This window comes from Lynx rufus, unplaced genomic scaffold, assembly GCF_022079265.1.
Source record: "Lynx rufus isolate CCGP_SWC_20201006 ecotype Redwood Valley unplaced genomic scaffold, mLynRuf1.p SCAF_4, whole genome shotgun sequence".
NCBI lineage: Eukaryota > Metazoa > Chordata > Mammalia > Carnivora > Felidae > Lynx > Lynx rufus.
Window position 1 is genome coordinate 162,588,432 of NW_025814856.1, and position 53,308 is coordinate 162,641,739.

At 44.7% G+C, this 53,308-nt stretch overlaps 2 protein-coding genes across 2 annotated transcripts; both read right to left on the reverse strand.

Annotated features, from left to right (window-relative positions):
- Positions 1–15,223: 15,223 nt before the first annotated feature.
- ZNF786 (zinc finger protein 786) lies at positions 15,224–31,151 on the reverse strand. The gene is made up of 4 exons (XM_047096946.1): positions 31,077–31,151; positions 23,070–23,196; positions 19,380–19,532; positions 15,224–17,930 (listed from the first exon to the last, which is right to left on the reverse strand). Exons 1-4 carry the CDS (start codon positions 31,092–31,094, stop codon positions 15,865–15,867), a joined length of 2,364 nt encoding a protein of 787 aa, XP_046952902.1. The 5' UTR covers positions 31,095–31,151; the 3' UTR covers positions 15,224–15,864.
- Positions 31,152–42,725: 11,574 nt separating this feature from the next.
- Positions 42,726–52,533, reverse strand: ZNF425 (zinc finger protein 425). Its single transcript, XM_047097281.1, has 4 exons — positions 52,455–52,533; positions 50,963–51,089; positions 47,854–48,009; positions 42,726–45,057 (listed from the first exon to the last, which is right to left on the reverse strand). Exons 1-4 carry the CDS (start codon positions 52,470–52,472, stop codon positions 43,103–43,105), a joined length of 2,256 nt encoding a protein of 751 aa, XP_046953237.1. The 5' UTR covers positions 52,473–52,533; the 3' UTR covers positions 42,726–43,102.
- Between the last annotated feature and the right edge of the window lie 775 nt (positions 52,534–53,308).

The window sequence follows — 53,308 nt, forward strand, 5'->3', positions numbered from 1 at the left end:
CTTCAGGTTTCATTTACCTTTTTTTTTCCCTCCAGTTTCTTAAGGTGGAAGCTAAGGTCATGGCTTGGTGGCCTTTCTTCTTTTCTAATATAGGCATCTTGTGCTACAAACTTCCCTCTAATTATAGCTTTAGACCATGAATCAGGCAGGTGGTAATGGTGGATATAGGAGAGCCTACACAAGGAATTAGAACACAAAGGATGGGAAACATAACACAACTTGGATGCATAGTGAGAGGCATTCCATGTAAGGGGAGCCCATGCAAAGAACTGGAACATGGAGAATTTGGAGAAAAGCAGGTTATTTAGTATAGCTGAGATATAACCACAGGAGGTACAGCAAGGGATGAAGCTGAAGAAGACAGAGCCAGATAATGAAAGGCTTTGGGGGCACCTGGGTGGTTCAGTCAGTTAGGCACCTGACTGGTTTTGGCTCAGGTCACGATCTCACAGTTTCGTGGGTTAGAGCCCCATGTCTGGCTGTGCGCTGATAGTGCAGAGCCTGCTTGGGATTCTGTGTCTCTCATTCTCTCTCTGCCCTTCCCTATTTGTGCTGTCTCTGTTTCTCTCAAAATAAATACAGAAACTGTAAAAAAAAAAAAAAAAAAAAAAAAAAGGCCCTGGCCTGATGGCAATGAAGAGTGAGTAAAGAATTTTAAGCAGGGGAGTAGCATGATAATGTTTGCATTTTATAAAGATACTCCAGTGATCATGTGGAAGTAGAGAAGCACACAGAGTCAGAAACACCAGACAGAAGGTGGTCTTGGGGCGCCTGGGTGGCTCAGTCGGTTAAGTATCCGACTCTTGTATCAGCTTCGTTGATGATCTCACAGTTCATGATTTCAAGCCCCATGTCAGGCTCTGAAGTGCCAGTGCTGAGCCTGCTTGAGATTCTCTCTCCCTCTCTCTCTGCCCCTCATGCATGCACGCGTGCTCTCTCTCTCCTCTCTCAAAATAAATAAACTTCCTTTGGGAATGAGATTAGTGTCCTTATAAAAGAGATCCCAGACCCTAACCTCGAGGCCCCAGTGACAGACTGACATCTAGGGATCAGGAAGCGGTCCTCACCAGATGTGGAATCTGCTGATGCCTTGGTCTTGGACTTGTAGCCTCTGAACTGTGAGAAATAAGCTTCTGTTTTTCATAATCCACCCAGTCTGTGGAATCCTGTGATGGTAGCCCGAATGGACCAAGACAGGACACGATTCACATTGTATTCCCTGTCGGTTGTGATCCAGCATTTACATTCACTTAGATTCCAATGTTAACAGTACTTCCTCAGTTGTGTGCAGAGTGGCCCTGAGGTTTATGATGTCTTTACAAATGTTCAAGAAGAGTAGATGATAAGCCATGACCTAATCACCTCTCAAAGGCTCCGCTTCCTAATACCATCACATTGGCCATTAGGATTTAACGTATGAAATGGTGGGAGAGGGTGGACGGGGACACAGACATTCAGTCAATAACGTACTCCCTTGAGTTGGGCAGTCCATGGCCCTGTCTTTGCTGAAGCACAGTAGAAAAAGCAAAGCTCCCTGTGAAAGGAACTGATTTTGCAGTCTTGCCATCTAGTGCTCAAACCTAATACACACTCTGTAGATGGTATTTTGACATAATCTCTAAGGAATTCTGTTGAAAAAAATAAGTCTATGGCAGTAGACTTGATACATTAAATTGACCCACTCAGGGATTTTGTCCATCACCTTGTTCTCACTGCTCTGGTGAGATGTCCAGTTGAGCTAACAAGCTACTGATAGGCAATAAAGAAAAGCCACGGGGGGGGGGGGGTGGGGGGTGGTGGTGCCCGGCTTTGGCTTAGGTCATGATCTTACAGTCTGTGGGTTCCAGCCCCGCATCGGGCTCTGTGCTGATGGCTCAGAGCCTGGAGCCTGCTTCAGATTCAGTGTCTCCCTCTCTATCTCTGCCCCTCCCCTATTTACACTCTGTCTCTCTTTCTCTCTCTCTCAAAAATAAATAAACATTTAAAACATTAAAAAAAAAAAAGAAAAAGAAAACCCATTGGAACATACAGTCATTTCCAATGAGGGAAGTCTTTGGCCACTGGTGAATGAGAAAGTTAATTTCATAAGTCTTATGTTCACTGATATTTTAATATGGAATGATTTACTGTGGCTTTAAAAAAAAAAAAAACCACAGAAGCTTGTACATCTGAAACTAATGTAACATTGTGTGTCAACTATACTTTAATGAAAGAAAAGGAGAACTTGTGTGGCTCATTTGGTTAAGCGGCCAACTCTTGGTTTAGCCTCAGGTCATGATCTCATGGTTTGTTCATTCAAGCCCCACACACTGGGCTCTGTGCTAACAGCACAGAGCCCTGAGTGGGATTCTCTCTCTCCTTCTGTCTTTGTCCCTCCCCTGCTCATGCACTCTCTCAAAATAAATTACACTTTATAAATAAATAAATAAAATAAAACTTCTCACACAAAAACATTATGGTGATTTAAGTCCTAGAGATAGTTCACTTACATGATTTTAAGCAGCATAGAATAGTTGGTAATTTGTAAAAATCAGCATCATGTTTTGATCTTCTAAAAAAAGCTGCAGTTGCATTTAGGTGAATTACATTAAATTGCTATAAATGCTGATCTCATTGCCATTGTATGAAAAGCTCTAAAGAGAAACATATTCTGTAGGCTTTAATTTCATGAATGAGCTATGGCTTCTCCATTTGGTTAATCAAAATATTCTGAAATTGCTTGGAGGCATTTGGATAAGCCATATTATATCTGTTGTATAACTATGTAGGGATCATAAAACAATAAGCTCTCTTCCATTTTCACAGCACTTGGATGTATCCATGAAAGTAACTTTTTTGTAAACAAAATGAGATTTAAATTCTAAGTTGGATATCTATGTCTTGTACATAAGGAAATTATTATCAGCCAATGTAAAGCTGAAACATTTCAATGAACAGATTAAGGTTATCAAACATCTGTTATTAAATTAATAATGTTTTAAAGGAGTATCTGGGTGACTCAGTCAGTTGAGCGTCCTACTTCTGCTCAGGTCATTATCTGGCAGTCCGTGAGTTCGAGCCCAGTGTCAGGCTCTGTGCTGACAGCTCAGAGCCTGGAGCCTCCTTTGGATTCTGTGTCTCCCTCTCTCTCTCTGCCCCTCCCCCGCTTGCACTCTGTCTCTGTCTCTCTTAAAAATAAACACTAAAAAAAATAATAATGTTCCATAAGGCATAACACAATGGGACAACCTACATACTTCAAAAAGCTTTGTGGGGTACCTGGGTGGCTCAGTCGGTTCAGCGTCCGATTTCGGCTCAGGTCATGATCTCATGGTTTGTGAGTTCAAGGCCCATGTCCGGCTCTGTGCTGACAGCTAAGAGCATGTAGCCTGCTTTGGATTCGGTGTCTCCCTCTCTCCTTGCCCCTCCCCTACTCACACTCTGTCTCTGTCTCTCAAAAATAAATAAGACATTAAAAAAATGTTAAAAAGCTTTATTATAACTTGAGAGAGAAAAGTTCGGTTTTTGTTTTGTACAGTTTTGTATTTTTTAATGATTTTTTGCCAATGGCCCTGAAACACCAGCAATACACAGAGAGTATTTTAAGCTGCTACCTTTTGATCCAGGTTGCTGTAGGTTTTGTGCACAGGGTGTCTGGGTAGAATCCCTGCGCATGCAACTCTGGAGATGAATCTATGCATGTGCTCATAGGCTTAAGCAACCTGAGTGGTTGCTCGGCCAGTCTTTGCACAGAACTCTTCCCTTGCCTTTGAATTCCGACTTTGAAAATCTGTGTCCTATGGACTATGACTATCTGACCTTCTCCAAAGCATCTTGTGGAAGAGAAAGTGACTTCTCCTCTCTAGCACCTAAGTAAATCACAGCCTTTCCTGTACAGCAATAAGGATTCAGCTTCTTGAACTTCAGGGAGGTTGTTAATTTCGTCCCCAGATTATTATTGACATTGACCCTGAATACATGATATACCAAGGTATATGGCAATCAAAATAAGGATGCCAGGACTTGGGCAGATTCCCCATAAAGAACAGAGAGGAAATGGACCCAGATGCCTCAGATCCTCTCAACTATGTTACAGTCACATTTTCAGCTTATGACTGGTGTCAAAGGGAGACTTTGGGATAAGGCTCATTCTATAAAAGCAGAAACTTATATTTATTTTTAAAGAATGGCTTCCCAGGCCTTTATCCCCCCTCCCCAAGTTTATTTATTTATCTGGGGGGCAGAGATGACATCTTGGTCACCTCTTAGGGTTTTTGTCCTGTTTTTGATATCAGCTTTATAAATCAAACAGTGAATAAACCAACATCTCTTATTCCTTTCTAGAAGAGCAATGAGCCCTCTTTTCTAGTTCAGTCACTTCCATTCCCCGACCCCCCCATACCAAGAAGACTAAGAGAAGGGATTTGTATAATCTCAGTACAGCGTCTCAAATGCCAGTGCGATTGCCCCAAAACAGCCACGCTCTGATCTCTTCAAATCCACAAGCTCACCAGCATGGGAGTTAACTGTCTTTTCTGTCTCCTTTCCCCTGGATCCCCAAAGAGCAAGTGGCTCTTGCCCATTTCAGTCTGGGGTATCGCGACTGGTTTGGGACTATCACCGTCTGAAGAGAGGTCACCGAGAGGTGGATTAGTTTCCTCCAACTTTATGTCCAAAAGCACATTCAGTGGTGCTAGAATTCCCATGTTTCACGAAAGGCACAAGATAACCGGGCGAGAGGAAATACAAACAAAAACCTAACCCCCTGACGACCCTGTGGTGCCGGGAAGGGAAAATAAAACGGTCAGCACTCCAAGGATGGAACCTTTACTTGGATTTGAGGCGCCGGTTTTGGTACACCTGTCACGTGACGAAAAAGCCCGGGATGGTAACATTTTGTGGTAGTAGGGGAGATACTACCCCAGGAGAAACGCTGGCAGGCATGCGCAGATGGTAGCCTCTAACCCAAGTATTAGGACTGTTGTGTTCAGAACAGGCCGTTCCAACCGTTCTCTAAGAGGCTGGACAACACGGTGCCAGGAAGGAGCGGAGGAAATGACTGGCTGCAGCTTAGGCAGCTGATGCCAGGAGACAGCGCGGTCGGGGCGGGGTCGGAGGAGGGGCGGGGGCGGGGCCGGCGGGGCCGGCGGGGGGCGGGGCCGGCGGGGGAGCGCCCCGGTCTGAGGTTGAGTCTACACTGCCTCCTTCCAGGGACCGGAATCTGCCTTCTTTCCTAGACCACACGTGGACCGCTTTGTCGAAAATGCGCATTCCTTTCCTCCCTGGCTCTGTTAGCCCGTCCAGTCTGCGCTTCTATCAGCTTCTAGTATACTCGGGCAGCAGCCACCCACTCGTCGTGTGTCGGGACTCAGCGGAGATGACTGTTTCTCCAGGACCGCTTCCCTGGTCCCTCCATGTTGGGTCAAGTGACCTTCCTGTGTGTTACCCTCACACTGCCGGTTTCCCTCTAGCCTGGCGCTTTTTCCACTTCACTATATCTGCCCGTTTACTCCTCTTTCTGCCCACTAGACTGTGAGTCTCCCGAGGGCAGGACAGTACCTGGCCATCTCAGTGCTGGGCAAACGCACAGGACTGCTTTTCTTTCTGGTGCTGCCCTTTGACTGGGTGTGATTTCCAAACCTCAGCCATGGCTGTCACACTTTGCCGTTGATGTTTATGATCTCAGCGAACTACTCCTAATACTATAGCATTAGATCACATTTATTTAAACGATTCCCAAATCTATAACTCTATAGACTCATTTTTGGGGTTAATTTCAGTCATATATCCTCTTGCATATTACATGATCTCCTTTTGATCTTTTCTGCTTCTACACCGATTCGTTTTGTCAACTAAACCCTTTCGGTGAACTGTGTCGCCACCTTTTCCTTTCCTTCCTCTTTCTCTTCTCTTCCTTTCCTGAACAATTCAGTTCCAAAATCATTAAGTGGAGCCATTTAATGGTGTGGTGGGCATCCACACCAGCGGTGGATTCAAGCGTGGGGGGAGGTCAGTCCAGAGCTCAGTGTCACACCCACAGTGGGGCAAGGAGGGCATCTGCTAAGGGCAGGGAGTGGCAGTGGCCAGGTGAGATGGGTTACATACAAGGGGATCGGTCAGATACATAACTTTATTAAGGATAGTGGGAGCAAGGCTTCTCATTGTTGGAGACAGAGTTACAAATATGGGAAGGGACAAACTTGAATGGACCCTGTGGTGTTGGATTGAAATCGGCAGTATTGCTGGGGAGTCATTTTTAAAAAAGAGAAAGGGAAGTGTGTAAATGTAAACATGTATGTGTTATGTGTATGTACGTCCTCACTCTAGGCACTGAGAGGGCCCCAGAGTAACAATGAACGCTGCTGGTGGCAGATCTTGGCTTCTGATCCACTGCCCACTAAAAGGAACCAGGGGTCCCTGTTGAAATGTCAGCTCCAGCACTAGGACAGGGAAAAATGGAAGATGAGCCTGGAATAACTGTGCCAGAGAACAAAGGAAGTTGCTCAGGAATGATGGGAACATGTCAAAAAGACACAGAAAGAAGCCTGTGTAGGGGCCCCCTTGTGGGCCAAACTTGGGAAAATTGGAGCATTAAAATAAATACTGACAGAAAGGAATTATAAACCACTGGATAAAATAAAAGAACCTATGGGGCCACAGAGATATAAAATTTATACCTTAATCAATGGAGAATTCGATGAGGAATGGGATATTTACATGGCTTCAAATACATCCCCACGAAATCACCACATAGTTAATAATCACAGAGAAGAAAACAAGCAACTTCACAGTGGAGAAGTCTGGCAGACACGACCTGGGTCAACTGATTAAGGTGAACATCATCAGTAACAGAACAAATTGAAATCCTGTGCTACCCAACAAGATGTGATGAGAACACAGCATCGCTTCTTGTCCATCCCTCTGAAGGGAAATAACCTGAACTTAACCCTGAAGACTCATCAGGCACACTCAAACTGCGGGACATTCTACAAAGCAACTGTCCTGCATTCTTGAAAGGTATGAAGGTCCTGACAGCCTGAAGCTGTCTCTTTTTTCTAGAAACGTACCGAGGGCTGAAACAAGCAAGCTGCAACACCTGAATGTTTTTTTCTACCTGCCAAGTCCACAGTGCTACATGCTAGTATGTACACGGTTGGAGCCCCAAGATTCAACAGGTGACAGTTACTATTAATGAAGACTGTCAACTTCTCAGACCAAAACACTCATTGCTTTTCTCCATTCTAACTTTCTCTAAGCAGCCAATTCCAGACTTTAGTCTCTATTACTTGCAACCCCCCCCCGTTAGCTATCTCTATGTCTTTATTTTTTTAATGTTTTATTTATTTATTTGTTTGTTTGTTTGTTTGTTTGTTTGTTTATTTATTTTAAATTTTTTTTTACGTTTATTTATTTTTGAGACAGAGAGAGACACAGCATGAACGGGGGAGGGGCAAAGAGAGAGGGAGACACAGAATCGGAAGCAGGCTCCAGGCTCTGATCCATCAGCCCAGAGCCTGACGCGGGGCTCGAACTCGCAGACCGCGAGATCATGACCTGAGCTGAAGTCGGACACTTAACCGACTGCGCCACCCAGGCGCCCCAGTTTATTTATTTTTTGAGAAAGAGAGAGACAGAGTGTGAGTAGGGGAGTAGCAGAGAGAGAGAGGGAGATACAGAATCTAAGCAGGCCATAGACTCTGAGCTGTCAGTGCCGATCCTGACGCGGGGCTCGAACTCATGAACCATGAGATTGTGACCTAAGCCGAAGTCTGACGCTTACCGGACGGAGCCACCCAGGTGCCCCAATTAGGATTCTTTATTTTGTAAAAGAAAACTCAACCCGAAACATTTTAAACAAGAAGTAAATGTTTCTGGTTCACATAACTGAGGAGCCAGGGGTAGTATAAGTTCAGGCACAGTTTACGCCAGGGCTCAAATGACGTTAACAGGAAGAGGTTTCCCTGTCTCTCAGTTCTGCTTCCATGTGTTGGCTGAGCAGTTCTTAGGGCCACATCCTTCCTCGTTCTGATCCAGCAGGAAGGAGGGTGTTTTCCCCCCATGTAAGTCACTCTCAAAGAATAAAGGAGTTATGACATGGTTTGCAAATAGTAAAATTGCGGGAGGTTTTCTCTTCTCCCTGCCTGAACATTCTAAGAGAATGGAGAAACGGAATGATTTTCCCATACAGTTACACTCTTTCACTCCTATGTGGAAGACTTTCTGAATCGCTGCTGAGTCTTCAACAGGAAGTGGCTTCAAAATAAATATATGTGACTTCAAAAGTCATTGGATGGGTAGGTCAGGAAATCCTACTGATAAAGAAGGTTGCCATCTCATGAAAGCCTGGCCAGTCAGCAAACATAAAGAAGGAATGAACTGCTGAGACTTGCCTAGCCTTTGATTTCATGAATTACTCTCAATTTTTCAACAAAGCCCCATCATGCCTAGAAAGATCAGTCTCATAGATACTCTTCATAACATGCGTGAAGGGTTCCTTCGGATGCTCATCCAGATCTTCCTCCTGTGCTCAGAAACAGACGACCACATCATCAAAGGACCCTGCCGCCTGGCCCCACAAACACACTTGCCTTTGTCGCAGGATGGCTCCACACCTGTCCTCATCAGAAATATTTAGACACCTTCTACCTTTGTCTCAGATAAGGAGTTCGTGGATCTTGAGAAGCCACGCTTTTCAATATGTACGACAGGCACGGCTTGCAACGATTTTGCTGGTCCTTTTTCTGCAAGTTAACCTATACTTCACCCAAACCAGATTTGCCCGCTGGCAGAGGTAGAATATTGAATACATAGGTTCTTGTTTTAGAAGAAGGATCTGTGTGTCATGGGGCGACTCGTAAAGCAGTCATTGGAAATGCCACAGACACTCATTTGTAACAGGAGAAACGCAACTTGAAATGAGTAGTTTGAATCAATTAAATGAACATTTGAGCACATACCACAGGACACAGTCATGTCAACGTGGTAGTGCGTGATGAAGTATGCACAGAACTGCCTTCAACATTTTCTGTGATTCAAACACTCATGCGTTTATGAGAAAGAAATACAGAAAGTTACATCTGCAGAGGTTTCTACATTTGGTACTGTGTTGCTCCACTAAAATGAAATTTAAACTGGGGTGCCTGGGTGGCGCAGTCGGTTAAGCGTCCGACTTCAGCCGGGTCACGATCTCACGGTCCGTGAGTTCGAGCCCCGCGTCGGGCTCTGGGCTGATGGCTCAGAGCCTGGAGCCTGCTTCCGATTCTGTGTCTCCCTCTCTCTCTGCCCCTCCCCCGTTCATGCTCTGTCTCTCTCTGTCCCAAAAATAAACGTTGAAAAAATAAAATGAAATTTAAACTGAACACTGATTATTTGGCCCAAGAACACATTACAAGTGTCAGAACACCAATTATCTTTAGCAGCATAAAATCAGATAGTCACTTTACCTAGAAGAAAGTGACAAAGGGGAACAAGGAAAATGTCTGAAAGCTGGATATGTCTGATAACCTGGAAAATGTGGAACAGAAGCTAATTAGGCAGTCACAACCCAAGAGAAGCAATATTGTGAATTTTATTAATATTTGTTAAAGGAAACAAGTCCTGGGGCGCCTGGGTGGCTCAGTCGGTTAAGCGGCCGACTTCGGCTCAGGTCATGATCTCGCGGTCCGTGAGTTCGAGCCCCGCGTCGGGCTCTGTGCTGACAGCTCAGAGCCTGGAGCCTGTTTCGGATTCTGTGTCTCCCTCTCTCTGACCCTCCCCCGTTCATGCTCTGTCTCTCCCTGTCTCAAAAATAAATAAACGTTAAAAAAAAATTTTTTTTTTAATTAAAAAAAAAAGGAAACAAGTCCTAATAGGTATTTGTTGAAGGGAAGGAAGGAAGGAAGGAAGGAAGGAAGGAAGGAAGGAAGGCAGGCAAGCAGGCATAGAACTGGAACTCAGGAAACCAAAGTCGTATTATCTGTCACGTGGAGGAAGTCACTTCAATCTCTGTAACTCACTTTACTTACCCATAAAATGAGGGAGTTAGATTACAATCACTAAGGATTCTATTTTTAATACTTTTTTTTTCTTTCTTTTTTGCATTAGTGAAAAAGGCAGTAAGAAATTAATTGCCATGTTTCTTGGGAAACATTGTTTCAAATTAGGCTAAGTATCGGAAATTGAGTTACTGTCACCCCTGGGGGGGGTCTTTGAAAACCTTGAAACTAAAATAAGACTTAGGACCATCATTACCATTTTCTTAAGAACTACTAGAGTGACGGTCCCTATCACTGCAATTTAGAGTTGTACTATCTATCATTCGTCCCCCCGTCCCCCTGTAGGGCTTTCCTTTTCTCAGCCATCATTTCCTCTGTTCTTTCTCCTATTTTGCACCTCACCAACACGCAAACTCAGCTTCAGGGAAACTAGAACTCTCAGCCCAGGGCTGACTGTAGACTCAGTAGCTATGTGTAGGGCTCTACGTTCATTAATTCATTGATTGATTCAACAAGCGTTCGGAGAGCGCCCACTGGGGCCATACACTGGATGGGTAAGAAGAGAAAAAAATCAGTCTCTGCTTCAAGGAACTCAGTTCAGGGCTGAGCGCACGGATTTGTCTGCAAGGCCCTCTCCGGATCCCACAACACAAGCTCAGGTTGGAGGGCTGGGCCAGGGCTGCAGATTCCACCGTCCGACTTTCTCGGAGGGCGCCTCCTACTGGCCGGAACCGCACCAGCAGGCCACCCTGGGACCGAGGGCCAACCTCTCTGCCCCGCCGAGATGTCACGGCTCACACCTGATGCTGCACCTAAAGCAACTGCGTGATCCAACACCCCAGGCTGGTTCCAGCCGGAGTCTCGCTTCCGTCCGCACCAACTGCCCCTTCCTGATGCCCAGTCACTGCGGCAGCCCCCATCCCCACCCACCCCACACACTGCCACCAGGAAGTCTGGGCGGTCGACCTCTGGGGGCGGCGCCTGCCCCGGCGGCGGCCGTCGCCCTGGAGATACGCCGGGAAATGTTGCCTTTCCTGCGCCTGAATTCGGCCCCCACAGTGCCGCCTGCGGGCAGGAGGAGCAGATTGCTCTGGGAGCGTCGGCAGCTCTGTGCATCCTTTAACAACATCCGGATCTCCCCTGCTCTCCGGACTGGGAGAACTGGAATTGCACTCCACAGCTCTGACCCTTCCTCCTTTGGAGGCTACACAAGGTTAGATCCAAGATTGACCGGCATGTAAGTCATGGAATTGGACCGTGCATAACGGTCTTTCGTTCAATTTTTTGCCTCAATTTTTCTGCCTCAATTTTTCCTGACCCAAATTGCCCCTCTTCAAAATGAAATTGTGAGTCATTGCAACCCTCCACCCACCTCTCCGCCACTCACTTACTCACCAGGGTGGTTTTCACCGTTCCGTCGTTTCAGGAAAGGTCTGGACTGCCTTGGGCTCAGAACAAGTCCTTTAGCTTCTACGAGGAGCTTGGGGGTGGGCGGAGGTGATAAGGGAGGCAAACTGAGGAAGGTACTCTAACGATGAGTAAAGGCTAGTTAGGCTAGTTAGTAATGTTCGTTATGTAGATTTCTCTGGTGCTGTCTCCAGGCCGCTAGAGTCTAACGTTGTCTCTGGATTAACTTTTGTCCTTCCTGATAAGAAGGCATCGGTAGAAACCAATGGGCGATTTCCGAGGCACAGCTTTGGAAATTGACGTCCTGCTTTTAGGCAAATGGGGGGAAGGCAGGAAACTTGTATCTGCTTCCTTTCCATTGCTTTCCTTATGCCAAAGTGGCATATCTGGGGGTGGCATATTCTACCACTATTCAATGGTCAGATGACCCAGCTAGCACTCGCCAGCAGGAGTGTTTGTAAGTTAAGGATGTAATGTGGAGGCTGTTATTTTTTATTTATTTTGAGAGAGAGAGAAAGAGTCAGGGAGGGGCAGAGAGAAAGGAAGACAGAGGATCCAAAGAGGGCTCTATGCTGACAGCAGGAAGGCCAATGTGGGGCTCTAATTCATGAACCATGAGATCATGGCCTGAGCCAAAGTCAGACGCTCAACGTACTGGGCCACCCAGATGCTCCGTTCCATTTCATTTTAAAACTTCTGATGACAGGGGCACCTGGGTGGCTCAGTCAGTTAAGCATCCAACTTCGGCTCAGGTCATGATCTCACAGCTCATGAGTCCAAGCCTCACATTGGGGCTCTGAGCTGACAGTTCAGAGCCTGGAGGCTGCTTCGGATTCTGTGTCTCCCTCTCTCTCTGCCCTTCCTCGCTCATGCTCTGTCTCTTTCTCAAAAACAAATAAACATTAAAAAAATTTTTTTTAACGTTAAAAAAAATTTCTGATAACAAACTGTCCTTTATTTTGTCAATTATACCTAAAAGTTTCTGGATCTGTAGTTATTTAATCACTCCAAACTGCCCTTGTTAAGTTGATGAAAACCTCCCCCACAAACTTGCTTGGTAAAGAGTAAGGCAGTGAATTACATTCAGTCTGAAACATGTTTGTGTCTTATCCCTAATCATTTTGTTCTTATAATCATAAAGGGTTTCCATTAATTCTCTGCTTTTCTTCCCTATTAAAAAAAAATACCTTTCATTACTCTTTTGGTCTCTTCCAGATGCTAATAATCTCCTTAGGCCTGTATGATTTTGTCCTCAGTAGTTGTTTTTTTTTTTTTCTGTTCTCTTTCTTTGTAATCTTCTTTCGTATTTTGAAAACGTTTTCCCCTCTCTTCTGCAACAAATTAATTGGTTTAGTAACTGTACTGGTTTTATTACTTTAAGCACTTGGTATTTCTCATGCACAGAATATGAATTTCCTGAATTTCCAATTAAGTATGGTGGAAGGATCCCTGCCCTCGTACCTGGGGACCCACAGAGTCCCAACCCAGCCACTAACTATGGGTGAGACATTTACTATACCTTTGGTTTCCTCCTCTGTAACATTAGAGATTGGAATAAAAAACCTTCCTGCTCCTTATAATGCTAAAATTTGGAATTTAGAATTATAAATTATTCTATATATTTATTATATTCCTTATATATTTATCTCTACATAAAGTCTAAAAAGAATTGAAAGGAGTACTTGGGTTTAGTTGGATCTTACCTTTCTTCTTGACTTTCTCCAAGGCACCTCTAGTTTTTAACAATATTTTGAACCCTCTGGATCTTTTACCATCTGTGAAATCCTGCAAGGAACAGGCAATAAGAACAGCAAACTAGAGGCTCCGGCCTTCGGTCTCCCATGAAACCTCTGCTGGGTTCCTGATCACATCCTGCTGGCAGGGTCCCCACCACGGGCATCCACCTTCTCTGCTTACATGGAGTCTAGCTCCACACGTCGAGGTTGGCTACTCTGTGAACACAACAGACATCACCGTGGCTCTGAGTGATTGTAAACCTGCCTAAATGATGTAATCTTTTAACGTTGTCAGTGACCTTTGCTGGTGTCCCACCACTTGAGGAAAGAGGGTACTCTTAAACCACATAAGAATTTATTCTGACTTAAAGGTCTGTTTTCTTTGCCCCATAAAACCTAAGATTTCTTTTCCTTGGATTCTCATGCTTTAAAAAAAAATTTTTTTTTAATTGACTTATTTATCCTGAGAGAGACAGAGACAGCTTGAGTGGGGGAGGAGTAGAGCGAGAGGGAGTGAGCATCCCAAGCAGGCTCTGCACTGTCAGCGCAGAGCCCAACACAGGACTCAAACCCACGGAACAGTGAACTCATGACCTGAGTCGAAACCAAGACGCCAATGCTCAACTGACTACACCACCCAGGCTCCCGGATTCTCATCCTTCTTAATGGACATAGGGCTGCTTTGCTGGAGCCAAAAGGGCTTTTCAGTAATGTTTTCCAAAATGAATCCTGCAGAACTCTATGTCCCCAAGGTCATAGTAAATGTTTTTGAAAAAGAAAGAATCCCGAGGTCAAATATATTCACAATTTAAGAATATACTATACATTAGGTATTCCTAATAGACTGCATGTGTGTGTGGTGGGGTGGAGGGAACGGAGGAAAACTGTTTTTACCTCAATTGGCCATGTGGTGCTTTTCTCTCTTTTTAAAAGTACACCTTTGGAGGGGTGCCTGGGCGGCTCAGTTGGTTAAGTGCCTGACTTCGGCTCAAGTCATGATTTCACAGTTCGTGGGTTCAAGCCCCATGTTGGGCTTTGTGCTGATAGTTCAGAGCCTGGAGCCTGCTTTGGATTCTGTGTCTCCCTCTCTCTCTGCTCTTCCCCCACTCATGCTCTTTCTGTCTCTCAAAAATAAACAATTAAAAAAAAAAAAGTATACCTCTGGAGCCAGTGTTCCAGAGCACATCATCTGTGAAACATTGTTTTAATAGTGTTTGTTATAGGTTAGTTGCAGTCTCATTTTCTGTCATCCCTCCAAATTTCAGGTCAGCCTTTCTTTACACGAAACATGAACCCTCTGAAAGTCAGGAGTTCTTTGTCTGGAGTGCAATTCTGTCCCTAATGTACAAACATTCTGTGCTCCTGCCGTCTTCACCTCATGTAACAAGTGGGGTAATCTCCTGGACTTCTGTTTACTTTTAACATTTGCTTTCAAACTCCACACTAAATTGTTGTTGCCTGTACTGCTGCATGACAAAGCTGTCTAGCTTTATTTATTTTTTTCCTGAAGATTTTAAGTAATCTCCACACCCAGTGTGGGGCTAGAACTCACAACCCCGAGATAGGTCGCATGCTCTGCTCACTGAGCCAGCCTGGTGCCCCTTGGCTTTATTTTGTCTTTACTCAGATTTAGTCACTGCTTAGATAGGCACTCTTGGTAATCTCCTTCACTGTCTTGGCTGCGAACAGCTTCTCTGTTCTGCAACTCCTAAACCTGTATCTCCTGTCCCAATCCATCTCTCATCTAAATTCTAGCCCTATACATCTTAGCATCCTCGCTTTAAAAAAAAAAAAAAAAATTTTTGTTTTAATGTTCATTTGTTTTTGAGAGAAACAGAGTGCGAGCAGGGGAGGGGCAGACACAGAATCTGAAGCAGGCTCCAGGCTCCGAGCTGTCAGCGCAGGGCCGGATGCAGGACTCGAACTCACGAACTGTGAGATCATGACCTGAGCTGGCGCTTAACCAACTAAGCCACCCAGGCTCCCCTTAGTACCCTTGCTTTTACATTTCTTCAACTCAGATTACCAAACTTTGATGAAATTATCAGTTTTCTTTAGGGGGAACTATATACATCACCACCACGAAACATACCGTGAAGCCTCAGCATTCACGTAAACAGACCAGGATTCAGAGAACTTGTTTTATTGCTCACAGTTTCAAAATAAATGAATCAAAACCAAATTCAACATTATATCAGGGCTGCAACAAAATTCACACATACCTGAACCCCCACTTTAGAATCATACTGTGGAAAAGTATGTCTTAATTCAAGCTGGGATTTCAGAGCTAGCTGAACACTTGGGGGGAAATTACCACTTAAGATGGTAAGAAGAACAGATATCTCTTTTATCAATGGATAGGAAATAGAACTGGTGATGTTTTAAATGTTTATTTTAGAGAGAGAAAGAGAGCGCCCGCGCCTGAGCGGGAGAAGGACAGAGACAGAGGGTAAGAGAGAATCCCAAGCAGGATCGGGCTGTCAGCGTGGATCCAGATCTGGGGCTCGAACCCACCAACCTGACATCATGACCTGAGCCGAAATCAGGAGTCGGATGCTCAAGTGACTGGGCCACCCAGGCGCCCCTTCCTGGTGATGTTTTAGCCGAGAAAATCCTTTGTGGCTTCTCATACTCCTAACTTGGTTCCATTCTTGGTCAAAAAAGGGCCCCTGTTCCTAAAATCTGTCTCCCGGCGGGTTTCGCTATGGCTGCCGTGGATTCCCAGGGAACGTCAAGCCTGCCGAAGGCTCGGGACGCCCTTCCCGGCCTCAACTCCAGTCAGCCTCGATCATCGCGAACAGCTGGCTGAGCCTCTTCTTGACGTCAGGCTCGCTGGGGGCACTGCAGGATTTGGCGTGCACGCGGATGTGTTCGGCAAGTTTGGACTTGTAGATGAAGCCCTTGCCACAGTCGCCGCAGGCGAACGGCCTCTCGGGTCTGTGTATGCGCTGGTGCCTCAGCATGTGTCCCTTCTCCCGGAAGTTCTTATCACACTCGGGACAGTGGAAGGGCCTCTCGCCTGTGTGCAGGCCTTGGTGGCTGAGCAGCTGCGCCTTCAGGCGGAAACTCTTGTCGCACGTGGGGCACTGGAAGGGCTTCTCCCCCGTGTGCGTCCGGACGTGTTCGATGAGCTTGGACTGCTTGGCGAAGCCTTTGCCGCACTCGCAAGAGAAGGGCATCTGCCCGCCGTGCAGCAGCTGGTGGGCCTTCATGTCGGCCTTGACGCGGTAGCTCTTGCCGCACTCGGGGCACTGGAAGGGTCTCTCGCCCGTGTGCAGGCGCTGGTGACTAAGCAGCTGCCCCTTGAGGCGGAAACTCCGGTCGCAGCTGGAGCAGCGGAAGGGCCTCTCGCCGCTGTGCACGCGGAAGTGCTCGGCGAGCTTGGACTGCCGGGTGAAGCCCTTGCCGCACTCCCCGCACGAGAAGGGCCTCTCCTTGCTGTGGGTGCGCTGGTGGGCCTTCAGGATGCCCTTGAGGCGGAAGCTCTTGCCGCACTCGGGGCACCGGAAGGGCCTCTCCCCGCTGTGCACTCGCAGGTGCTCCCGGAGCTTGCAGCGGTGCGCGAAGCCCCTGCCGCACTCGCCGCAGGAGAACGGCCTCTCCCCGCCGTGCCGGAGCCGGTGTGCTCTCAGCATGCTCTGGAGGCGGAAGCTCAGCCCGCACTCCGGGCACTGGAAGGGCTTCTCGTCCGTGTGCAGGCGCCGGTGCCGCAGCAGCTGTCCCCTCTGGCGGAAGCTCCGGCCGCAGTCGGCGCACCCGAAGGGCCTCTCCCCGCTGTGCACTCGGACGTGCTCCGTGAGCTTACACCGCTTGGCGAAGCCCTTGCCGCACTTGGCGCAGGAGAAGGGTCTGCCGCCGCCGTGCGCGAGCCGGTGGACCTCCAGCGAGCCACCCGGGCGGAAGCTGTCGCCGCGCTCCTGGCACCGGAAGGGCCGCTCTCCCCCGTGCACCCGTTTGTGGCTGGCGAGCTGGGACCCGGCAGCGAAGCGTTCGCCACCCTCGGGGCAAGACCACGGCCTCTCCCCGGCGGGGCGGTGCCGGACAGTCTCCGCGGCCCCCGGCCACGGGCCTGGCTTCCCTCCCGAGCGCAAGCTGGCCCGCCGTGCCTTCCCTGGGAGGGCCAGGTCGCCTTCGCCACGGGAGACCAGCCTCCCCCTGCTGGGCTGGCCCTGGGGAGCCGCCAGGCTGTTCTTCGGGAGAGAGTTCCGGTCGCACCTGGGGCACTGGGAAGGCCTCTCCCCCCTGCGCCGGAGGCGGTGGCCGAGAAGGCTCTGCTTGTGCGGGCCGCACCGTTTACATCCAGGGCCCTGCTGGGGGCTCGTCCCCGCCGGTACAGCCAGATGCCTGAGCAAATACCGCTTCCGGTGGAAGCTCCGCCCGCAGTCGTGACACCGGAAATGCCTCCGACCCTGAGGGATGCTGCGCTGTTGCTGTGGATCGGCTTGTTTGCTGAATTTCTTCCAGGGCCTACACGGCTGGTCACTCAAGTGGCTCTGGTGCTTCTCTAAGTGATTCTTCTTCCAAAAGCTTTCCTCACTGACAGCGCTTGGGTGCTGGGTGCCCTCCCAGGAGGGGACCTCCTGAAAGGCAGGGGGAGCCAGGGTTCTGGGACTTGGGATTCCTTCTCTCCGGGTAGGTTCCCTGCAGCTGGGGACTACTGGAATTGGAGCCCATGCGACATGTCTGTGTGGATTCACGAGAGCGATCCTCCCGTCAGGCCTGAAGGAAGCATCTGGCCTTCCTCCTAGTGAGGGTTCAGAGGGGCACTGGCCCTGTAGGAGATCTACTTGGAACCCGCATTTAGCTTCTCCTGAATCCACAGCTTGTTGACTTCCTGAAATGGAAAACAAAACTTCAGTCCGTATTCCTGTCATGACTAAAGGCTTATATCACCAGGAAAGGGAGCAGTAACAGTGACCTCTGGGAACCCAGCTCCCACGGAGCTCTACAACCAAGGACATTTCAGTATGGTTCCATTTAATGACCAGGAAGGAGTTTGGTGAGAGTCTGCTAAAATTAAACCGAAAAAAACTTTTCTTAAAAGAGGAAAATCTAGGAGCGCTTGTCTGGCTCAGTCGGAATAGCATGCCACTCTTGATCTCAGCGTCATCAGTTCCAGCCTCATGTTGGGTATAGAGATTACATGAATAAACTTAAAAAAAAAAAAAGGAAAATATAGGTCTTAATAGGGCCTATGCTCTGAAATGAGACCGTCTGGGTTCAAATCCCACCTTCCGCTATCTAGTCTCTGTCAAGTGAATCTCTCTTGGCTTTGGTTCCTTCTCCCGTAGAAACAGGGAAACAACAGGACATTTGATTGTCATGATTATTGAGTTCCTGCAGTTACAGTGTTGAACACGTGCCTGGCATACTGCACACCCCATGCGCTCACCGCCATGACTACAGGACCATCTAACTTGTGCCGTTTTGATGTGGAGGCATTTCTGGAGTCAGGATGATGACGGTGTCACTATTAGACCCTAACACCACGGTCCCATGTCACCCAGGGGATGTCCCTCAGGCCAGGCAGCAGGGCTTGGGCTCTGTTCCCCACTCCTCGCCCCTATTCCCACCAACCTTTTAAAAAGGTTTCTTGGAAGAATTGATAACAGATGGTAAAAAGTGAAAGAATTTGTGAAGCAAAACTCCTTTACTGTCCAGAAAGCAGCAGCAACAAACTAAGCAAACTAAACAAATTTCGGGGAATGATGCTCCCGTTGGCTTTCTCATTCCGTATTTTAATGCTGCCTTTTAAGAATCCAAAAATTTCAGACTCTCCTATGATAACAAGAAACAACAGAGGAGAGCTAAGTTTTAGGTATTCAAGTAGAGACAACAGTTCCCAGATAGGAAGGAAGCAATTTCGGTCACTAGGATTTAGATAACCAGTTTCGCTACCACCCCGCCCCACACCAGCCCTGCCTACTAACAATAGTGCCTACTTACTGAGCTCTTACTGTGTGCCATGTATCATTTTAACACTTTATGTATACTAACCTACTTAAACCTCTAATGTAGGTGCTTTTATTATCTTCATTTCATAGGCCAGGAAATTGAAATATCGAGAGGTTGAATAACTTGCCCAAGGCGACCCGGAAAAGCAAGATCCAGACTCAGAGTCCAGGACCCATACTCCTAACCACTGTGCTTTACTGCCTTTTTCTAGAGTATGCCAGACATCAAGCCTCAGCCTAGCCAAACAGGAAGACATGATCAGAGAACTGGAACAAAGATATCTGAATGTGATGTCCTCAGGAAAGGGCCCTAATTTCTTAATACTCACGCCAAAACAGATGTCCCTCAATAACTGGATCAAAATGCAGATCAGCTGAAGAGCAAATTATGTTTCCTGATTTCTGTGATTCTCCCCAGTTCTTGAAGAACTCTTTCCCCTGTTCAATCCGTGATATTAGTTCTGGTTTGGGAAGTCCATCATCTGTACAAAGAAGTTAGACAGGGTAGTTTGGTTTCTTTGAGCACTAAATTTAAAGCATGCGGAGTTGTTTTTAAATTTTTTAAATGTATTCCTGGGATAATGTATGAGAAGAGATGTCAAAAAATAGATTATAGGTTTGCACAAAGAGGAGTAAAACTGCCCACACATCCTAAAAGTTCTTCCTAATCTTTCTGGACCTGTTAAATCAGTTATACTGTTTAAATCCTGTCTTGGTCCCCATATGTCTAGCAATATGTATTTAGCCATGGGTTTCATAAAACTCACTAGTAGGGTGCTCTGAGAATGGTGGGACAGCTCTGGAGACAGCTGGACAGATATCACGAGAAGAGGGGGAGATGGAAAAATAACTCGAATGCCTGTCCTAGGCAATTTCAAAGTAGGTAGCTCCAGCTAAAATATTCTCAGAAGTTCTCTGGTGACGGTGCTAATCATGACTCCAAACATGGTGGAGTTCTGCTAGAAGAAAAAGGGTTGTAAGCAATGAAATAAACAGATGAAAATAGTTACAAGATTCTTTAATATATGACCCCCATTTCCCAAAAGAAATGTTTAATTTATTTATTTGCAAGTAAAATTTTCTTTCAATAAAATATATTTAACAGAATCTAAAGTATGCTTCATAGGTTGCTAAAGGGAGATCAGTGTATGGTTCAAATAAGAGAAAGAGGGTACGCTGGGCAATGCCTGCCTCAGGAAGAAAATGTCAGACTGGTGTAGTACATGTGGAGACAGATCACTGTTCTAGATTCCTCCTTGTCCTCTGAAATCTGACTTCAATCCCAAAAGAATTCTAAGACTTCTTTCATGAGAAAAGGAATCCCTATCTTTTGTTTAAATCCATATACCTATTCTCAGTCTTCATCTGTTGAAATCCCAGCATCTTTTAAAATAAAAGAATTTTTCCAAAAGTAAAGCCTGGGTGGCTCAGTCAGTTAAGTGTCCAACGTTGGCTCAGGTCATGATCTCACAGTTTGTGAGTTCAAGCTCCACATCAGGCTTTGAGCTGATGGTGCAGAGCCTGCTTGGTATTCTCTCTCCCTTTCTCTTTGCCCCTCCCAAGCTTGTGCTTGCTCTCTCTCTCTCTCTGAGTGAATAAACTTAAAAATTAAAAAATAAATAAAAAAAACAAAACCAAGAAAACAATTCAATTTATAATAACACAAAAAAGAATAAAACATTTAGGAATAAATTTAATAAAAGAAATCCAAGACTTATACAATAAAAACTATAAAATATTGTTCAAAGAGATTTTGTCATAAATGAATAGGAAAATATCCCATGTTCATGAAAAGGAAGCCTTGATATTGTTAAAATGACAATATTCCCCGAATCCAATCTGCCTTGTTTTTTGACAAACTGATCCTAAAAGTAATGGTAATCAAAAAGACAAACATATATACATCAATGAAACAGTATTGAGAATCCACAAATAAAACTCTACATTTATGGTAAACTGACTTTCCAAAAGGGTGCCAAGAGAATTCAATGGGGAAAGACTTTTCAACAAATGGTATTGGGACAACTGGATATCCATATGCAAAAGAAGTTGGATCCCTACTTCACAAAAATTAACTCAAAAGGGATCAAAGACCTAAATGTAAACAATGAAACTCTAAACCTCTCAGAAGAAAACATAGGAGTGAATCTGTGTGACTTTGGATTAAGCAATGGTTTCTTAGATATGACACCAAAAGCTCAAGCAACACAAGAAAAAGAAGTTGGGCTTCATGAAAATTGACAACTTTTGTGCTTTAAAGGATAGTATCAAGAAACTGAACAGGGGCACCTGGGTGGCTCAGTCGGTTAAGCATCCAACTTCGGCTCAGGTCGTGATCTCAGTCTGTGAGAAGAGATGTCAAAAAACAGCACCAAGCCAGCTTAGGATCCTGTCCTTCCCCTCTCTCTGCCCCTCCCCCACTCATATTTTCTCTCTCTCCTCTCTCTCTCTCTCTCTCTCACCCCCCCCCAAATTTAAAAAATAAAGAAAGTGAACAGACAACCACAGAATGGGAGAAAATTATCTGCAAATTATGTATCTGATAAGGGTCCAGTATCCAAAACAAATAGGGAATTTGTTTTTAATAGGCTTTGAATGCAACACAGGGCTTGAACTCATGACCCTGAGATCAAGACCTGAGATGAGATCAAGAGTCAGATGCTTAACAGACTGAGCCACCAGGCGCCCTACAAACGGAGAACTCTTAAAACTCAACAATGAAAAGACAAAGAAATAAATTTAAAAATGAGCAAAGTATTTGAACAGACATTTCTCCTAAGAAGGTATACAAATGAAAAGATGCTCAACATGATTAGATGTTAAGGAAATTCAAATCAAAACCACAACAATATACCACTTCACATCCATTTAATCCTGATGTTTGGAACATTCTTTCTGGGTAGAACAGGATGGATGATAATAAGATTATCTTTCTTTCTCTATAGATTCAATTACTTTAATTGGTTCTTCAGTAAAAATAAAAATATGTAATATCTTAGATTATATGTTTTAGAAACAACACTCTCTATGTAAAGCCTAGAAAACTTAATTATGGTAAAAGAATAGAATATAAAGTATTAGAAACCTTATGATATAAAGAAGTGGTATGGCTGTTAGGAGCTGGCAGAAGAGGTGACAGGAAGTACAGGAGAACTAATCACCTTATCTTCATACACTGAAGTAATCGAGATGTAATATGAAGTTCACAGAACATGATCTAGAAGTTTATTATTTAAGTTATAAAGTTAGCCCATAGAGGCCTGAAAAAAAAAAACACCTCAAAATTCGGGGGAAAGGGAAAAAAGGAGACAGAAGATCCTGTAAGTGAGTTAATCCCTCATTTTTCATAGTAATGAGTTAATGCTGTCTAGACGTGATAAATCAAGAAACTGAGATACAAGCATGATAGTAAGATTGGAGGAAACCACAGTAAGAACTAAAACAGAAAAGGTTAAACGTGGTTGCCTTGGGAAATGAACTGAGTGCAGGAGTGAGGATGAAGCAGAGACTTTATCATTCGACACTTCTCTGAACAGACTGATTCTTAAAAATCACATTTGATAAATTAAAAAAAAAAAAAACATATGAAGACCAAGTAAGGAAAAAGACTAAAAAGAACACATTACTATAACCAAGCAGAGACAGCTCCTGTTAAACATCTCAGGGTATAGCCTTACAAAATCTCACTGCAGGGAAATATTATAGCTTTTCTGAGTTATACAGACCCCACTGTAAAAGCTGACAAGTAGGGACGCTACCCATATTAAAGATAATATGGGTACATTATGGATAGGAGCTAGGAGTGCTCCAATATGGAAATCATGGCACCCTATGACTGTGTAGCGACTAAAAGTCCCGAGTCCTGGTGTATTTAACATATGACTCTAGGGTAAAACAAAAATACCTTTCTGAGTTAATTTCTGAGAAATCTGGCCACCTAACAAACAGGAAACTCAAGTGGCCAAGACCTCTTTCAGGCCCATTTCCAGGATCTACCCACAAAATCAAGCACTTCTTACCTAGAGAAACAAGAATCTCATAATTGGTTCTCATTACATGCTTGTAAAGCTCCTTCTGCCATGCCTCCAGATTCTGCCATTCTTGTTCAGAGAAATAAATGGCAACATCTTCAAAAGTCAGAGGTAACTGAAATTACAGACATAATACATACATCGTCATTATTGCTTCAAAATGATTTCAGCTCCTTCTCATCAATGTACTTATTTTCTTTCTTAAGTAAACTCTACCCTCAACGTGGAGCTCGAACTCACAACCCTGAGACAAAAATCACCTGCTTTACCCACTGGCCAACCAGGTGCCCCTCCTTTTCATCAATTTAAAAGACTTTTTTAGAGGATCCTGTTCTTGTGTATTCAGCAGCTTCCTCCTTGAGAACTGCTCCTCCCCCTACTCCAACCATGTGGTTCTGTTAACCACCATGCCTTCCGTGGTTCTTTATGGTTGTTCAAACTACATATGCATTTGTATAGGATATTTTTCTTCTTTTAAAAACAAAAGAGGGAATAAAGCACTGTGTAACTTCATTCACTTAATATGTCAGGTGTTTTTCCAGGTCAGTGTGTATAGGCAAAACCAGGTTTTTGCAAACTGCATTATACTCCATTGCATGGGCACACATACCCCATGAATGGGACATATAGTTTCCATTTCCTTTATAAATTACAAACAATGCTCTGATATGCTTCCTGATATACTAGTGCTTTTACCACTGTAAGATAAAGCCTAAAAAGGAGAACTACTCAATCAAAAGGTATAAAAATGTTCAGTTTAATAAATACCACTAGACTACCTTCCAAAAAAAATCCAGCACTTTTGCCCTTTTGCTAATAAGATGAGACTTATTTCTTTGCACCTTCATCAGCACAGCATGGTTTTAAACCTTTATTATTTTTTTTTTTTTGCCAGTGCAATGGGTAAAAAATTTCATTGTTTTAATTTGCATTCATTTGTGAGGCTTAACATCCTTTTCATACTTTTCGGGTGTGGAGGATGTTCCAGTATCTTTGTACATGTCTGTTCACATCCTTTGCTCAACATTCTCGTGGACTCCTATAATTTGAATGAACTTCTTTGTATCAGGGTGAATCATCCTTTGATTGACTAGCAAACATTTTCTCCCCCAGTCGTTTGTATTTTGATTTTATCTTCTGCCAAATAGAGCATTTTGAGTCTTTAATTTGATCTGTCAGTCCTTTCCATGGTTTCCAGGCTTGTTTTTTAATTTTTTAAAGGTTTATTTTGAGAGAGAGACGTGAGACTGAGCCACCCAGGTGCCCCCATAGTTTCCAGCTTTTTAAGTGTCCCCCACACCAAAAAGTTATACAAATATTCTACTAATATTTTTTGCCCTTAGATTTGCAATTTAATTCTATAGATGAGGGGCACCCGGGGGGCTCAGTCAGTTGAGCTTCTGGCTCTTGATTTTGGCTCAGGTCATGATCTCACAGTTTGCAAGATGGAGCCCTGCATCAGGCTCAGTGCTGACAGTGGGCAGCCTGCTTGGGATTCTCTCTCTCCCTCTCTCTCTGCCCCTCCCCTGCTCACATAATCTCTTTCTCTCTCAAAGTAAGTTAATATTTTTAGTAAAAATCAAAGAAAATTCTACAGATGAGATTGGCATCTTTAATAGATACATATGGAGAGCCAATCACACACCAATAAGTATACTATCCTTTCTCCTTAGACTGGAATGCCAACCTTTAATCTTTGCATGTATTAGATTTTCATAAATATGTGAATCTATATATTCTCTTACACTTTCTATATGTGTCTGATTACAGTACCTATGCAATATTGTAATGGATGGTAAGTCTTACCCTCTCCTCACATTCTTTTCAAAGTTACTGCTGTGAATTCGTAGATATGTATCCTTCCTTATAAACTCCAAAATTATTTAGTCCAACAACAACAAAAAAAGTGCATTGGAATTCCAGTCTGGACTGCATTAACTGTATATATGTATTTAGGAAAGATTGATCTCATCTAGAAACATGTTCTACATTCATTTGGTCCAGCTTGCTATCCTTCATAAACTTAATTATTTTCTTCATAAATGTTCTGAGTCTTTTTTATTAACTTTATTTCTGGTATTCTGTGGTCTTTCCAGCAATTGTAAATGAGACCACCCCTTTTGGGGTGCCATTTCAAATTATTATTAATAGTTTTTTAAAAAGTTACTGATTTTTGTCAACTTACTGTGTATCCAATTAATGTGCCATATTATTTATCAATCCTATTAAGTTTATGGTGGGATACAATAAAAATTCTCAAATAAAGATAATTTCTCCATCTTCTACACTGCTTTTCTCTTATATTATTATAGTTTTCAGGAGAACCTCTTTTGTGGCTTTAGGGTTTAGTATCTTGATTTGGAAGACTTTTCCTATTCTAAAATTATAAAATATTCTCTTAAATTCTTCTTAACATTCTTATAACTTTTATTAGACTTAGACCGTTTTCCATCTGGAACTTATTTATGTGTAACATAACAGGAAGGAACATAATTCTCTTTCCAAGTGGATTTTCAGTTATCACAAAACTCACTCAACAGTCTATTCTTTCACCATTGATTTGGGATTGTTTTTCATTAATTAGGCTTCCATTTATACTTGGCATTTATACTCCATTTATACTTCCATTTATCCTTTTTTGCTCCAATACTGCAGTATAATTCTTATAGTTTTATCAGATACTTTGCTTTTTTTGTTAAATTTTTTTTTTAACCTTTATTTATTTTTGAGACAGAGAGAGACAGAGCATGAACAGGGGAGGGTCAGAGAGAGGGAGACACAGAATCTGAAACAGGCTCCAGGCTCCGAGCTGTCAGCACAGAGCCCGACACGGGGCTTGAACTCACGGACCGTCAGATCATGACCTGAGCCAAGTCGGACGCTTAACCGACTGAGCCACCCAGGCGCCCCTAAATATTTTGCTTTTTAAGGGGGCATGGCCATCCACCACTAACCTCCATCATTTCCCATAGGAAAACGTCTTGGCTTTTCTTGTCTGTTTTCTCTTCTACATAAATAGTAAAGATATTTTGTCAAATTTATACAAATTCTCATGGGATTCTGATACGAATATGCTTAATATATTAATTTGGGGAGAAATGGACCTCTAAAATACGGGTTCTTTCCACGCAGAAACATCTCTCTCATTTTTCTAGACATTTTATGTGCTTTAGTAAAATTAGTTTTCTTCATGTAGATTTTACATAATTCTCAACAGGTTCATTTCTAGGGATGGTAGAGTTTTTGTTGCTACCATGTTTTGTTTTTTTTTTCCCCCCACTAAAATTTCTAATTATGAAAGGTTGGGAAGCTAATTTTTGTGTTTATTCTGGAAATGAATTCCCTTGTTGGCTAACACTTTAGTTGACTGCCTTGGAGTGTCTATGTTGAGAACGAGATCTGCAAATTAACATTTCTTTTAACCATTTAAGCCTATCATTTCATATTTTTCTTATTGTATTGGCTGGAATGATGTTGAATAAGAGTGGTGATAGCATGCATCTGTCTAAGGTTTATAACTAGAAGCATGTAAATTACATATTTGTTAAAGTAATTTACATTAAATGCACATTCTTTTATGGTTTCCTTTTCTCTCTTTTTCAAATTATATTTAAGATTTTTTTTTCTTTTTAGGTAATCTCTACACCCAACGTGGGGCTTGAGCCACAACCCTGAGATCAAGAATCACATGCCCTACTGACTGAGCCAGCCAGGAGCCCCTATTGCTTTCTTTTTTAAGTTTTTTTTAAGATTTATCTATTTTGAGAGAGAGAGAATGCAAGCAGGGAAGGGGCAGAGGGAGGGAGAATCCCAAATAGCTCCCCACTGTCAGCACAGAGCCTGACGTGGGGCTGGAACTCACAAAACTGCGAGATCATGACCTGAGGTGAAACCAAGAGTCAGAGACTCAACCAACTGGGCCACCAAGGCGCCCCCTATTGTCTTCTTTACATCAGTTTTAACTCCCAATATTTTGCCATATGTGTTTACTTCCTATGGGTATTAAAGTACAGTTTGTTTCAACTTTTATTTTTATTCATCTTTTCGTTATATGGAATATGAAGCTTAGATTTACGTTTTTAAAAAAATGTAATAATTCCTTTACATTTATATCAGAAATTCATTAAGTTTAATGAAACAGTCATTTCTGCTATGTTTTTAAAATGTGAATTTGTCCTAACATGATTGATATTGGGTGCTGGGTGGCTCAGTAGGCTGGGCGTTTGACTTCAGCTCAGGTCATGATCTCACAGCTCGTGAGTCGAGCCCCAAGTCAGGCTCTGTGCTGACAGCACGGGGCCTGGAGCCTGCTTCGGATTCTGTCTGTTGTCTCTGTCTCTGTCTCTCTGCTCCTCCCCTGCTCATGCTTTCTCTCTCAAAAATAAACATTAAAAAAAAAATTGAAACAGAAATAATTTGTCACAAAATTTTACACTTGCTTATATGCAAGTTTGTCAGTGAGAAACTCTAGGTCAGTTCCACATGAGGACAATTTTACACCCCAGAGGACGTTTGGCAATGTCTGGGGACGCTTTTGTCAGGACTGGGCAAGCTGCTACTTGCATGCAGTGGATACTGGTAAACATCCCACAGAGCACGAGACAGCCCCCTACAACACAAATTAGCCAGTTACAGAATGTCAGCAGTGGCGAGGGGAAGGAACCGTGCCAGGCAGCCACAGAGAGATGAGAAGGAATATACAAAACACGCCCGCACATACCCTTCGAGAAGAATCCGCCAGCTTCCTCAGATTAATTACCCTGTTTTATGAGCCCAACCTCTCCAAACCTGGTGTTGAAACTTTCCGTCTGATTTCGGATAATGGTCCTTCCACCTCACTGCCCCTTCTTACACCCACTTCCATAAGCAAATTTCAGGTAGTTTTTAAGCTAGTTTATTTTGTTAATAATTTAACATGCATAAAAGTGTGTTTTTACTAGGTTCCTATCTTTTCAACATGTCACTGACAAACTTTTTGAATGTTGTGTATCTAAACACCATTCCTCCAGTAAACTATGGTTTTTACTACATGATTTTGCATTGCACTGTGATTTTTAGAAATGCATGTGATGTGTTATAGCAGAAATGAATGCATGTTTTTGTTTAAAATATACTTATTCTCCTCTGATTAAATTCCTTACTTTAAAAATGTTTTCGGGGCGCCTGGGTGGCTCGGTCAGTTAAGCATCCGACTTCGGCTCAGGTCATGATCTCACAGTCCGTGAGTTCGAGCCCCGCGTCGGGCTCTGTGCTGACCGCTCAGAGCCTGGAGCCTATTTCAGATTCTGTGTTTCCCTCTCTCTCTGCCCCTCCCTGTTCATGCTCTGTCTCTCTCTGTCTCAAAAATAAATAAACGTTAAAAAAAAAAATGTTTGCAAGAAATGCTCAAAAAGCCTTCATTATTACTTTAATTTTCAGAAGTTAAAGATTCAGAAAATTAGAACATTATAACAAGTATCCTGGGTTGTTATCAGTATACTACAGATTTAAGAATTCAACATTTTTCTTCAGACTTCCTTTTAATGAAATAGAATATGACAGATGAAACTCAAGTCTTCTTTAGTCCCTCTTCAATATTTTTAAAATCTTTCTAAAATTTATTAAAGTTTATTTATTTTGAGAGAGAGGGAGGGAGGGAGGGAGGGAGGGAGGGAGGAAGGGAGGGAATGTGTGAGTGGGGGAGGGGTAGAGAGGGAAAGAGAATCTCAAGCAGGTTCCCAACTGTCAGTGCAGAGCCCAACGTGGGGCTCAGTCTCCCAAACCATGAGATCATGACCTGAGCTGTAAGCAAGAGTCAGCTGCTTAACCGACTGAGACACCCAGGTGTCCTATTGTTTTTTTTAAATGTTTATTTATTTTGAGAGAGAGGGCATGGGCACTGGGAAGGGGCACAGAGAAAATTCCAAGCAGGCTCCATGCTGTCAGCACAGAGCCCGACTTGGGGCTCAATCTCACAAACCGTGAGATCATGACCCGAGCCAAAATCAAGAGCTGTAAGCTCAACAAATCGAGCCACCCAGGTGCCCCTTCAATATATCTTATACTCAGTCCTATTCTCTCTTCCAAGAAGCGAACATTATGTGCATGTAGTAACTTTTCAATTCATGTTTTTAATTTTTAAATACACATAAGTATCTATAAATAAGTATTACTTTAATTTTTATGCACAAATGCTTTATTATACTGCAGCTTGGATTTTTCATTCAACATTTTGAGATCTGTCCATATTGATATATACAGAATTGATTTAATTTTGTGTCGTGTTCTATTACCTGAATATGTCACAATTTTTAATCCATTCTTTTATCCACTGACCATTTGTTTTCAGTTTTCTGAACTGACTGTTCAGATCTTTTACCTATATTTTTTACTGGGTGACTTATGCTTTCATTTCTAGGATTTCTTTTTTTTTAGGTTTACTTATTTTGAGAGAGAGAGGGGCAGCACAAATAGGGGAGGGACAGAGAGAGGAGAGGGAGATTCCCAAGCAGGCTCCACGTCATCAGCGCAGAGCCTGATGCAGGGCTCGATCCCACAAACTGAGATCATGACCTGAGCCAAAACCAAGAGTCAGATGCTCAGCTGACTGAGCCACCCAGGTGCTCATTTCTACAATTTCTTTATATAACTTGTATATTGATTAATTGTTGACTAAATTAGGTTACAAATACTTTCTCCTTGTGTATGTCTTCTCTGTTATTTTTTTTATTTTTTAAAGTTTATTTATTTGGAGGGGGGGGGAGAGAGAACGAGCATGGAAGGGCAGAGGATCCAAAGCAGGTTCTGTGTTGACAGCAGAGAGCCCTACACAGGGCTCAAACTCACAAACCATGAGATCATGACCTGAGCTGAAGTCGGAGGCTTAACCGACTGAGCCACCCAGGCGCCCCTAAAAAAATTTTTTTAAACAAAAAATAAAATCTGTTTACATTCACAAAAATCTTACTGCCATTTTGATAAAACTGCGGTAAATTTACATATTAACTTGGGAGAAAAGTATCATCTTTACTGTATTTAGTCTTTCCATCTACGGGCCTCGCTATCTCCCATTTATTTATAATTTCTCCATAAAAGTGTTGCATATCTTTTGAATATTTAATCCTAGGAATTATGCTTTCTTAGCTGAGACTATTAACGCTACTTTGAAATAACCTCATGAATTCATTTAGTGAACAGAAAAAATGCTCGGGGCGCCTGGGTGACTCAGTTGGTTAAGCGACCGACTTTGGCTCAGGTCATGATCTCTGTTTGTGAGTTCAAGCCCCGCGTAGGGCTCTGTGCTGACAGCTCAGAGCCTGGAGCCTACTTCAGATTCTATGTCTCTCCCTCTCTCCACCCCTCCTCTGCTCACGTTCTGTGTCTCTGTTTCTTAATAAACATTAAAAAAAAAATTAAAAAAAAGAAAAAATGCTCAATATGAAAGTTTGTAAGGTATTAAAAAAAACCATAATAAGTGGTCATTCCTTCTAAACCTCGATTGCAACAAAACATTAAACAAATAGTGTGTATTCTGCTTAGATTTTTACATCCTATTCTATTCCTTCCGACCTGTCTTCCTTCCTTCTTACACTCAAACGTTAGCAGGTGAATTATCGTATTCAAGCCGCTGCCAGCCATCATTTCAATCACTCAGGGTCTTAAATTTTTTAAACACTTGTTCTGAATTCAGTAACTGCCATGTAAAACTGGCTGAGCTGTGATACCCACAAGGGAACCAGACCCATTTCTCTCCTTTCCCTTGTCAGCCCCCGCCACGCCCGGGCGCCCCCGGCCAGGCAGGGCCCGCTGCTGAGTGGGTCTGGTCCATGCTCGGCTTGTTCGGGAGTGCGGCCACCGGCTCCGTCCACGGTCCGGACCTTACACCCGGACAGACGCAGCTCCACCCGTCCTCCGCTGCCACCCCGCGAGGACCCCGGATGGAGGCCCGCCACGCCGGAGCCCGAAGACCCGCCCCGAGCCCCGAAACTGGGCGTCCGCGCACGGAGCCTTTCTTACCGGAGCCGGCTCGGCCATGGCCCTTCACGGTCCCTCCCGGCCCGCGGCCCCGCGGGGACGCTAAGTTCCCGGGCGGCCCCGCGGCACCTCCTCGGGCGCGCAGCCTCCAGCTCCGCCCAGCCCCGCAGGCCCAGCCCCCGCGCGGTGCACGCTGGGACTCGCGCCCGGCCCGGCCCCACAGCGCCCCCTGCGGCCGGGAGGAGCCAGCGCCATCCCCGGGTCCTGGCGCTGGGTCTGGGTCTCCAAGCGAGGAAGACGGACCGAGAGGCACTGAACGGAGCTGGAGAGAGGAAGACGGAGAGGCGGACGTGGGGCTTCAGCTGCAAGTGGGGAGACGACTCGCTCTTCACTGAGCCCCGGACGGAGAAGGGGCGCGGGGCTGGTTCCTCCCCGAAGCGGACCCCAGGCGAGGGGAGGATCATCTGTGAGGCCATCCCGGGAATGAAGCGAGGGAGGTGAGCCGGCCCAGGGGGTCAACGAGCAGGTCCCTGTCATGGGCAATGGGGAGTCCGTCCGGCGATTCTAAGAGTGTGCAATACCCCCCTACCCGCATCAGAATCCTCCCACCAGGGACCAGGAGGCTGGGAATTCATCTTCAGGGAGTCAGGCAGACACATGGCATCGCTGACCCCGTGGACTTAAATTAGGACGTGACTTACAGTCTATAAAATCCAAGAAATTGTCTTATAACCTAAATGTGAAATGGATCTTCAGTTTACTTCGTCTTTCACTCTTAAGTACCCAGTGTGATTGAAGTGCTGGGATATATGTCATTGCTTCCCCCTACCTTAAAGGTTTTCTTTAAAAAAAAAAATTGGGGGGCGCCTGGGTGGCTCGGTCGGTTGAGCGTCCAACTTCGGCTCAGGTCATGATCTCGGGGTCTGTGAGTTCGAGCCGCGCGTCGGGCTCTGTGCTGACAGCTCAGAGCCTGGAGCCTGTTTCAGATTCTGTGTCTCCCTCTCTCTCTGCCCCTCCCCCGTCAAAAAAATAAATAAATAAACATTAAAAAAATTTTTTGTAATAAAAAAATAAATTAAAAAAAATTTGAAATTTAACAACAATAAAGCAAATTTAAAAGAAGTAGGCAGCTCTTTCTGCCCGTGGGTCGGTCCGGTGCTTTAGTAAAACCACATTTTTACACTGAAGACAGACATCTCAACAATTATTTCTTGGCCATTGGCTCTGAACCCTGACACTTCAAACCACATCATTTGGCATCCTAATGATTCTGAGGCTTAGTCCAAACTTGGACGCCATTCGAAATACTGTTTATATTACCAAGACTTTGGCTGGAATGTCATTTGAGAGCCATGCATAGACTCAGCTAGATGGCCATAGCTTTAAGGAACTAAGGTTGACTTGTCGAAGAATGAAGCCAATAGAGCCCCTTGGAACTATTGACCTTGACGTTTTGGGGTGATGGTGGGGTGGGGCGGTCCAGAGCCAATAACCGAGAAAAAAAATCCTTGAAAATGTCTTTGGTGCAAAAAAGGTGATTTTATTAAAGCGTGGGGACAGGACCCAAGGGCAGGAAGAGCTGCACTGGGTTCCTGACAGGTAACTCATTATATACCCTCAGGTTGGGAGGGAGTTAGGGGTAGAGTAAGTCTCGAAGGTATTTTGGAAGCAAGGTTTCCAGGACCTTGAGGGACTACCTGTTGCTAGGGAAACATTTATTACCATTTAAGAAAACCTCAGTCATGAGACCCTTCAGATGTATATGGGGGGTGAGGGGCATAAGCTTGGAGTAAGATTGCCAGTATATATCTCGGGGCGGTTGAAATGAAGTAGAATTACAGGATCCTCAAGGTTGAGGTAATGTTACGCTAAGATTCTCTTTTGCCTGTAAGCAAAGTGTCATCATCTAGGCAGCTGAGCTCCTTACTGGGAGGTCACTGCCTGTTTCAGGGACTTACCTATGGGCTGTAAGGCAGTAAGGGAATTTAATTTTTCATTTGCCTTAGTTTCCCACATTAAGCATGGCAAGCACGTAAACCTCTTTCCTTTGTTCTTGGGTAGGCAGGAGTGTCCGAGGAATATCACACATATTCCACCTGGGGGGGGGGTGCTGTTAGCCTGTACTTTGCCTTCAGCTTGCCCCACGCTCCCTCATCAGCCTGGTACCTTGCTTAGAGTTTCCAGCAGCCTTACCAGGAGTCTGGTATGTCAGCTGACACGGCTTCTTATTCCTGTGAACCTGTGGAAACCTCAAATTGCTCTTCAAACGACAATGAAGGACTTTGAGGAAAGTTCTGATTAACTATCAGAGTGATGTGGGAAACAAAGGCAGAAGGAGATAGCAGATAACATTGAATTTCCTTATGGCCTGCAGCCCATTGACAAATACTTGAGGCCAGCAGAGTATATAACTTTCCTGCAGGAACTCCCTACTGTCTTAATGTAAATGCTTTGCCAGAGGGGAAAACCGCCTTAGCTTGATAATAGCTAGGCCTCCAGGATCCAGTGTCTTTAGCATATGAAAATCCTTTGGGAAACTTCCTCTAGCTTTTACCTCCCCCAACTCCCAAGTGTATTATCAGTCACTCCATGGGGCCTGTCCCCATGCTTTAATAAAATCAGTTTTGCAAAATGAATAAATAAAGAAGTGTAAAATTTGTTTATAATTCTGGCACTCCAATGTAAATGGTCTATTTTTTAAAATGTTTTTATTTTTGAGAGAGATGGAGTGAGCGGGGGAGGGGCAGAGAGAGAGGGGGACTGAGGATCCGGAACGGGCTCTGTGCTGACTGCAGCAAGCCCAGTGTGGGGCTCAGACTCACCAACCGGGAGATCATAACTTGAGCTGAAATCGGACACTCAACCAACCGAGCCACCCGGGTGCCCCAAGATTTTCACATAAACTTCCAGTCTCTGCCCGCAGACATGTACTTATTATATGGTTCTGAGACATGCGTCACTTTGTTTCTTTTGTTTTTCATTTACCACATCAGTTTTCCATGTTTCTCATAATCTTACAGTTCTACTCTTAAATGGATGTAATGCAAGGCAATGCATTAATCTGCACGGACTGGGCACGTTAAAGACAGAAATTAACTCTCTCACAGTTCTGGAAGCCCAAAGTCTGATATTAAGGTATCAGCGGAGTTGGTTTCCTCTGAAGACTCTCCTTGGTTTGCAGATGGATGCCTTCTTCCTGTGTCCTCCCAAGAATGTTCCTCTCTCTGGGTGTTCTGTATCCCAATCTCTTCTTATCAGGATACCAATCTTATTGGACTAGGGCCCACCCATAATGACCTCATTTTACCTTACTTACCTCTTTCAAGGCCCTGTGTCTAAATATAATACTGTTCTGGGCACCTGGGTGGTTCAGTCCCTTAAGGATCTGACTGCGGCTCAGGTCATGATCTCATGGTTCTCGAGTTCAAGCCCTGCATCGGGTTGTTGGGTTCTGTGCTGACAGCTCAGAGGCTGGAGCCTGCTTTGGATTCTGTGTGTCCCTTTCTCTGTGCCCCTCCCCCGCCATCTCAAATAAATAAATATTTATATACATATTTATATAACATACATACATACATACATACATACATAAATAAAGTCCTGTTTTGACATACTGGGGGTTAGGACTTCCAACATATGAATTTTTGGAGAATACCAGTACATAGTAGGTAGGGTAGTGTAAAATATTCAGGGGCCATTAAAAAAAAATGTGACCATAAATAATGCTCCTTGAATATTTCCATGCGTATAATCTTAAAACACAAAAAGTACAAAGTGCAAAGGACAGACAAATACATGAAATTAGATTAAGATTTAAAACTTTTTGTTTGGGGCGCCTGGGTGGCGCAGTCGGTTAAGCGTCCGACTTCAGCCAGGTCACGATCTCACGGTCCGTGAGCTCGAGCCCCACATCAGGCTCTAGGCTGATGGCTCAGAGCCTGGAGCCTGTTTCCGATTCTGTGTCTCCCTCTCTCTCTGCCCCTCCCCGGTTCATGCTCTGTCTCTCTCTGTCCCAAAAATAAATAAACGTTGAAAAAAAAAAATAAAACTTTTTTTTCAAGAAAAAAATAAAAAATAAAACTTTTTTTCCCCATCAAAAACCACAATAGCCTAACCAAAACTAAGTCAGACTGGGGAAAGATATTTGCAGTAAGGAACAACATCTAGAGAATATAAATAACTTCTAAAAATCAAAAGACTACTCAGGAGGATAATGTGCAAAATTATGAATAGTGAATTCAGGAAAGGGGGAAACATGAATAGGCACAAAATACACAAAGGTGTTCTCTCTTACTGTTAGTCAGGAAAATGGCAGTATCTGCTTTTGAAGATGCGCCCATCCTACATCCAGCAAGTCTTAACCTTGGCACTGTTTTTGCACATTTACATAGGAGTTACATTCAAGAATCTCCATAGCAGCATTGTTTTAAGAGCAAAAACAGGAGAACAATTTAAGTGTCTATCACCCAGAGGATGGATCTCTTGTGGGTTTTTTCCCCCATACCCTGAAAAGTAGCAGCAAAAACTATTGAGCTACAGCTGAAAAGAGCATAGTGAATGACATTAACATAAGGATGACTGAAAAGGCACGTTGTAGGTTACGTACAATATGGTAGCCCTTACAGAAACTTTAGGACATATCAAACAGTACTATATATTATTTAGAAGTAACACGTATGTAGGCAAAGTATGCTGACATGTACAGGAATAAATACCCAGTTTGGGATAGTAGCCATCGCTGGGAGCTGGGATGGGGAAGGGGTGGGCAGGAGAGGATGGAAACCAAGGTTACACAGGTGCTCCATCAGTATAGATGGTCCCCGATTTGTGATGGTACCACTTACGATTTCTCAGTTTTACAATGGTACGAAAGCAATACGCATTCCATAGAAACTACGCTTTCCATTTTGATCTTTTCCTAGGCTTGCGATTTGTTGGAGGATCCTCTCTCATGATGCTGGGTAGATGCAGCTTGCAGTCAGCCACACCGTCACAAGGGGCACAAAACTGATGTGCTTACAACCATCACCCACACACCTGTTGTTTGTCACTTTCACTACAGTATTCATACATTACACGAGCTATGCAACACTTCATTATAAAATAAACTTTGTATTCAGGGATTTTGCCCAACTGTAGGCTAATGTAAGTGCTTTTAGCACATGCAAGGTAGGCTGGGCTAAGCTATGATGCTCATTAGGTTAGGTGTTTTAAACAGTATTTTCAGCATGCAATGGTTTTATCAGGTTGCAATCCCATTTTAAGTCACAGGTCTGTACTGCAAATGACTTATTCAAGAGGAGCCAAGTGCTCACAGGTGAACATTCTTTTCACCTTCTGAATATCTTTAACACTATAAGGAACATTTAAATAAATGAATCAAGCCATCAGAGTATTTGCCATCTCCAGGGGAGGGACACAGGCTTGTAAAGAACAATGTGAAAATAATATCCAATACTATTAGCAAAGTACAAAGTGCTGTGGGAGCATCAGACAAGGGATTAGCTGGCTATCTCCAGAGGTAGAGTTCATTGAGAACTCCTAGCTTTTTGACTATGCAACTAATTCTTTCACAAAATTTTAAAAAATATTTATGTACACACACACACACACACACGATTCATGTCTAAACTTCATCTCACAAATTTGGTATATAGAACCTAGAATGTTTAGTTCTAATATTGCATTGTGATTTCCTCTTTAACCAGAGTTCTTTAGTGTATTTTTAAAGTTTCCATTGTTTGTTGTTTAAAGTTTTCTTTTTTATTTCTTTTTTTATTTATTTTTTATTTATTTTTTTTTAATTTTTTTTTCAACGTTTTTATTTATTTTTGGGACAGAGAGAGACAGAGCATGAACGGGGGAAGGGCAGAGAGAGAGGGAGACACAGAATCGGAAACAGGCTCCAGGCTCCGAGCCATCAGCCCAGAGCCCGACGCGGGGCTCAAACTCACGGACCGCGAGATCGTGACCTGGCTGAAGTCGGACGCTTAACCGACTGCGCCACCCAGGCGCCCCTTCTTTTTTATTTCTAAGTTAATATTTCATGGTAGAAGTTGGATCACAATGAAATGAACTTTAAAAAATATGTGGAGACTTCATTGTGCCCTATTACATAGTTAATGTTTGTAAATGCTCTCTGTTTAAAACTGATGTTATTTCTGGGGTGCCTGGCTGGCTCAGTCGGTTAAGCGTCCGACTTCGGCTCAGGTCACGATCTCGCGATTCGTGAGTTCGAGCCCCATGTCAGGCTTTGTGCTGACAGCTCAGAGCCTGGAGCCTGCTTTGGCTTCTGTGTCTCCCTCTCTCTCTGCCCCTTCCCCAACTCACACTCTGTCTCTCTGTCTCAAAAAGAAATAAACGAAAAAAAAAAAAAAGAAATAAACGTTGTTAAAAAAAAAAACAAAAAACTGAGGTTATTTCTCATACAGGGTTTTCTGTTGGGTAAAACATAAATTTTTTGCTGTTCACATCAAATTATTAATGCTTATTATTGTCTGCTAGATGAATACATTTACGAAAGGTGTGCTAACTACTCAACTAAAATATGGTATATTTATTTTGGTCATTTGGGTAACTTTTGCTTTTCATAGCACAAGCCTACATTGTTAGGTGTTTACAAGTTCGTGATTCTTAACTCTTCTTAGTTGATTCTTTTTATGGATTTTGCTATAAATTCTAACTTGTTCTCCTGTATAGTTTATTTCATAGGCTTCATTTGACAAATCTTTTTCCATGACTTTATTTTCATTGTTTAGTGTTTGTAGTCCTGTCTCTTGTAAACTTTGTATAGTATGAACTTTTAAAATATCTGACAGTCTTCTGATTGTGTACTTAATTCACTATTTTATTATTTTCATCATTTTCTTTTTCTGCCTTCAGATGGATTGGTACTTTTTCTTTTTTTCTTTCTTTCTTTTAATGTTTTATTTATTTTTGAGAGAGAGCACAAGCGGGGGAGGGACAGAGGATCTGAAGCAGGCTCCGCGCTGACAGCAGTGAGCCTGATGCGGGGCTCAAACACACAAACCGCGAGATCGTGACCTAAGCCAAAGTTAGGAGGCTCAACTGACTGAGGAACCCAGGCGCCCCTGAATTGGTACTTTACTATATTCCTTTTTTCTTCAGCTGTTTTAGAAATTATATATAACATCTTAGTGATTGCTGTTGATTTTTTAACCGTTTTATTGAGGTACAATTGACACACTATAAACTGTATATATTTAAACCTTACAATTTGGTAAGTTTTGACATATGTAGAAGATGGTGAAACCATCCTCAAAATCAAGATAATAAATAGACCCATAATCCCCCCAAATTCTCCATGCCCTTATGTTTTTCTCCTTATTCTTGATGCTAGTTTTACCATCATTGCTAGGTGTGGATTTTTACCATCCTCTCATGTAATGGAAGTGCACTTTTCCTTTTTTTTTAAATGTCTATTTATTTAATTTTTTTAATGCTTATTTATTTTTGAGAGAGAGACAGAGTGTGAGTGGGGGAGGAGCAGAGAGAGAGAGGGAGACACAGAATCTGAAGCAGGCTCCAGGCTCTGAGCTGTCAGCGCAGAGCCCGATGCGGGGCTCGAACTCGTGAACCGTGAGATCATGACCTGAGCTGAAGTCGGACGCTTACCGACTGAGCCACCCAGACGCCCCATATTTATTTTTGAGAGAGACAGAGTGCGAATGGGGGAGGGGCAGAGAGAGGGAGACACAGAATCCAAAGCAGGTTCCAGGCTCTGAGCTGTCAGCACCGAGCCTGACATGGGATTTGAACCCACAAACCGCGAGATCATGACCTGAGCCGAAGTCGGATGCTCACCCGACTGAGCCACCCAGCCACCCCATTAAATGTTTATTTTTGAGAGCACAAGCTGGGGAGGGGTAGAGAGAGGGGGACAGAGGAGGCTCTGTGCTGACAGGAGCGAGCCCAATGTAAGGCTGGAACTCATGAACCCCGAGATCATGACCTGAGCTGAAGTCAGATGCTCAACAGACTGAGCCACCCAAGTGCCTGGTAGTGCACTTTTCATTTGAAGATTTTGGAAACCTCTCAGCCATTTTCAGGTATTGCTTCTCAGCCACTCCCTTTATTTTTTCCTTCTGGAATTGTTAGGTATATATCAGAAGCTCTCAATCGATTCTCTATGGATCTTCACTGCTTTCATACTTTTATTATTTGTATTTACCTATCTACTTCATTCTGGGTAAATTCCTAAAGCTTATTTATTCTATTCGAGATTTTCGTTCAATCAGTAACTTCACTTTCTCATTTCCAAGGTCTTTTTTCATATCCACCTGTTTATCACTTCTGCTTATTTTTTATTTCCTAGTATTTTAAAATGTTATAATTCGTTTATATTTTGGTGAATCAAGCGCACTGGTTTTAAGGTATCTTCCAGGTATCTCTATTTAAATGTATACGGAGTGAATTCATCTTCTGATTTTGTTTTGTTGGCTCACTTAAACTTACATGTCTTTATGGGTTTTGGAATTACGGATTGCAGGATCATCGTGCATGGGGAGGGGTAGGGTTTGTGTCTGTGTGAGAATGTATGCACCTCCAACTGTTCTTGTTTAGCTGTCCTGCGACTGCATCTGCCCAATTCCCTGGGGCCCTCAGGTCCATAATCAAGTCCTATGTAGTTCAGTGCTCCCCCACCCCGCCCTGTTAGTGGGTACATCACAGATCCAGGCATTAAGCCAGAGAGTGGCTTGATCTGGGTGGGAAAATGCAAAAACAAGACTAAACCCCTGCCCTGGCCGGAGTGCAGTCTCTGAGGGAAGCAGGCAGGTTACAGTTGAACACTAAGAGTGCTATTAGAGAAAGGGTGCCGTGGCATTGTGCACATACCTAAAATGCTGCTGGTGTGGAAACTGAAGGTGGAATGTGCAGGAGTCGGGAAGATGAGGGAGTGGTCATGAGGATATGATGCACTTGGGAAAGACCAGAGTCGTTTGGTGAGAGTGAGGTTCATATTGTGAATAGGTAACAAGATTAAGCTGAAAAGGCAGGTCTGGGTCAGCTCAAAGGTTTCTTTCTGAGGTCACGTTAGGGAGTTTACGTTTGTAATAAAATTGGAAGCTTATAAAAAATATTTTTTGAGAATAACATTAGAGTTGGATATTAGGGAAATCAACCTGTTATAAGGGTAATGAATGCACTGCAGGAGAAAGCAGGAAAATCTGCCCATAAAAACACTAAATTTTTTTTAAAGTTGGCTTTGGGAGGAGGCAGCTGGGTGGCTCAGTCCGTTAAGCATCAGACTCTTGATTTCAGCTCAGGTCATGATCTCGTGGTTTGTGAGTTCGAGCCCCACATCAGGCTCTCTGCTGACAGCATGGAGCCTGCGTGGGATTCTCTCTCTCTCCCTCTCTGTTCTTCCCCCGCTTGTGTTCTCTCTAAAAGAAGTAAACAAACTTAAACAATAATGTTTTTAAAAGTTGGCTTCAGTCAGTGGTGATGGTAGAGATAAAGAAGGGCATTTGTTTGGGAGGAATTTAGGAGACAGATTGGGTGGAGGAAAACCTAGGATCATTATCAGATTTACAGCTTTGGGATTAGTTAGTATAATTTTAGAGGTGGGAAATACAAGAATGTAAGGAAGAGTGCAGAGTGAGGGTTGATATGGATACAGTCTTTTTTTTTTTTAATTTTTTAAATGTTTACTTATTTTTTGAGAGAGAGAGAATGTGAGTGAGGGGCAGAGAGGGAGGGAGATACAGAATCCAAAGCAGGCTCCAGGTTCCACGCTGTCAGCACAGAGCCCAAGGTGGGGCTCGAACTCGCAAACCATGAGATCACGACCTGACCCGATGACGGATGCTTAACCGACTGAGCCACCTAGGCGCCCCTGGATGCAAAGTCTTATCTTGGGCATTTTGTGTTTGAGATGCCTGTGGAAATCAGAAATACTCAGGGGGAAGGTGAACTAGGGAGACGGATGTACAGATTTGAAAGTCATCAGCACCTAGGAGATAAGACATTACTGCACAAGTGGTGGCTCAGGAGAGGAACCGATGACAAACACGCACAGCTAGCAGTGGCTGGTGGTGGTGGTGGTGGCAGCAGCAGAGGAGGAAGTACTTCCTCCCCATTCTTGGTATTTCTTTCCATTTAGGAACACACAGCATTCTTAATCTCCGCGCCTCCTTATTCGCTTTGCTCAGGTCTACTAGTTAAGGTTAAATGAGGCCATAGGATTGGGGCCCTAATTCAATAGGGCTGGTATCCTTCTAACAAAAAGAAGAAACACTGGCAATCCCCCACTCCCACCCTGTGCACAGAGGAAAAAAACAACATAAGGACACAGGAAGCCAGCTCTCACCAGACACCAATCCTGCTGGCCCCTTGGTCTTGGACTTCTAGCCTTTAGATCTGTAAGAAAACAAATTTCTGTGCCTTAAGCCCCCCAGTCTGTGGTGTTTTGTTATGGCAGCCTGACCTAACACACACATAACGTAAGAAACTTTTATCCCAACGAGCTTGATTACAAAATGGAGGAGAGAAAGGCTTAAAGGAAAAGGTCTAACCTGAATTTCACGGCAGGATGACTAGAATGCTTTCAAAGAGTTTTCCTTCCTCCAGTCTCTCCACTCACTAGAACAAATGTTCTGGAGCTTTTCCAACAAGTTCACTTGAACAGACTGTCACTCAGTAGGTGTGGGAAGGGTCCCTGGGGCCTGCGTTTCCACACGTATCCCAGGCGAAGGCACGGCGTTGTCCTGAGGTGTGCTGGTGAAGAGGCCGCCGAGGCTGACATCCAGCCCACACGCGCCCTGGCACAGGTTAGAGGAAGCGCATTTTTCTTTGCACAAAGACACCACTGACTCGCCAAGAGGCTTGCACCTACAGGAGTGTACCAACCAGACGTTGGTTCTCATAGACACACTGTGACTTGTAGGGTGTCCTTGATTCCAGCTGATTCTGATTCAGGTGATCAGCAACCACCGGGTACTACAGCAGTGGGAATTTTCCATAGGCCCCAAAGATTCCCTAAGGAAGCACAGCCGTACATTTTTGTAGGAATGATGTTAAAAGACACAGTCCATGAGACAGATGAAGGTTCGCTAGAACAGGCTGGAAAATCACCTTAGAATGATCGATTGGGCCACAGAACAAAAAATGGAGTGATGTCTTGGACTGGCAATATTTTTTCCTTTGGTATTTACCCAAAAGCCCCAATATTAAGGCAAGTATGTCTCGTGGAGAATTGATGTATACTACTGAAAATGCAGAGGGGTTAGTTACATCATTGCTTGTTACCGACAATGGTGGATTTTTCGGTGATTTAAATTAAACCAGAGGGAAACAAAAATTTATGTGCACCATCGTTAACAAAGGAGATGGTAGACAACACTTATTTTTGGTAATATAGAGAAATTCCCCTGCGACACAGATGCTCTCACCATGTGAGAGAAATCAAAATTCACTATATGAGAAAAAACTGAAAGTCTCAGTACAAATTTAAATAAGGAGGCCTGATAATAGAAAGCAGACTGAGGCGTCTGAGGGGAAACATTTCAGTCTGTAACATTTCTTCAATCGAGCTGTGGTTTCGGAATTTCTTTTATTGTTATTTCAGAGACAGCGCGCGCGAGTGGGGGAGAGGGGCAGAGGGAAAGAGAGAGGGAATCTTAAGCAGGCTTTAAGCTCGGCGCAGAGCCCGACGCGGGGCTCGATGCCACGACCCCGGGATCATGACTTGAGCTGAAATCAACCACTCAGCCGAGCCACCCAGGTGCCCCAAGGTTTCAGAATTTAATAAAGGTATTACCGTGCTCTTGGATGACGCTGCTAAAAACTGCCGGAATGGCGGCAGAGTCGAGTGTTTCTTCCAGAACCGGCAGGCCTGGTCCACAGGAATCACAGAGGGGAGACGCCTCTTGTGCCTGGATAATTGGGGACCTTTGTCAAGGAGCTGTCACGCCCTGCCTGCTGTGCATCTGGCCAGCGTATGTGAGGCGGGTGTCCCGTGAATCCCTTATCCCCCTTCTACCGTGGATCCGACAGAGCTGCTAACGCCACCTAAGAGCTGTCACTGCTGCCTTTCTGCGTGGCTTGGCCTAGACACTGAGGGGCTTTGCCCTGGCATGTACGGCCATATGGGTGTTGAGTGCTCCCATGTACGTAAAGCTCCTTCCACACTCGTCACAAGAAAAAGGCCTCTCCCCTCTGTGATGGTGCAGGTGGGTCTTCAGACTTCTCTTCTGGAGGAAGCCTTTGCCACATTCCGGACACCCGAAGGGCTTCTCTCCACTATGCGTGTGCAAGTGGACCTTCAGGCTTCCCCGTATGCAGTAGCTCTTGTCACACTCGGGACACCGGAAGGGCTTCTCACCACTATGGACTCGAATGTGTTCAGTGAGCCTGTACCGCTGAGTGAAACTTTTGCCGCACTTAACGCAGGAGAACGGCTTTTTGTCACTGTGCTGGAGCAGGTGGCTTTTCAAATTCCCTTTGAGACGGAAGCTTTTATTGCACTCAGGACACCGGAAGGGTTTCTCTCCGCTGTGGAGTCTCTGATGTTCGGTGAGCTGAGACTGCTGGGTGTAGGTCTTCCCGCACTCGCTGCACGCAAACGGCTTCTCGCCCCTGTGTAGCCGCTGGTGGAACTTCAGGGAGGCCTTCCAGAAGAAGCTCTTGTCACACTCAGGACACCGGAAGGGCTCCTCCCCACCGTGAAGCCTCCTGTGCTCGGCGAGGTGCGAGTGTCGGCTGAAGCTCCGGCTGCACTCGGGACAGGAGAACGGCTTTTCTTTGGCGTGGACCTTGAGGTGCTCCGTGAGCCTCGACTGCCGAGGGAACGTCTTTTTGCACTCATCGCAGGAGAATTCCCTCTGCCTGTTGTGGACTCTGCTATGGCGAGCGAGCTTCGAGGGCCGGGTAAACCTCTTGCCACACTCCCCGCAGGAGAACGGCTTCTCCTCGCTGTGTAGACGCTGGTGGGCCTTCATGGCGTTCTTCCAAGAGAAGCTCCTGTCACACTCGGGACACTGGAAGGGCTTCTTCCCACTGTGCTGAAATAGATGGGCTTTGAGGCTTCTCTTCAGGCGGAAGCTCTTCTCACACTCGGGACACTGGAAGGGCTTCTCTCCCGTATGAACTCTGATATGTTCAGTGAGTTTCGTCTTGTGCGTGAACTTCCGACCACATTCGTCGCAAGAAAACGGCTTCTCTCCACCGTGGATCCTCTGGTGGGCCTTCACGGCAGCCTTTCGGGAAAAGCTTCTGCCACACTCCGGGCAACGGAAAGGCTTCTTCCCATTGTGTCGGCAAACGTGGGCCTTCAAACTTCTCCGCAGGCGGAAGCTTCTGTCACACTCTGGACACCGGAAAGGCTTCTCCCCAGTGTGCACCCTGACGTGCTCCGTGAGCTTGCACCGCGAGACGAAACCCTTGCCGCACCGCTCACAGGAAAATGGTCTCTCCCTTTTGTGCAAACCCAGATGCTTCTTCAGAGTGGCTCTAAACTGGAAGGTCTGGTCACACTGGGGGCATGGGAGGGGGCGCTGGCCCATGTGAACAACCTGGTGAATGATCAGGCTGCACTTCAGATAGTAGCTCTTCTCGCACTTGCCACACTGGAAACGCTTCTTCTTACACAGGACCGGCCGGTTCCACCGGAGTTCAGAGCTCCCTCTGGATTCATTTTTGTGCTGTGGATATTTACAGAGCTGGCTCTTGGCGTGGTTTCTTTTGTGCTTTACCAAGTCTCTCTTTACCTGGAAGACCTTCCTACAGACAAAACAGGAATAAAATCTTGGCCCCGGTGGAATTTCCAAGTGACCTGGGGTACCTACCCGCGTAGGCCATGGATCGTTCTTATCCCGATTAGAGGATATGCTGTCAAGGTTTTCATGTGGAATCCCTATTTCTTGGAGACTTGGGTGCCGTAAGGTGGCTCTTTGATTTGGTAAGATCTTTCTTTCCTCCCCTGGGAAGGTAGCACACGAACCCTGCTTTTGGAGGCCATTTGAACGGCATTCCTCCTCTTCTGCCCCAAGATTTCCTTGGTCACCTGGAGAGAAAAAAAGAAGACCCACCCTTACCAATGACGTGTCTGTGCTACGATGGCGTCAAGAATGGTCTTCACGTCACTACCAGCACGGGAAAAGGAATCCCATTGATCTTGATGACCTTGTGTATCTGCTTGCCACAGGCCAAGTATATCTAACTGTGACGTGCAAATTCTTCCATCAAGTGTTAAGAAATGGCTGCGTGTGGAAAAAAAATTGCAGGCAAATACATCTTGTGAACCAATGGATTATCCTCAGAGAATAAGCAGAAGTTGAAAGAAAATAAAAATGAGCTAGTCTGAGAATATGACCATTCTATTCTAGTTCCTTAAATCTGTGAAGTAAATCACGTGATACTGAAGTATAAAGGCTTTGGGTCATATTCTTGCCCCTTCTACCACAGATTTCAGGAAAAGCTTTCTGGAAGAAATGCTAATAAAAAATATCTTTCTTGGCACCTGGGTGGCTCAGTCAGTTAAGTGTCCAACTTCAGACCAGGTCATGATCTCACAGTTCACGAGTTCGAGTCCCACATTGGGTTCTCTGCTGTGAGTGCAGAACCCACTTCAGATCCTCTGTCCCCCTCTCTCTGCCCCTCCCCCACTTGTGCTCCCTCTCTCAGAAATAAACATAAAAAAAAAAAGAAAGTATCTTTCTTAAGAATGTCAAAATGACAGTTTACTAAATTTCACAAAGAACGCTATGGAAATAATGCCCTTTTCCAAGGAACTTTGCATTGTAAGAAAGATATTAATAGACGCATAGTCACTGCTGTTCCCAGAGCAAAAACCATGATGACAGGAAATGGGGAGCTGAGCTCGCACCGTATTCTCACCCGCAAAAACTGGAGCGGTCAATTCCAGATGCTGGCCTGAGCTGATATATTTCAGAACCGCTTTTTCTCCTGCCTGCTGAACTGGGTCCTAGGCCTCTCCTTTTTTTTTTTTTTTTTTTTTTTTTAATTTTTTTTTTTTTCAATGTTTATTTATTTTTGGGACAGAGAGAGACAGAGCATGAACGGGGGAGGGGCAGAGAGAGAGGGAGACACAGAATCGGAAACAGGCTCCAGGCTCTGCTTTAAACTCTCTTAACACAGGAGGAAACCTCACCTGTCAGGAAGGGTGGGCCTGCCCCCAGAGAACTCTGATTATGCTCTGTGGTCACTGTTAACAACAACAGGATGATGTCATTTACTAAGTTAGCACTCCATAGCTAACGCCTAGGTCATGGCAAAAGCGTACTTACCTGTCTCCTTGAACTCTATTTCTTATCACTTACTATTTATTCCAGGCAGAGGAGCAGTTGTGATTATTGGGTGAGTACCACCTGGCACGAAGGAACATTCGTTTTTAGGGACAGCCACCAAAGTTGGCTTTGGTACTCAAAAACCTTTCTGGGTCCTCCCTTTCTAAAGGATGAAGTCAAACTTCCTCCTTGGGATTTCTGGCCCCAGCTAATCTGACATCATGTCATGTTTCCCCTTCTCCACCTCCCATACGCTCCCAAGAATCACATTCAGCTATACGTTTTCTAAACACAATGGGCTTGTTCCCACCTTTGAGACAGCTCATGTATAACCCCTGCTGATCTTCTCTAACCAAATCCGTCCATTCTTTGCTATTTAAATCCTAATTCCTTTAGAAGGCCTCCTGGGAAACTGCTGTCTCTACTCCACTCACTCTCCTCTAAATCCCTATACAACTCCTACTACCACTGCCACTTACTATTTTATTAAATTGTACACAGTCCCATTATATAGATGACTAGTCCAACAGTTCAATATGATCAACTAACTTAACTGCCATCCCAGGTGAGCACGAAGACCAAATCCTCCAGCGGAACATATATATGGGTATATGTATGTGTCTCCTTCCCACCCCCAGCCTGAGTAATAACTAACACAGTCCTATGAACATGGTAGGGACTCAATGCTTGTTAGATAAATGAAATAATAGACATTGGCAATGAAATGAAGTCTTTGGGAATTCTTTTTTTGTTTTGATGGAGCTAGCCCATACGTTCCCTGGGCTCAAATCCCTTCTTCTTAAGGGGAGTCCTATGACTTCCAGGGACTTAGATCTCCATTTAATAAAACATTAGCATAGTCTAAAAAATAACATATTCCCTTAAGCATTTAAAGTATTTCCAATGTTTTTCTTGTGATACAAGGAATTCAAAAAGGAATCCTTCTGGGGCAGCTGGGTGGCTCAGTTGCTTGAGCGTCCAACTTCGGCTCAGGTCATGATCTCACAGCTCATGAGTTCGAGCCCCGCGTCGAGCTCTGTGCTGAGAGCTCAGAGCCTGAAGCCTGCTTCTGTGTCTCCCTCTCTCTCTGCCCCTCCCCCCACTGCATTCTGTCTCTGTCTCTCTCAAAAATAAACATTAAAAAAAAAATTTTTTTTAAAAAGGAATCTTTCAACAGGATTTTAGAACTCAAGTTCTAAAAATCTGTACAATAAAAAAATAGTATGTTATACCAAATTGGACGGTTTTCCATTTCTCTATACTCAAATGGACACAGTGGTGTCATGGGGAAGATGGCTGTTCCTTAGGACTTGACAAATGGGTCCTCAACTTGTTCTTTTACAGGGAATTCTTCTTTCCAGGGTCATAATTTTTTTTTTTTAACAAAACATACACAATTTCCCTCCTTATAAAAGTAATACGTTCTTGTATTTGCTTCCCACTTGAGGGAAAAAAGAACACTCTCCATCAAAACAATGCTTATTCACAACGTCCAGCTGACTATCCACAAAGATAAAAGAAATCAGTCATGACCCTAAATCCATCATACTCACCAAAATACAGCAACTTTCCAGTCTTCTGCGTGCCGCACTGCTCATCAGCAGAAGGGCTAAGTGTCATTCTTTTCTCCAAGGGTCCCTGGTCTCTGATTAACAGCGTTCTCCCTTGTTCCATCCAAGTGATCAAATCCGGCTTGGAAAAAACACCACCTGCAAAGAGAGTCCACATAGACTCAATCTGGATTTATCTGAGTTCTTCACTGAACATGATTATCAGAGTTGACTTTGGTTCCTGAAGACAGGACATCACAGTTAAGTTAAAAAAAATTGAAACCCGGGGCGCCTGGGTGGTTCAGTCAGTTAAGCGTCCGACTTCGGCTCAGGTCATGATCTCACAGTTTGTGGGTTCGAGTCCCGCATCGGGCTCTGTGCTGACAGCTGAGAGCCTGGAGCCTGCTTCATATTCTGTGTCTCCTTCTCTTTCTGCCCCTCTCCTACTCGCACTCTGCCTCTCTCTCTCTCTCTCTCTCAAAAATAAATAAGCGATAAAAAAAAAAATTGAAACCCTTGAAATTACATGAATGACAATAAAATATAGCCTAACCAAGACTGCTTAGCTTAAATGTTCTCTGCAATGTTTCACAAAACTAAAGGAAATGGGGAAGTTAAGGACAATGATTTTTACTTTTATTTTAATGGTTACTTATTCTTGAGAGAGAGAGGGAGAGACAGAGCCCAAATGGGGTAGGGGCAGAGAGAGAGAGGGAGACGCAGAATCCAAAGCAGGCTCTAGGCTCTGAGCTGTCAGCACAGAGCCCGATGCGGGGCTTGAACCCACAAACTGTAAGATCATGACCTGAGCCGAAGTCAGACCCTTAACCAACTGAGCCACCCAGGTGCCCCTGGACAATGATTTTTAAAAGGCCAACAGACCCAGGCAGAAAGTCCTAAAAAATGATCATTATGAGAACAATGTGAGTGCAATAAAAAGCAAAATCACAGGAGGTCAAGAAGGGAGCCTGATCACTAAACGCTTCTGACTAGACTCCCCATATTCAAGGAGACTAACTACTGAGGTGCAGTGAAGGAACCAGGAAGTTGTTAAATGATGGCAATGATGAAGAGAGAGAGAGTAATGTGTCTAATGACATAAGCATGAAGGGAAGAAGGACAGCTCTAAAGTAAAGGAATGATTTTAGAAGATCCAATGGATGCCCTGTAGTAGTGTCACCTACCGCTGAGACCTTGGATCAAGCATTGGCAGCACCTGAAGGGCTTGTGACAAATGTGGACTCCTGGGCCTGAGGCTGGACCTGCTAAATCCTAATCTCTGGGGCTAATATCTGGATGCCCGTCCAGAAAATCATTTGTAAATAATGCCCTTCGGGTTTTAAAAAGTGGGAAAATCAGACTGGATTTTCCAAGCACAAGGACACTAGTTGTGATAACTCCCAACTCAACCCTGGATAAGCACGTAGCTCGAGTTTCTCCTACCTTACTGGACTGAGACTGCTCTGCTTGACCTCCAAATGTTGAGGTGTCCTGGGGCTCTGTCCTATCTACATATTCTCCCTAGATGATTCCACCTAGCCCTGAGATTTCAAACACCATCTTGGGCCACCTGGGTGGCTCAAGTCGGTTGAGCGTCCGACTTCGGCTCAGGTCATGATCTCACGGCTGGTGGGTTCGAGCCCTGCGTGGGGCTTTGAGCTGACAGCTCAGAGCCAGAAACCTGCTTTGGATTCTGTGTCTCCCTCTCTTTCTGCTCCTCTCCCAGTCATGGTCTCTCTCAAAAATAAACATGAAAACAAATTTTTTTTAAACACCATCTATACAGTGACTCCAAATTTGTGAATCCGGCCCTGATCTTCACTTGGAATTCCACTCTTGCATACCCAATTATAAATATTTCCATATAATGTCTAATAAATATCTCACACTTAAGGTCCTTTCCCCAAGCGTTCCTGATGTCATCGAATAAAGCCATTGGCTTCAACATACTCAAGCCAAAAATCTAGGAGTTGATTCTTCTTTCACTTTTAGGCTCAACATCCAACCCACCAGCAACATCCGGGACGCTACCTCCGAAAGACATTCAGAGCCTGTCTACTTCTACCTTTATCACCACCTACCTCGTTCAGCTGCCATGAAGCCTCACCTGCACTGCTGAAGTTCTTGGCTGGTGTCTCTCCTTTCATTGCTGTGCGCTACAATTCATTCTCCCCATGGCAACCCAAGTAATTAATTGTTCCAACAAATTTTGTCTTACTAGTCCTGTATAAATCCTCTCATCACCTTCCCTTTGTATACAGAACTAAATCGAACTCTGTACCTTGACCTAGAGGCCCCTTCCAGACTTGGCACCACAGTTCTCATCTCCTAGCCTTCTCTGCATGTGTGACTAGCCTTAGCGTGGTTCCCATCACACAATGAGCTCATGCACTCCAACCCTTAAACTTCTGCACTAATCTTTCCTCTGCTTAGAATTTTCTTCCCTCTGATTTCACACAACTGACTCATCTTGTCATCCCTATCTCAGATAGAAGAGATTATAAACCCCAAAAGAGGGAGAGAATCCTACAGGCTATATTGAGATCACCTGTTAAATTGGTAATGGTAGAAATGGTTTTAATGATGTAAGAATGAGTTAAAGCAAGTTGGATAAATGGCAAAGTATAATCTCAACTTTCTCTTCAAATCTACCCCGTGAGTATTTCTCCGGGTATACCTACGTGTCCCATCCCACCACCCCTTCTCCCTCTACCAGGGAACTTTTCCCCCAGTTCTTACGAGGAGAGAAAACTCATCTTGTTGAGGCAACATACGTAGGCACCAAAGTATCAGTTTTTAAAAAAGGATACACTTAAAAAAAAAGAGAGAGAGAGAGAGGCAATGAGGTTATTTAGTAATTCTAACTGTGGGACAAACAAGGGAGGTTTGGGGTGAAAGAGAATTCTGAATTAATAAGACTGGGGGGGGTGCAGATATCACTAGATAAAATAATGACCTGTTAAATATTCCCAGGCCATCCATGATAGGAAGTTAAGAAGATATTCTAAGTGGAAACTGGCCACAGAATCATACTCAATAGCTAATACAGAGTGGAAAGCCTAATAGTATTAGGCTGGTTCCCCAAAAATGATTTCTTTGAAGCCAATCCTACCCAGGGAATCAAGAGTCTCATAATTGGTCTTCATCACTTGCTGATACATTTCCTTCTGCCACTTCTCCAGGATCTCCCACTCTTGATCCGAAAAATATAAGGCCACATCATCAAATGTCATTGTTACCTGGAATCACAAACAGTACATACATACATTTTCACTTTCAGGCTACCATCTTTCAATGCCCATGTCTTTAAGAGACGAGAAGAAACTATATTAAAATCTCATTCTTGGGCGCCTGGCTGGTTCAGCTGGTGGAGCATGCAACTCGTGATTTCGGGGTTGTAACTTTGAGCCCCACAAGGGTGTACAGATTACTTAAAAATAAAATCATATAGGGGCACCTGGGTGGGCTCAGTTGGTTAAGCCTCGGACTTCAGCTCAGGTCATGATCTCGTGGTTTGTTGCTTTGAGCCCCACGTTGGGCCCTGTGCTGACAGCTCAGAGCCTGGAGCCTGCTTTGGATTGTTTCCCTCTTTCTCTGCCCCTCCCCTGCTTGTGTGTGCGCACACGCGTGCTGTCTCAAAAATGAATAAATGTTAAAAAATTTAAAAAAAGAAAATCATATACATATATATAATTATATGTGATATATATATATTCTATCATTCTCTCTGGCTGATGCCATGAACAATGTAATAACGGGGTCACAGAAGTCTGTTTGACCCACATAGTGAATTAATGACCAGCAGTCCTTTGAACACATGCATCACCTAAAGGGGGATCCTTTACTTAGCAACAACCAATTATTGGTATGCAAGACTTTTAAAAACTTTTTATTTTGAAATATAGACTCAGGAAGTTGCAAAGATAGTACAGTACAGAAAGGTTCCCTGTGTCCTATACCTGATGGGGGAGGAGGTGAGAAGCGGAAGGGGAAAAAATGCATTACCTTAGTAAGATTATTAGATATGAAAATCTCAGTAAGGGTAGAAGCAAAACTTGCATAAGTAGGCAGGTTATATACTTAGTTGAATTTAACAGAGTTTCCTGGATTGAGCCCAGGATATGCCCATTAAACTCTAAAACCGGTGTTGAAATTTCCCATCAACCACCCCAACTGGTTTCAAATTTTCTGTCATTTCCTAGAGGGAGCAGTCTCCAGTTCCTTTCATTCCCAGTCTTCCTTCCCCTAACTTTTTTTTCATCCGTTTATACAGATGAGCTTCTTTGAGGTTACATCCATCAGCAGAGCACAGAACAAGAACCCAAGAGAAACCAAAGAACTCCGACACGGCGGAAAGAGCGGGTGACAAGAGGGGACGCTTGGTTAGACCCTGAATTTCTCCCAGTGACCCCTTCTCTTCCTATTCCCTTGCAGAAACAACCTGAGCACCAAAACCGTCCCTTTACCCGCCGGGGGCTCCGAGCTCAGTCCAGGGTCACGCACGGACAGTCCCCCGCCGCCTCACTGCCCGAATCGGGACCCCACACCAGATCGCGACAGGGACGAGTTTCGACAGGGCCCGCATCCTCCAAGGCCCCTCTTACCGGAGCCAGCTCAGCCATGGCCCTTCACGGCCCCCGCCTCTGCCCCTGCCTTCGCCGCTGCCCTGGAGACGCCGAGCGCACGGGTCACCCCCCCCCCCAGCACCGCCCACGGCGCGCGGCCTCCCGCCCCCGTCCAGCCCCGCTAGGCCCAGCCCCCGCGCGGTGCACGCTGGGACTCGCGCCCGGCCCGGCCCCACAGCGCCCCCTGCGGCCGGGAGGAGCCAGCGCCGTCCCCGGGTCCTGGCGCTGGGTCTGGGTCTCCAAGCGAGGAAGACAGACCGAGAGGCACTGAACGGAGCTGGAGAGAGGAAGACGGAGAGGCGGACGTGGGGCTTCAGCTGCAAGTGGGGAGAAGCCTCGCTCTTCACTGAGCCCCGGACGGAGAGGGGGCGCGGGGCTGGTTCCTCCCCGAAGCGAACCCCAGGCGAGGGGAGGATCATCTGTGAGGCCATCCCGGGAATGAAGCGAGGGAGGTGAGCCGGCCCAGGGGGTCAACGAGCAGGTCTCTGTCATGGGCAATGGGGAGTCCGTCCTGCCAGGGATTCTGAGAGTGTGCAGCCCCCCACCCCCCGCCCCCGCTTAGAATCCTCCCGCCAGGGGCTAGAAGGCAGGCAAGTCATCCACCAAATCCTGCTTCTTCAGTGAAACCACTTCTGGTCTACCTTGGACACACGTCGAGCCCATATTTAACAGTAGGTTTTTGTAGATACGTCTCAGGTTGAGGGCGTGCTCTGCTATTCCGAGTTTGCCGGGAATTGATATTGTGAGTGGGTGTTTTGTTTTGCCCAAAGCCTTTTCTGCATCAATTTATATTTTTATGTGGCTTTTCTCTCTTAAACAATTAATACGGTCGG

Coding starts and splice junctions, on each gene's coding strand:
- ZNF786 (XM_047096946.1), bottom strand. Junction 19,533..23,069: donor TGAGATTCTTGTTTCTCTAG/GTAAGAAGTGCT, acceptor TTCTTTGTACAG/ATGATGGACTTCCCAAACCA. Junction 17,931..19,379: donor TGAGGGACATCTGTTTTGGC/GTGAGTATTAAG, acceptor TTTCCATTTCAG/GAAGTCAACAAGCTGTGGAT.
- ZNF425 (XM_047097281.1), bottom strand. Junction 48,010..50,962: donor TGAGACTCTTGATTCCCTGG/GTAGGATTGGCT, acceptor CTCTCTTTGCAG/GTGGTGTTTTTTCCAAGCCG. Junction 45,058..47,853: donor TGGAAAGTTGCTGTATTTTG/GTGAGTATGATG, acceptor TTTTCTCTCCAG/GTGACCAAGGAAATCTTGGG.